General features: G+C 39.8%; 1 protein-coding gene across 1 annotated transcript; it reads right to left on the bottom strand.

The window, feature by feature from the left end:
• Positions 1-47,562: 47,562 nt before the first annotated feature.
• Positions 47,563-54,016, bottom strand: LOC148031573 (peroxidase 57-like). Its single transcript, XM_087685129.1, has 4 exons — positions 53,233-54,016; positions 52,539-52,727; positions 51,981-52,143; positions 47,563-48,411 (listed from the first exon to the last, which is right to left on the bottom strand). The coding sequence occupies exons 1-4, from the start codon at positions 53,515-53,517 to the stop codon at positions 47,963-47,965; spliced, it is 1,086 nt and encodes a 361-aa protein (XP_087541255.1). The 5' UTR covers positions 53,518-54,016; the 3' UTR covers positions 47,563-47,962.
• Between the last annotated feature and the right edge of the window lie 18,073 nt (positions 54,017-72,089).

The raw sequence follows: 72,089 nt of genomic DNA, 5'->3' as shown, positions 1-72,089 counted from the left end.
GAAGGAAATTAAGACTAATCGTGAGAACTTTGTGAAGATGGTTCCATTGACAAGTATGGAATGGCAACCACTAGAATCACTTACAAGTACATTTAGTGTCATGGATGTAGAATTTGGTAGCCTAGTTTGCCCAAATTATCCTATATCTTTCTTTATAGAAAAGAATTTATTTTTTAATTTGCAACATACATCATTTTAGCAAGTGCATAAGCATATAAAATGCTAAAAGAGCTCCCTATACTTGATCTCAATTTGCTTGTGAATCAAGTCCCATACATACAATGATGGAACCATCTAGGCCTTCAATCCAAATATTCAAAGTTCAAAGAAGATTGTAAGAAAATTAGAGAGAATTTATATTTTCATAGTTTGTCCCAATTCATTGTTTGGTCTATCTTTCAAGGCAATAGATTTACATAAAACGAGAACAATGTGGTTGGATAGGAAAATTGTATTTACATCATTGGATATCTTTGGCCCACCTAGAGGTCAATGGAAAAAGTATTAAAGGTGGAGTAAAAGTGAAAGCACAAGTGGAAGCAAGAGCTACATAGATTCAAGCAAAGAAAAGAGAGACCAATATGTGGGAACTCCAACACTTACAATGTGTGACCTACCTTCTCTTATTCTATTGTCACTAAAAGAATAAATAATAAAGTGACAGTGATGGAGCACTTGCCACCTGTAATGTATAGGTATGCCAGTACAATATGCAAGTAAATATAAGCGAGTAGGTACATGCGGCCTTTAATCCCCAAAACCTCCCACTTAAAGGCAAATGTGCCTAAGCATGGAGAAACAAAAAAAAAGTAATAAAGTACAAAGTGTACATAGAAGTACACATGATGAAGAATGTACGTGATTTGATCGTACACCCATTATCTTTCTAAGGAAGACATAACATTTCACTAGGAGACTTTTAGTGAGCAGATCTGCAAGATTTATATCTATAGGGATCTTGACAAGCTCAATGGACTTGTCCTCTACCATCTCTTTGATGAAGTGAGAGCACACATTAATGTGCTTTGTCTTCACATGGAAGATCAAATTATGAGCCACATGAATTGCACTCATCGAATCCGAATGTATTGTAGAAGTTGTAGTCATACCACGATCTACAATCAGGTGGTCTAACCATAGGGCCTCCTTGCAAGCCTTTGTGGCTACAATGTACTCAACCTCAGTAGTAATCAAGGCTGTGCATTTTTGCACCCTGGATATCTAAGAGATAACACCTCCAACAAAGGTAAAGGCATACCCAGAGGTGGACTTCCTACTGTTTGCATGTCCTACATACTCTAAGTCCATGTAACCCCCAGACTCCTGTATCCTAGCTACCATAGAAAATGTACATATCTATAGTGCCTTTCAGGTATCTCATGATACCCTTCACAATGTCCCATGTGTTGCCTCCTAGGTGTAGCCATATAATGTGCCACAACTCCAACTACAAAATGTGTGAGGCCTATCATATGTCCTTCATCTCAAAGCTCTTCTTAAGCAAAGTCTTTAAAGCATCCAACTCAACATGAGCACTCCCACAACAATAAGCATGTTATCAACATAAAGCACCAAGATGAAAGGGCTACCATCATGGGCCTTCTTTGTGTAGAGACACGGATCCATATCACTACAAGAATATCCTTGTGAATGCATGAAAGCATCAAACTTATGGTACCATTTCCTAGGTGCCTACTTAAGCCCATAACGACTCATCTTCAATTTGCACACTATGTGTTCCTTGCCTTTTTCATCAAAGCCCTTAGATTGTTGTTGTATATAAATTTCCTCCTACATATCTCCATGTAAAAAAGTTATCTTAACATCCATGATAAAGATCCAAATCCAACCAAGTAACCAAGGCCAAAATACCAAGCGTAAGGTAGTCATCTTGACCAAAAGGGATAATATCTCATCAAAGTCAGCTCCCTTTTCTTACTTAAAACCCTTAGCAACCAATCTAGCCTTATATGTTGGCTTAGAGAAACCAAGGATACTCTTCAACTTGTACATCCACATGATGGCAATGTATACTTTCCATTAGGCAAGGAAACTAAGTCACATATGATTTTTCTGCAACAAATCAAACTCAAACTGCATGGCACTCTTCTAAGAAGGGAAATCACCTCTATGTATAGACTCCTCATAGGTAAGTGGCTCAATAGAGTTTATCACCATGGCATAGTCTGTAGAGGGCTCATAATGACCAAGAGGATGTGAAGCTATAGTGGAGTATCTCAAGACTAGTGATGGGGGTTGAATGGCATATCCTCTCTATCCAACATCATCATCCTACACAACATATCGATCTTAGGACACTACATCATCAGTAGTTGCACCAGGTTGTCTCATTGGGTTTGACTATACTATAATATAAGGCTCCTCGTGAAAGATCACCATGCATATCTCTGTTGGGTCACAACTATGCTCAGTAATGGGACAAGTGCGGGGCTCCTATTGTTTTAGGAGTTTGACCATTTGATGAAGACTAGTCTCACCTAGTATCTCACCTCTCTCTCAAAACTACTAGCTACCCCACAAGTAGTAACAACAACCAATAGTACCAAGATTATAATAGACACACATCCACCTTGCTCATTGTTATAGTCTCTTGCGAGTTGAAGTGCATCTCACAATCCTTGTATAGCGGTCTTATTCTGTAGGCCCCCGATCCAAGTGCACTTACCACCCATGATCTTTTTTTGTTCATTAGGCATACCCTTGCTTCTCCATTTGTATATGATTTGTGATAGGGTTTCCATTATCCCCTCCCTGGATATATATTAGTCTCATGGCATGTCTCGTGGATGGGCTTATTATGAGGAGCACTTTGACAATTAATGTTGGCACAATTATTAACAATGTTTAGGATTTTGGATGTTGCTGAGGGTATGTGGTTGTATGTTGCTTGCTCAAGACAAGGTCAAGAGACTGATCTATCGTTTGCAAGGACTTGTAGGGGTATGGGATGAGGTCATGGATAGTGGGAGTTATAAGGCCACTAATATTGAGGGATCCTTCTTGATTTGTGATGTATCTACAAATGTGCTAGTGCTCTCTCTCAAGAGGTGTACCTAGCTCATAGGTGTTATGGTTAGTGCTTGTAGCTATGCAACTAGAAGTTGAGTCAAATTATAAGTAAACTCAAAATATTGTCCCACACTTGACCTACTTGGTGCAAAGGAAAGTGGAGTGTGATGCTCAAGGAGACAGATCTACCAAGTGACCCGAGATATCCTATCCTTGATGAGTCCCAAGTGTGTGTTGTGGGGATAGGGCTAGGGGCATTAAACTTGGCAAGTGTTCTAGCTTGAGGACCCCTACGTGTAGTGATCGTGCAATATTCCTACCTAAATTGAACTTCATTATATGAGGGGAGAGAGGTGAATAACCCAAGAGCACACACGAAAGCAATAGAGACCTAAGAATAAGGAGAGATAGGGCTGAAATCTTTGTTTTCTTCTTTCTTCTTCTTCCACACAAAGAGAACTAAGTCTACAACATGATAAAAGACTAATATGAAAGTACCACCACGTAAGTACATGCGGTCACTAAGTGTAAATCCATTAAGGAAGGAAGAGGTGGTACAATAAATGTGCCATAAGGGTAGACTACATGGGTGTAGTTCAATTGTAGAATCACTGGCATATCCTCATGTCAATCACCTAACATGTCAATGAGTAATATCATGCCACATCACCAAGGTGTATAGTGGATGCCAACTCATGTAGAGCTCAACATCTCAACACTTACCCTCAAGCTCAACATGAGCTTGTAAACTCCAAGCATAGTCTTGAAGCATTGAAGTTTCTTAGCTCCCAATGCCTTGGTAAAAGTGTCAACAGCTTGATCCTCTGTGAGCACTGACATAACCCAAGTCAATATTACCTGCTAGAACCCGCTCCTGAATGAAATGGTAGTGGACCTCTATGTATTTGGTTTGTGCATGATACATTGGGTTCCTCGCCAATTGAATGCTACTAAGGTTATCATATTAGATGATAACATTCTTGTCTACATGTACCCCTAAATCACCAAGTAGCTTGTATAACCAAGCTACCTCACATGCTATAATTGCAACACCTCTATACTCAATCTCTATACTAGATGAGGCAACTATAAAATTTTTCTTTTGCTACTCTAAGCAATAGCAGCACTGCCAAAGGAAAACATAAAACCAATGGTAGACCTCTTCTCTAAAATACTACCATCCCAATCTATATCTATGTAACCATGCAAATCCAATGGTACACCTGCACTGTAGAATAAGGCATAGTCCAATGTGGACTTGACATAGCACAATATGCACCACATTGGATCTAAATGTGGCTTCTGTGGAAGTTGCATAAGCTGACTCTCCAAACCAACTATGTAGTTCAGGTCTAGCCTAGTGATCATTAAATAGACAAGGGTGTCCCCCACAATCTTCCGATACATAATGACATCCTCAATCAAGTCACCTTTATGTGCATTAGGCTTAGCATTAACATCCAAAGATATATAAATAAGCTTGCAATCAGTCATACCATACTTCTTCAACATACCCAACACATACTATCTCTGTGACAACAATATACCCTCTAAAGTCTTGATTATCTCTATGCCAAGGAAATAGCACAGCTCTCCCAAATCCTTCATCTCAAATTAAGTCTTTAGGAGGCCCTTCACATTGTCAATCTCTATCTCACTATCACCCACAATGATCAAATCATCCACATATATAGTAATGATCACAATGTTTGCATCTCTCTCACATAATAGAGTGAGTGATCAACATGTGCTTTGCAAAATCCAATGTTGACAAGGCACTCTACAATCCAATCATGCCATGCCCTGGGTACTTGCTTTAGCCCATACAAGGCCTTACAAAGCCTACATACATAATTTGGATGACTCTCATTTACATAACCAAGTGGTTGCTCCCCATAAACTTCCTCTTGCAACTCCCCCAAGAATAAGGCATTCTTTACATCCATTTAATGCATGATCTAATCCTTTCATGCATCCATTGCTATGAAAGCCCTTACAATGGCCATTTTAGCTATTGGAGCAAAAGTCCCCTTATAATCAATACCATGAGCTTGTGCATATTCTTTGGCAACTACTCGTGCCTTACACCGCTCAATAGATCCATTTGACTTATGCTTCACCTTGTAAAACCATTTGCAACCAATAGCTTTCTTGCCTTCAAGTAAAGACATCATTTATCCTTAAGTGTAGTCATTTCTTCATCATCAAAAACAATATCCCTACTAACTCTCAGCTCACTTGTAACAAGTTATAACATCTATATCCCTTTTGCTCAAGAGAATATTCCACAAATACACATCAACTCATCAAGAATATGTGCATAAGCAATATATCCAAATAATTTTAGATGGAACAAATGTGGCTTTCTATGTGTAAATTTCTCTTCGGATGTCGTTTCATGAACAACAATAGTAGTGGGTATCCTATTCATAATGTATATAGCATTAGCAGCTACTTTAGCCCAATAGCAATGAGACAAGTTTCTTTCTTACATCAATGCATAAGCCACCTTTGCAATATGCATTTTTTTCACTTAGTGACTCCATTTGCTACAAAGTACATAGCTCTGTATACCATTTTTATGCAAAATATCAGAAAACTCATTGGAGAGATATTCTTCCTCTCTGTTTGATCTTAGTTATTTAATATGCAACATGTCTCCTTCTCAAAGCCTTAAAGCTTTTAAAGTGAGTGAACACCTCACTTGTCTCACACATAAAGTAAATTCATATATGCTTTTCATGTGGAAATGGATGCCTTGCTTGCTTTCCAATTTGACATGCTTCATGTACTTTATACATCCCATCAACTTTAAACTTGGGTGAACAATCTACAATCTATTTGGATTGCATGTCTTTCAGTTGCTGCACATTCACATGATTGATTCTCTTATGCGATATTTCAATATCAACCACAACACCTGAACCTTGTGCAAACATGGCAATATCCATTTTAGGAAGACTTACATGAAGAGTAAACAATCTACCAACATGTTTCCCTTTTGCAATCAACCTGCAATCATTTTTAAGACAGTTTACATAACAACCATCATATGTAAACCAAACCTACAATCCATGTTCTACCATTTGACCAATAAAAATCAAATTCTTTGTAATATTTGGTACATGTAGCACATCAACCAAGTAAGTTTTACCATCTTGCATACTCAAAGAGACATTTCCAACATGAGTAATGGGGTGAGCTATATCATCCCATGCCTCCACATAGCCCGAAGGCTCTATATACCATATATCATTCTTTAATGAACCATCAATAGTCATAGTATTCATAAAGTGATGCATAACAAACAATTGTTGACTTCTGTCTCATCATTATTTTTGCTAACTACTAGATGCATAATTATCTAATTGCTTTTTTCAATTTCTAATTTTAGCCTTCTTTTTTAAGTAGTTTTTAGAAATGTAGCCTTTTTTACCGCAATGCCAGTACTTCCTACTATCACCAGAATTATGTTACCTATTATAATCTGCAACTTGGACTCTTTGACTCCCCCTGCCTTAGGACTGTTTTCCTCTATTTTGTTGTGCAGAAATATAGCCGTTTTTACCGCAATGCCAGTACTTCCTACTATCACCAAAATTATATTGCCTATTATAATCTGCAACTTGGACTCTTCAACTCCCCCTGCCTTAGGACTGTCCTCCTCTATTTTGTTGTGCATCATAACTTTGACCACAACCACCACCTTGGCCTTTGCCACACAACCTCTACCTCTACTAGTAGAGTAAAACACATATTCAAACTTACTCACTCTTTAAGAAGAAGAGGAATCCAAGCCAAGGTTCTTTTCCTCAAATATCAATATAGAAATCAAGTCTAGAATATTAGGGATATCTTGAGAGTGAAAAAAGACTAAATTTTTGATTGATTTTTGTTGTTTTTGGTGGATTGAATAATTGATTTGGTATGATTTTTGGTTTATTTTAGAATTATTTGGAATGATTTGGATAGGTTTGGATTGATTTTGATAGCTCATGATATTTTTTATGAAGATATATTGATGCGATAGGTTTTGATGATGTTCTGATAGCTTCTGTATGATCTTGTTTAAGCTTGTTGAGCTTCTGTTTTCTTCTATTTTGCTCTGTTTTGTTTGAGTAAGTGAGTTTTGGGATATTGAATGATGAATTTTGAGGTTGTATGATAGCTTATTGAGTGATTTATGATGGGTTTATTTGGTTTTAGTTGAGTTGAATGTTTGTTGTTTAGTTGTTGAACCTTTGTAGAGCTTTTGTTAATCCTCTGTATACTTCTGTAAGTGTTCTGTGATATGAGGGTGTACTTTGGAAAAGTTTTATCACTTTTGGAAAGGATGAATCTAAGTTCAAAAGAGCTAAAACAAATGAAAGAAGTAGCTGTTGAAGACTAAAGAGAAGACTAAAGTGAAGTGACAATGATGAGCTATGAAGAGTCATTATAGTGGCTTTGGTGCCCTTTCATACCTCCCATGCCTTTTGGAAGGGGTATCCATGACCAAGAGAGGATTATTGTGAGTGATTATTGAGTATTCTAGTAAGGAGATGATGTGCTATTGATTGAGAGAGAAAGAGAGAGTCAAAGATAGCCAATTCTATCAAAACAATGTATCTTTCAATGAGAGATAGAGAGAAGAGAACTATGAAGACAATGAAGATAAATACTATGTGATTATTTCCATTCAAAAGTGGTATATTCTTTTGTGTTCTTGTTAATTTTGATGGATTTCATGAAGATGATGAAGATTATGGTTGATTCTATCAAATCCGTGGGAGATATCTACTATGATGTTGTGTGAAGATTTGTTCTTTTCCTTGTTGTGGTTCTTTAAAGAATGAAACAAAAGCTTGTTGATGTTACAAGATAGATTTTCTTACAGTAGAAACCCCTTTTCCTTGGTGTCTCTCTTGGGGCTCCAAGATATCATCCCTCATATTCATAGATAACATGAAGCTCTTGTATTCATCTCCAAGTCCATCTAAGCATGCACACACAACATCATCATCATCAACAATCACATTGATAGATCCAAGAGCTTTTATGATACTCTTGATCTTCAATGCATAATCATTAATGGATAGGTTCCTCTTTTCACTTGGTTTAGCTCTGACTTGAACCATAGCTTTTTGGCCTTAGTGTTTACTTCAAGTAGCCTTGCTAGATTCTTCCATGCAAGAGCACGTGTATCAAATTTCTACAAATAGCCCATCATGCTATCTATGACACTGACATACAATCAATGCATTAGTTTACTCTATGTTTTCTCCCAATCTTTCCTAGCCTTTACCCGTTCTATAGTTACAACATTATAACATAATAGGAACTTCAGATGCTACTGCCATGTCTACTTCAATGTAATTCCAAACACCTTTGCCCTTCAAAAAATTTGTTATCTTGAACTTCCATGTAGGATAAATGATCTTATCAAGCTTCTCACTGACAATTTAATTCATATTGTTAGATATTTTAACAAAACAGATAACCTTGCAAAAAACGGCAATCTGCAAGCAAGATGATACCAAGTGTAGCACAACTAAGCACACAACCTTATTCACTCATTGCATAACTATAACTGCAATCTACAATTTGTATGTAGATGCCTTCTCTATCTACAACCCAACAAACACTTGAAATCTTACAAATTTAAAATTTATAACTTGTGCATATGCAAATAGCCGACATGACTGAAATTGGAATATATCCAAAAACTGCTATTAGGATCACTTGCAAGTCCAAAACAGAGGTCGAAATGACCTCATATGCCAAAAAAGATAGTGGACAAGACCTAAAGGACTTGTCTATAGTATATATATTGTTTTTGTTATTGACAAAGTTTCACTGCAATTAAAGATTGTAGCCTTGCTAGTTTCATGAGCCTCTTGTGGCTATAATCCAAGGCAAATTGAGCAAGATGGAAGAGGTTCTTACACGTTGCTTGCTTACTTATTTTTACTCTAATGCTCTCACCTCAGCCTTCAATTGAGCTCCTCGCAGCCATGGGATGACTTTGATGCCATGAAAACAAACAAGAGGGGAGAGAGTTAAAGAACCCAAGAGTACACATACAAAAGCAATGGAGACTTGAGAACATAGAGAGATAGATTTGAAATCTTCTTCTTCTTCCATACAAAATAACTAAGTCTACATCATGATAAATGACTAATATGAAAGTACCACAACGTATGTACACGCAGTCACTAAGTGTGAACCTGCTAAGGAGAAAAGAGATGGCACAATAAATGTGCCATAACCAAGGGTGGACAATGTGGGTGTAGTCCAGTTGTAGAATCACTGGTGTATCCTCATGTCAATCACCTCAGTAATAACTTGCCACATCACCAAGGCACATAGTGGATGCTAGCTCATGTAGTAGAGCTCGACATTTCAATAGAAGTAGCCACGAAGATATAGGCATACCATGGCTGCTATGTCAATTCCTACATTCACATTAAATAAGAGGGACGGCAGTCCATCCTCATAGGGATGTGTGGTTGTTGCAGTAGTGTAATCAATAGCCGAAGGTAATTATAAGTAGTGATGAAAAATGCATCAGGGTAGTTCTTGAATCTCCTATGATGAGCTTAGTGAATGAGGAAATTAGGTCCCTAGGTTGGAAAATATATGTATTCTCATACTCATGGGCCCGAATGTTAGGAATCTTAGGGAAATTGTACCTACTATGCTCTTTCTCACTATACTTGTTGTGTTTGCAAGGGTATGGGCGGTATGTAGGATTAGTTCATTGTGCTTCATGTGCATAGTAGTAGGCATCCCTAGCAATCCTCTCGTTTTCTAGGATAGGGTAGCACCTTTTTGGCTTCCTTGGGAATGCTTCTATTTGTCATTGTTTAATGTATTGACTGTTTCTTTCAAGTGCATGTAACTTTACAACTTTTCTAGAGGGCTTCCATATCCTACTCGTCCCATGGGCTAATCCTTCCCTTGTCTTAATGAGTAGGTACACTATTCTCAAGGGAAGGTGTCCCTTTAATTTAGAATCCTCATACACTTAATCAAATATAATTGTGGCACTTTGTTCTTGCCTCTCACTATACCTGCACAAAGGTTCTTTTTGGGCTCTCCCCTTGTTCTTTTGTCACTTGTATATTTAAAGAGACATTTGTTGCTTTTTGTGGTTGAGCTTTCCATATCTTCCGAATCCTCTCATATGCTTATTTTTGCTCTAAGGTGGCATCGATGGATTGTTGTGGATTTGGAACCTCGTCACAAATTCCTTCTAGTGGCACATGATAATCTAACAACTTTGTTGAATCCTTGCAAGGGGTCATCACTGAGGATGGCTCCCACATTTTCTCTATCAATAGTTGATGGCCTTCACTTGATGATGATGAGGTAGGTACCCAAAACCCCATATCCTTCAATCTATGCTCATCATACCTTGTGTAGCAAAGATGATGAAGTAGGCACCCAAAACCCCATGTCCTTCAATCTATGCTCATCATACCCTGTGTAGCGAAGATGAGGTATCAATCTTTTGATTGCAGGCTCATAGGTCAACAACCTAAATTTTGCTCCAAAATCATACTTTTCCAGTGCTGCAGTAGCCACTCCCAACTAGACCTTAAGCTCCTCAACATTGTTTGTTTGGAATTTCACAGTAGTGGTTGTTATGACCTCATGATACATTCATTGGTGGCCAAAGAGGACATGCTTACATAGAGCTTGAGGGGCACACCTATAAGAAGTCATCTATATAACATGTGTTCAAAGGATATTTAAAAATACCCTTTCTTTACATGCTATAAGGCCATAAAATGACCCATTTACTTTACTAAACTTATTCGATTTTTTTCAAATTCTAATTGAAAAACCCCCTTTGTAAATATAATATTGTAAATTTTATTAAATAAAATACCATTTCTTATAAAATCATGTGATATCTTACATGTTCTATAAGGTGCACACCGTAAGGCACAGAGCTACCTCCTCTCTGTATTGACCTTCTTGCAAGAGGGCACTACCTAGATCAGTAGAAAGCTAGGCAATACAAGGTCTCCAAGAGAGCTTGATTTGCGACCTTGGTCACTTTTTCAGCTGCCTTTGTGAGACTAGTCTCCAAGTTGGTTTGAAAGCTTGTAAAGGTGATTTATATTTGGGCATGGGCTTCCTAAATACTTGCGAGTTCTCTGGTAAGTTATGCTACCTTGTTCTTTTCTTGTTCCATCTACACTATAGAATCTGCCAATTGTTTTCTAGCCTCCTTAGCCTACTTTTGTACTTTTTTACTTATAGCTTTACCTCTTCCAAATCATTGCTCCTAGTTGAGTGTGGAGGTCCTATTGTTGAATTGTGGTTTGCTTCAAAAGCTCTTGGTGTGTTTCTAGTACTTTATCCAACCTAGATTGTAATTTCGAGTTGCCTCTAAGTACTTAGGCCTTCTCTTTCTTCAGCGAGTTTTCAGCTCATCACATAGTTACTCTAGCACTGGCTGGTTTCCTCCTGCACATACCAATTGACCACCTAGCTCGTGAGAGCTAGCCGTGGAGTCATTTGGTTGCTGCCCATCTTTTTTAGAGGTAGCCTCCTCTATAAATCACCCTTTCTTTAGTTCCAGGAACTCTGCTTGCATTGTTTGAAGGGTAGTCAACATTAAGTATAGCTATGGTTGTCCTCCATTGACCAACTTTTACTTTCCCCTACTACTGGTGGTTTCACCTCCTCCTACCAACTATGCATTAGTCTTCCTTGCTAGCTTCTCTTGCCTCATGCATAGATCTTCCTCCTTTCTATGCAACTCCTCTTCCCTCCTACACATAGATCTTCATGTTCCTTCAAGAATGTTGCTTGCTCTTGTTGTAAATTCATCAAAGCTTCCACTATAGTTCGAGCAAGATCATATTTTTATTGCCTTGACCATCATGATTTTGTCCTTTTCTCTTTTATTGACTCTTCTATCATGTCTTCTATTGCCATATCAACCTTCTCCTCCATTTCCCTTCTTCGTTTTCCTCATTCTGCTATGTCTGTTCCTGTTGTGCCTTGTCCTCTTATGGCTTGCTCTCTATCTTGCGTAGTAGGGTGATTATGATTGTAGTGGTTGTACTTTCTTCAAGGGGATTGAATTCTATACTCATTACCAGGTCTATTGTGAAGATTTTTGCAATAGGAGCTCCTAGGGTGATGCATACTAGTTGAGTAAGTATAGACCCATAAGTTATTGTGCAAAACCTAGTCTACACATTTGTTAGTGTTCTTGGTCTTTTGTAGTGTTGTCCTAGCCCTTGTAAGTGATTCCACCATATTATCAATCCAAAAAAGATTTAGATTTTGCTTAGTGATGCTCCCAGACAATATGTCTTCCATGAGTCCTTTTGGAATCCTACTAGCTAGTGCACCAGGTTTGTGATAGCTGAACATGGAATGGAATGTCTAGGCTGTAACTCTTAAATCTTCATCTTGAACAGCATCGAACAACAAGCTGTCATTATTCAACCCCGTGTGTTCATTCCACCAATGTGGTCGCTGACATTGCCATTTTTTTTGTTCATACTTTTCTTTTCTCTTCTTTAGGCCTAGGGCAAGCTCTATCAATTCTGGCATAAGGGTTATGGGACAAATTTTTCTTCTAAATTCTTCTCCAATATTGATTGTTCCTATCTTGGCTTCTAGTGTGAAGGATTTATTGAAGGTAAAGCATCCCAATAATTATGCTAGTCTACACATTTCCTTGACACAAGTGGCAAGCCCACATTCTACTATGAGTTTCTTGGTCATGTTGCTGCTTTCAATCACTTTATCTAAAATTCCCAAAAGGTGAAACTTTAGCTCCCCCACTCTCGATTGGTGTAGCTGACAACCACAAACCATTGTTGTTGCTCTAGGCTCAAGACACCATCCTTTTCATCATATTTGTCATCCCTACTTGCCTTGACTATAGAAGAATTCATATCAGTACTCATGAGCTAGCGGCTAGCGAAGCTTACTGGATTTTCCAATTTGTGCGTGCCAAGTTGGCACAACACTATTCTCATAGCAAACTTCATGGCATCAACATGCACATGGAAGGTTATGTTCCATTCTGGGGTTCATAGAATCAATGGCATAATTAGAGCATTTTTTAGCATTTCATATGCACGTTTGCATTTCTTAGTCCACTACAAAACAATCAACAGCTTGTACAGGGGTCGAGCAATTAGTGCATAGTTTAGCACAAACCATCAGTAATATCCCATGTGGTCGAGAAGCATTGAACTCCCTTATAGTTCATCGGTGGTGGCAACTCAACAATAACTTTGACTTTTGAGAAGTCAATTGTAATGCCATTCTTTGACACCATATGCCTAAGAATGCATCCATGTTTGACCCAGAATTGGCACTTTAAGGGATTCAAAGAGAGACCATATTGTCTACACCATTTAAATATTGCTCTAAGCTTTTCAAGATGTTCTACATAGTTGGTATGTACACAGAGGTCATCCATGAACACTTCCAACCATTTCTAGAGTATGTCTTTAACATTTGTGTACATTAACTATTGAATGGTGATATGAGTGTTGGTTAGTTCAAAGGGCATAATGATGCATGCCAACACATCCCATTTGGTAGCAAATGTTGTGTTATGTTTATCACTTGAATGAACTTGCACTTGCTTGTAGCCTAAAAACCCATCTAAGAAGCTATAGGCCTTCTTTTGGTGACCCTTTCCAACATATACTCAGTATAAGGCAATGGATATTTGTCTCTCTTCATTGTTGCATTAACTTTTTGGTAATTTATGCACACTCTATTTTTTTTTTGTTTTTCTTCTGCACAATGATGATGGGGGAGATCTTGTATATGTGCTCGATTTTGTAAATAAATCCACCATTTAGAAGCTTTATGATTTCCTCATTGATTGCGTTGGTGAGTTTAGGGTTCATTGCATAGGGATGTTGCTTAGTTGGGACCACCTCCAACACCATCGGAATGTTATGGGTGATGATGTTGTATGAGTAATGGGGTGAGCTGCAGCATCCCCTATCTCCACATAGCCTAGAGACTTTGGACTATTCATCTCTTTAAACCACTCTCCATGAGAAGTCATGTGGTTAGAGGCACTTTAGTCTATATACCATATTTGATGAATCATCAACAATCATAGTATTCATAAAGTGTTGCATAACAAACAACTATTCACTTCTACTTGTGGAGGAGGCCAGTAGTTTTGAGAGAGAGGTGAGAGACTAGGTAAGAGCTAGTCTACATCAAATGCTCAAGTTCTTGAAACAATAGGAACTCTGCACTTGTCCCATTGTTGAGTATAGTTGTGATCCAACATTTTGATTCCATTGATTGCAGAATCAACCATCTAAACCGCTTGCTTCTCTACCTATGTAGGATTAAGAAGCATGTTGTGAGAGGTGAGCAAGAAAACAATGGGAGATTGATTTTTGTACTTGCACATGAGTGGCTTACAAAACATGCATGGTTAGGTTAGGAGGTAAAATAGAGAGTTGGGTTAATATTTTTCTTGTTGCAGTTGATTAAAATATGTTATCCAAGTGTAGTCTTAGGTATGAATAAAAAGAACTTACAAGAAGAACGCATGTCAAATGCTAGTTGTCTAGGGGAAGAACATAGTAAACTGGAGAATCAAACACATGAGAGAGGAGAAGGTTTCCTTATGGGGATAAAATAGAGTTGCATTCAAGTGTAACCATTTGAGTGCAATAGGCATTTGAATGGAAGAGAATGAGAGGAAAAACAAACCCAAATGTAAATTTTCTTTTTGAATATTAAGAAATAAATAAGAAAAATGATAAACATATTTAAAAATGAAGAAATGATAGGCTAGATCTCTTTGGAGAATAACCAAGCATCAAAGGGGTGGCTTGAGCAAAGGGGAATATCGTTGTAGCTACCTCGAAAGAGAAAGGTTGTCATGCTAGGGAGTAACTAAAGGCACAACCTAGTTATGAGAGCATGATTTAAGTTGAGGGTCCCATGAGCATTAGCAAACCTCAAAAGAGAGGGGGCGTAGATAGCTATTTAATGAGATTAATTGGATAGAATCGGAGAGAGAGAGAGAGAGAGAGAGAGAGAGAGAGAGAGAGAGAGAGAGAGAGAGAGAGAGAGAGAGAGAGAGAGAGAGAGAGAGAGAGAGAGAGAGAGAGAGAGAGAGAGAGAGAATCTGATGGCATATTGATGCGTCAACTCACATTGAGCAATAGTGCCCAAATGAGGAAGTAATCAAAAGCTTATAAACAAACATGTGGCTAGCGATGGAATAGAAGGAGAGAAGAAAGTGCAAAGAAGAAAATAACATGTGTATGAAAATGTAACTCTAAGCAAAAGTAAAGTCAAACACTCAAAGCTTGGGGAGCCGAAGAATTACATATATAAGTACCTTCTCTTGATACCTTGTAGTATGGGATTATAGACCTATCATCAAATGGAGAGTCTATTAGTATCTCTTGAGCATTACTCCAACTTGAGCCCCTTCAATTGAGAGTATAGTTGAATCAAGGTAAATTGGTAGCTTAGAAAACCCAAGTTGATAGCAAGAAGTATTGATTTAATTGCAAGGGGATTGATCCGAGTACTAGGAGTTAAGTTGGTACATTTAAGCCCTTGAATCATTCAAATGCCTTGAGGATAATGAAGCTAAGGTGGCCACCAAAACACTAGTTGAATGAGAAAAGGGAGAATCAAATTAGATGCTTCTTTTGAGCCGAATATGATGACGCATGCTTGAATTGAATATGATGCCTCATTAATCAAACCACATAGGAAGATGTTGACATTTTATACTTTTATGCTATGCCTTGCAATTGAATTGGATGCCAATGCCATGAACATGGGGAGTGAGTGGAATTGGATGTCCAAAAGTGATTGAGTGAATGCTTGTGAGAATTTAGCGCCAAAAAGTAGGGAGATCTCAGTAGGTTCAACAAAGCAAGCACTTTATTTTATGCTTGAAAAAATGATGCCTTGATGGATTTAACTCAAAACACATTATCATTAAAAAATCGAATGCCTAGTGGGATTAAATGCTTGCCTTGTGGTGGAACCTAACACCCTTGTGATGAACACTTGGAGGTGAAGGCAACACTTGGGATTGAATGCCTTAAGCCATCATCCAAGGGGATAGATGAATGAAGAATTCATGTTGGAGTTGAAAGAATTAAATGCCAAAAATAGAATTGAATGACCAAACACGTGAAGGGTGAGTAGAATCAAATGACCAAACACATGAAGGGTGAGTAGAATCAAATTGAGTGAATCGAATGACCAAACACATGAAGGGAAAGTAGAATCAAATTGAATGAACACTTGAAAAAGAAGAAGAATTATTGGGAGGAATCCAAGAGCCCATGATGCTTTGAAGAATCAGACACCTTGTCAAATCAAGTGAGCACTCATCTCTATGGTGCCTTGTCAAATTGGATGCTTTGTGAATCGGTGGATGCAAGTCAAAGCCTCGTCGTGGAAGAAGGTCCCCAAGAATTAGTCTTGTCAAATCGAATTGATGAATCCATGGAATTGAATTCATGAATCTATGCTTTGTGAATTAGATGCCTTATCAAATCATATGCTTTTTGAATTAGACACAAGTCAAAGCCTCACAATGAGAAATGCATAAGGTATGTGAAGCCTGTCAGTTTGGAAAACAGGCAAGGAAACCATTTCCTAGACATGTTCAAGAGAGTAAGAAGCCATTGGAATTAATCCACTTTGATATGTGGACTACTAAAGCTGCATCTCTTGGAGGCTGTCATTATTTTGCCACTTTTTTTGATGACTATAGCAGAAAAGTTTGGGTGTATTTTATGAAAAAGAAAAGTGAAGTTTTTGGGCATTTCAAAGCTCTTAAAGCTATGGTTGAAAAAGAAACAGGCCTGCAAATAAAATGCCTAAGGTTAGATGGAGGGGGAGAGTACCTCTCAAATGAGTTTGCAAGGTTCCTGCAGGAGCATGGCATAAAGCAGCAATATTCATACAGTCATACCCCACAACAAAATGGAATTGCAGAAAGAAAAAATAGGCATATTGGAGAGGTATCTCGTGCCATGCTCAACGAAAAAGACTTGCCAGATTTTTATTGGGCTGAAGCAGTTGCTACAGCAGTCTACATAATGAACAGGACACCCACTGCAGCAATACATGGGATGACTTCAAAAGAGAGGTATACTGGTAGGAAACCAGATATTTCTCATTTGAAAATTTTTTGTTGCATTGCCTATGTTCATGTGCCAGATGAGTTGAGATCCAAGTTGGATCCAAAAGCCGAGAAGTGCATCTTTATTGGTTACTCTCTGCAGCAAAAAGGGTATAGAACTATAACCCTTCTACTCGTAAGTTTACAGCGAGCAGAGATGTTGTTTTTGATGAGATGAGTAGCTGGTATAAACCAATAAATGTGATTGATGATGTAGATGCACAAAATGGTAATGCTGCACAGAATTCACAGCAGCAGTCACAAGATATTAGTGGACCTGGAGCGTCCTCTAGCAGTGGTTCACATTCTTCACCATGGACAGGCAGATTGAGATCAAGAGAATCTTCTCAAAGCAATGCAGATAGTGGTATGCAGGTATCACGAAAAGGAAAAGAGAAGGTAGATCAGCCCATGTTTGATGTGAATGCATGTCACTCTTATGTGGATGGTGAATCCAATGGCTCAGAATAGAGCATTGATGATGAGTTGGGTATTCCTTCTATTGTTACACCTGGAGTAAGGAAGACCAGGGATGTTTTGAGAGCACCTGGGAGTGAACCTACTTTGCATAGGTCTACCAGAGCTAGGTATCCTGTGGATAGGCTGAAATATGATGGATTTACAGCCATTCACTATGCATATATGGTCAAAGTGATACAAGAACCAGAACCCACTTCTTTTGAGCAAGCCATGGGAAAAGAAAAATGGGAGAAAGCATGGATGAAGAAATGGATGCCTTGGAAGCAAATGCTACATGGAAATTGGTACCTTTGCCTAAAGATAAGAATGCAATTGGTTGTAAGTGGGTTTATAAGGTGAAACACAATGCAGATGGTTCTGTGAATAGATACAAGGCAAGATTAGTAGTCAAGGGGTATGCACAAACATATGGCATTGATTATGAAGAAACATTCAGTCCGTTTGCAAGGATGGCAATCGTAAGAGCAGTCATTGCTATGGCTGCATCAAAGGGATGGTCTTTACATCAGATGGATGTAAATAATGCCTTCTTGCACGGTGATTTGCAAGAAGAGGTCTATATGGAGCAGCCACCAGGTTATGTGCATGCTGTTCATCCTGAGTTTGTTTGCAGGTTGAAGAAAGCCTTGTATTGCTTGAAGCAAGCACCTAGAGCATGGTTTGACAAGATAGGACAGTATCTTGTCACTATTGGCTTTCAGATTTCCAAGGCAGATTTTTCACTTTATGTGAGAAAAACAGAGAAAGGTATTATGCTACTTGTCATTTATGTTGATGATTTGATTATGACAGGTGACAGTGATGAAGATATCCTTCATGTGAATATGCTATTGAAGCAGAAGTTTGAGATGAAGGATTTGGGAGAGCTGTGTTATTTCTTGGGCATTGAGGTGATTAGATCACCAAGTGGGATACTGCTCTTGCAGAGGCAGTATGGATTGGACATGCTATCCAAATATGGGATGACAAGCTGTAAGCCTATTTCAGTTCCTTTGGAGCAGAATGTGAAGCTGAGCGCAGATGTACGTGAGCTTTTGGAAGACCCTACTATGTACAGATGCATAGTAGAAAGTTTTATTTATATGACTATTACCAGGCCAGATTTGAGCTATGCTGTTGGATTGGTAAGTCAGTTTATGCAGGCTCCAAGGAAACCGCATTTGGATGTGGCTAGACGCATACTTATGTATGTGAAGTCCACATTGCAATATGGACTACTTTATGAGACTGGGGTTCAGATACAGTTGCATGGATACACTGATGCTGATTGGGCTGGTAGTATTTCTGATAGATGATCTGCCAGTGGATATGTGTTGTCTTTTGGGAGTGCTGCAGTCACTTGGAGCAGCAAGAAACAACGTACAGTTGCCTTGTCGAGCACAGAGGCTGAGTACAGGGGTGCAGCAATGGCTGCATGTGAGGTAGCTTGGTTGCATAAGCTACTTTATGATATGCATCAGCCTACAGATGGGTCAGTTGTTATTTATTGTGACAACATGAGTAGTATACAATTGGCAAATAACCCAGTCTATCATGCTAGAACAAAACACATTGAGGTGCATTATCACTATGTGAGGGAGAGGGTTTTACTAGGTCTTATTGATCTAGTTTATGTCAACCACAGAGGATCAGGTAGCTGACATATTTATGAAGGCATTGGGCGCAGAGAAGCTGCGCAAGTTCAGAGACCTGCTTGGTGTGTAGGAATTGGGATTGAGCTCGAGGGGGAGTGTTGAGATATTGAGCTCCACTCGTGATATGCCAGGGTGACTGTTGTGCATTTATGTCACTGACTTGTTAGCTGCAGATGCGGTTGGTACACCGCCCATGAATAATAGCTAGATGACAGCTATCCTTATCTACTCTAGTTCATGGCTCAGTTAGTATGCCACCTTAGTTAGTTGAATTTGGTTTGAGTCCCATATATAGGGTTCTTCTATTTCTTTGTACTAGACTTCTTTTGGCTTACACAACTAAGAAGAGGAAAACTGTTTTCAGCCTCCACCTTTGTGTGTATTCCCCCATTGTGCAAGCAAGAAAGCTACAAGTGAGACTCCTTCCTTCTCTCCCACAATCTTGACACCCCGTCCCCAAATTTCAAATTTCCAAGGACTCATCCGGCGTCACCCACGACTCATGAGGTGTTTGGCATTTATTTAGTGGCAGGTGCAAGGCTCAAGCTAGTGAGCCACTTGGCCAGTCAAGTGTTATGACTCAGGAGGCTAGAGTCTAGAGCCACTACTCACACGAGTCATGGCCCAGACTCTAGTAAGAGTGAGTGAGGCGTAGTCAATGGTCATTAGTGACTCATTTATGCAGTATGAGGATATTGGAACGCAAACCATTGCCCATCTCTTCAATAGCAGGCAACAGTTGTGGGCACTAGGCCTCTCACAACTTGATGGAGGGCAAGGGAGGTGAAGCATCAAGCCTACTCCAGCACCGGACTCAGGTGACTCTAATAGGCGGAGGCTCGAGAGTCCATTGGCTGGCAGTGAGAGTCGAGTTCAACCAAAGAGGTACCTACATGGCCCATGCTATTAGTAATGATACAATGGGTTTTTTTATTTTATCGATTGATTGATTTATTCTAGGATTTTAAAGATGAATCATGATTCATTATAGCTATTGGCTTTAACATTCTGTAGGTTAGAGAGGAATAAGATTTAAGAAGATGAGAGGTGAGGCTTCCATTAGGAAAAAAATGAACTCACAAATGGGCCTTTTAGCCCCCCCTCCCTCTCTCCTCCTTAAAACAAGAGAAGAATAGGAAAATAATCCTCCTCTCTCTCCACTTTTGCAATCTCGTTTTGCATTTTTTATAATATCTACAAAGATATACTCAGATTCCTTCTCTCTCCTCATTCAAGAAGTCTTTTTTAACCAAATTTTATATTCAAAAAAGAGTTAATTATGGGAGTGTGATGCTTCATTTTCAATGCAAAATGATTAGTAGATACGAGGTAATTGATTTTTTAATCGAGAACAAGGAAAATAAAATTTTGAAAGTTCATTTTAAGATATTTTGGGGAATTTTTTATATCCTAGCTTTTGGTTTTAAAAAAACCAGTTGGTTAAATTTCGTGTTTTTTGGAGATATTTTTGGAGGCAAAATAGAAATATCCAAAATACGAAAAGTCTTGGACATCCCTACCCTCTGAGAGCTATTTTCTCCCATATCTATATTCTATCATGGCTCTATTGTGACCTCTTCTCTGTGTTTATGCAACCTTCATTAACAGAGTGAATTACTTACACCCTCCTTTCCCTTGGCACATTTGTGCGCCTCTCTGTGCATCTCCACTCTACCTTTTGTGGCAACTAAGTAGGCTCCCCGTTTCTATTAATAGTAAAATGAATACATGAAAGAAGGAGCTACATATTGAGGTAGAGATTGAATATGCTTCATTATTCAAAAGAACCCAGCGTACGAGTGTCAACCCTCAGGTTTTGCAGAGTTACAGGCAAATGGCATTGAAACATGTGGATTTATGGGTTGATGGGAAAATCCACCCATTTGACCCCTTAAACAATAGACCTCCAACTTTCTTAGGAATCGCAAATTTGCTGAAGTATGTGTGCGAGGGTGAAAATGGGTTACTTGGTTATACTAGGCGGCTCAATGATCAGGCATTCAAAGTTTTTACAACTTGCCAAGCAACCATAAAAAATTGCCATGATGTGATTGCTACACATTAACTTCATATATAATAGCTCATAGGACAAGTGGTACAACTGAATGACACTATAATTCAACAAAACAATCAAATTATTTCAATGCAGGACACTATCCATGACATTGGTATCTCATATGAGGAGGCAAACGTACAATTGGACGACTTGAGAAAGATCAACAGCAAGCTAACACAGGAGTGCAAACGAAAGAAGAAGCCAATCAATGAGTTAATTGTGAATAGTGGCTAGTGGAAGCGACGTATCAAAGCATGTAAGGTAGCTCAGAAAGAGAGCCTAGGTGAGGGTGAGGTTGGATCGTGTATTAGTAGATTGCTGAAGGCAAGTACATTGGAAAACGCTTTGAGCAATCGTAAGTTTAAGGCTGTGAAGGAAAATGTGATTAAGTGTACATTAAAAGATGTGTCAAATGAGTTCTCAGCTGTGGATGCACAATCTATTTGTGACAGGGCCAGCATTAGCACGACTTACTCAAAGATATTCAAAGGTGTGAAGGCTAGGTTTGGTCGTATGCTGAAAGAGAAATAGGATTGTGCCTCTTCCTCAACCTTCAAAGTTAATAGAGGCCCGACGACAACTTAATACAAAGGTTTTGGAGTTTATAGGAGATCCCATGCATGTTCAATGTGTGGAAACACTAAAGGTTGGGACCAAAAATGCATATGAGGTGAAATTCACTGAACTCAATAATTACTATTTAGATTTGAACAAGGTGTAGTCAGCAATGGTAATGTACTACAATATGTCTGTTGAGGAATGTAATGGTAAATTGCAATTTGTTATAAAATTAGATGAAAGTGAGGTCGTCAAAGGAGTAAAGCTTGAAAGAGTTAGTGTAACTCTGATGAATAGAGCTTTACAATTCGACAAGAACAACCCAGGGAACTTTAGTGTTCAATCTGAGTACCATGTGTTGTGGCTCGCTGCATTTGAAGTTCCTAAGGAAACATTTAAGGTGTTGCAGCTATTCTTTATGCACACAAGCATTCCAAGCATCATCAATCATCAGGAACATGGTGAGATGCTCTCAGTTGAAGGGTATGGTCAATACTTGGTTGAATGGCATCTTGCAGGAGACTTGAAAACTTTAAAATGCATGTGTGGAATCTCCAATGGTGCAAATACAAAGAGTCCATGCCTATATTGCTTGACAGAGAGGGTGGAAGGAAAGGACGGAAAGAAGAACTAGCGAAAGGTGACAAGTGTTGCATCGACGCACAATAGAGAAGATCCCACTTGGAAGCCCATCTTCAATATTCCCTTGGATCGTATTCACATTTGTTCATTGCATACTTTTGTCAGAATCATGGAGAAACTTGTATATGAATGCATTTTCTTTGCTTATAGGATGCAACCAGAAAAAGAAGCCATTGCAACGTGTAGGAATGTAGAGCGAGTGCTATCAGAAATTGGGCTACACAAGCATCAAGTGACAATTGAAAAAGATGAGAAGAGATCAGAAAAATCTGGTAACTTGCCAAAAAAGCCTTGCTTTGGAGAAGCAAAGGCTAGGAAGTTTCTCTTAGTACCCATCAATGAGGAAGGAAATGTCATGGTTCATAGGCTGTAAGACTACGATGGGTTCAAAAAGTTACATTTTGCAGTTTCTGATCAAAGTAATGGAGGAAAAACAAGATTGGACAAAGCTAAGGTTTGGATAAGTCTTAACAAATAATTTGGCTCCCTTACTTCGCAAGATGGTGTTTAACAGTGAAGATAAGCAAGAATTTATCAATGTTGTGCATAGATTCTACAAAAACATGGTGGAAGCATGGGGCAAAAGCTCTATTACACATTACATGGTGTATACTAAGTTAATATTGTAAAATTATATGAATTATATAAACTATTGAGCATAGTTTTACTCATGTGTGATATGTGTCTTTGTAGCATATCCTTGAGGCACATGGGCCATACTTTGTAGAAAAGGGAAGCATTGGAATTTGGTCCACACAAGGGATGGAAAATTCACATTGGATAGCGTGTGGTGCATACCAAAGAAAAATTGATCATGGTGGAGGGGTGAATGGTAGCAATCCAACGATCCAATTGCTATCTTGGTGGTATAGGATTATAGTAGCGGATGAAGTTAAACTCTCGCAAAAGAGAGCAAATGAAAGTGCTGATGAATCGGCTACAGACATGATGGAATCATGTTGTGCCACTAAAAGAGTGCGTTATGAAGCCTCAAGTGCCAAAGAAAACCATGCCAAGTGGCTAGAAACAAGGCTTCGACAAGGTAACAAACGGGTTCAAAAAGAGCTAAGATAGTAAGATGAACAATGTGAGTCAGTGTGAATGCAATTCATGGTTTAAGAGAGAAAGAGAGAGTGTGCATCTATGTGAATGAGTCTCACAGTTTAGGGTTATATAAAAGAGGGTTTCACTTTCTATCTTATTCATTGATATCTCACATCTCTTGTGCAGGAAAGATGGCTAGGTCTAAGGTAGTTGCAAATAAGCTTCCGCTCAGAACCCCATTTCGTGTTCAGCCCCTTGGAGCATCTACTAGCTCAGATGCACCCCCTTCTCAACCTAATCCACCTTCCTCAAGTCGCTCTCACAAGGGTCCTCATCATTTCCACAAGAAATGCAAGTGGAAGCCAGGTACAGTGGCCTTGAGAGAAATTAGAAGATATCAACGCTCTTTTGATCTCATCATTCCGTAGGTGAGCTTCTCGAGACTTGTTCGCGAGATTATGCAAGACCTCTACCGCACAGAAAGCCGGAGTTGGTTTTTGGCACAAGGTCAGGATAGACCTGATCGTTTCACAAAAGAATGTCTTTATGCTCTACAGTGTGTTGTAGAGTCCTTTTTAGTTGACTTGATGACTGATGCTGAACGTTGTGCAATACATACGAAGCGCATCATTGTAACTCCCAAGGACTTCCAACTTGTAAGAAATCTTCAAGCAGTGAGGGATGCATTCGTTCCAATGGAATGAACACAATTTGCAATGTTTTTTTTTTTTTTTGGCATAGTGTTATCCTCGTGCATTGGACATATGACTATGTCTTAGTGCAAAACTATTGTGTGCGCCCTTAAAATATGAATTAAAAATTTACACTTGTCCTTCGCTCTCAACTTTGACTGTGCATCTTCGCTACATTTTCAATTCTTACTTACAGTTTTTGTTAGCACTGTCAATTTCAATAGGAATAACATGCAAAAACTTGCCATTTCTTGTTGTAGACTTTACTCCTAATGCCTCTGTATAGTCTATGTGGTGCGAAGTTTCTAAGGGCCAATAGTTGCGATGTTGATTTCTCAATTATCAATCTATCCATAATTTTGGTGTGGGATAATTTTTAAAATACTAAACTGTATCGAAATGCAACGAAACTTCACATTCACACTCGTTAGGTGGCCAAGAGTCCAATTTTTTTTTGTTGAAAAAAAAGTGTCTGCAGACCCTTGGTCCGAAGTCTGCCAAGAAAGTGGCTCCAGACACCAGACTTCGGAGCAGGGGTCTGTAGTCACTTTTTTTTTAAAAAAAAAGGGCTCTTGGCCACCTAACAAGTGTGTGAGTGAAGTTTCATTGCATTCCGATACAAGGTTATGGATTTACGATCACACGATGGACAGTGCGTATGAAGTTGCATTAACCTGGTTTCGGGGTTTAAATGGGTTAAAAGTTCATTCTTCTTCTCATTTTCACATCTTGATTTCTTTGCTTCCTCCATTTTCACATTCTCAACCTATGTCTCTTCTCCGTCTTGCTCTCCTTGAGCTTGCATTGCACGCACCAAGCAAGCATGTCACCGTTTTGGCCCTGGGAAGACATCATGCCAAGGCGCGCCACCTGGAGCACAAGGTGGAGCCTCCTCTAGTGTAGCAAAAAACAAGTGCTCCCTGTAGAGCACAAGGACCACCACAGAAGAAGAGGAGATGGAAACTGGGCACTGTCGCCCTTCGAGAGATAAGGAGAATCCAACGCAAATACAAGCTTCTCATCTAGAAAAGTTCTTTTCATAAAGTTGTTCAAGAAGTCATGCAAGACTTGGAGCTGAAAGGCATGGGAAGATTTTGGGCACGAGTGCGGGATGGCCCACCAGCAGGAAGGTGGATTGCTGCAGCCATGGAGGCCCTACAAACCGATGTAGAGGGGTTTCTTATTGGCTTGTTTGATGATACACAACTTGTCGCCATCCATGCAAAGCATGTCACAATGACAGATAAAGACATTAACTTTATCATTCGACAACACGGCAAGGGGAAACCGCCATAGTTTACTAGATTAATGATGCAAGGTTTGTAATGAGTGTTACAGCGCCATAACATCTTGGAAGCCCAAAAAATTTTGTATACTCTATCACATTGGAATATTTATTTATATATACATAATATCTCATGCGATGTGTACTGAATTCAAATAATTGAGTAAAGTTGTTTTATTTTGTTTCTTGAAACGCATGACTCTTAAATTTTGTTTAACGTACTAATGCATCAAAAGTCTTAATACGTACGGATACAAGTTACGTTATTGCTTATGCACAATTGCAAGTACAGTACTACGCATTGAATTATGTTAATATATGCAGATGCGTCATTCACGTATCACACATTATCGTCACACTTACACAATCGCAAGTGCAGAATTACGCGTTGAATTGTGTTAATGTATGCGAATGCGTCATTCACGTACCACACATTATCGTCACACTTATACAAACCACACATTTATTTAATAAATATTTATTTATAGGGATAGTAAAGTATCTTATATTCATCCAGAAAAATACATGTGATGGCTATTAGTGATGGTAGATACAAAAAGCCAATAGCCAACAAGAACTCTCAATTGTTCCTTGGCTTTTTCATCGGTGGAGAGGAGGGGCCAGCTTTTGATGAAAATATAAGTTTCTTCTTTGCTTAAAAAATGATACGCTCCCCCTTCAGCTCTTTCTCTAGGAGAAGCGGATTTGACACTTTAGCGAGGTTTCCTAATGTCGCAAGCACACACATTGCTCCACCCCGCATTTGGTCAAACAAGTAAAGAAGCTTTGACCGCTTGATTAGCACCACCTTCTCCAAGCTAGATGTCATAGGTATCGCTCGAAAAGGTCCAAACTTAGTCAAAGCTCGAATTTTCATGATTATTTATTGCCCTCCGGTGACCACTTCTTATGGAAGACCATCAAATCTGCAACAAGGTTACTGATATACTCCTTAAGAGTTGAATCCTTGTGTCGATCTGCATGCCGAGCTCCTCCTTGCCTTGATGCAAACTCATCTATATACAGTATGTCCTGAATGACAAATTCAAATCAAAAAATATATTTAGCAACTAACCTAGAGTTATCAAAAAGTGATGAAACTTGATGGTAGGGTGGGTCCCCCGGAGTCCGCCGATGAAATCTTGGCAAAAAATGATGAGTGCAGCTGCCCTGTCCAAAGTCTGGCATCTGGGGCCACTTTTTGGGCCACTTGGCCAAAAATGATGCCTGCAACTGCCCTGTTCGAAGTCTGGCGTCTGGGGCCACTTTCTGCATGCAGCTGCCCTGTCCGAAGTCTGGCATCTGGGGCCACTTTCTGGCCCAGAAAGTGGCCCCAAACACCAGACTTCGAACAGGGCAGCTTGCAAGCATCATTTTTTGCCAAAATTTCACAGGTGGACTTCTGGGGACCCGACGCACCCTACCATCAAGTTTCATCGCATAAAAATATGTGGTAATTAGAAATCTCACCTTTTCCAGATCATCTTCTATCGTCATTTCCTCGTATGTCAGGGAGGCACCTCTTTGGGCATAGGGATCTACAAACTCCTTGGTAGGAAGCTGGGGCCTTGGTCCGAACAAATCATGCTGTAGTGCTTCAAATTCAATATTGGGCACAAGGTAATCGTCTTCAACCGAGGTAATATGTTCATGTGCTGCTATGATCGCACTCATAGTATCTAAGCTTGTGCCATCATATCTTCCAATCTCTGCCATTGTTGGATGCACATCCATGTAATCATAATCGATCAGGTCTTCCATTGAATCCTTGGCTAGGATAGAAAACAACTCTTCTTTCTTCATTTCCAAGTATTGCAATACATCTGAAAGAAGCAAGTATTTTACACCATCTACTTCAATGGGTGTCAAGGAGGCAAGGTTGGGTTTGTCGACTTGTGGCTGTTCTAAAGAAGATGGCACCATGAGAACCAACCCTTTCTCTTCTGAAGAAGATGGCACCATGAGAACCAACCTTTGCTCTGTAACCACTCGATGTTTCTCTTCAACATTTATGAGCTCTTCAATCAGTTTTTCTCCCGTGTATGTGATAGAAACAACCTGTGGAGTTGTATCTTCATCGCTCTCCTCCTCTAGGGGTGTATCCAATGCAAGGAGGTAAATTGCCAATGCACAATCACACTCCACGAGATCCAAAGGTGTTGTACCTAGTGCACTTCCCATGGGAACAGTGCATACTCTATGCGAAGGATCCACATGGGCCAGACTCCTATTCACCACTTTTTGGTGATTCTTCCCTGCCTGAAATACCATAAGCCGTTCCAGAGGCACCCAAGTCATGTTAGATCCCTCGATGGAGTATGTGCATGTACCAATGTGCTCACAAAGTCTTTCAAAACCTGAAGGGGGGGATCTAGCGATGAGAGCAAGCTTTCAAGGTTGAAGTTCTTAGAGAAAACCTAGAATATCTCGTCACCTTGGTTGGCAAAGATAGTCTCGTGGATCCACTCATCAGTGTGCGTAAGCATCCATCGTAGCAGGTAGGAGGGATGTGGTGGATATAAAGAGATGAAGAGAGAAAGTGTGAAATGAAACAATGAAACAAGAACTAAACTAGTTCTACCTTAAAAACCTTAAGTTTTAAACCATTAAGGGTTGTTCGCATATGATATTTAGTTATGGCTTTATTTACATCTTTGTAAAGTTTACATGCATATGTAAATGTGTTGATGTGGAAAGTGTATAACAAATGTATGATTTTGCATAAATACCATAATTTTTAAATATTGCAAGTTTGTAAGCGACAATATTCTATTGGCCAAAAAAATCCAAAAATTTATAGGTGTTAGATATTACAACTTGTGGTATTGGGATTTTTAAGGAGACTCTACAATTTCTAAAATATGTGGAGCCACACATTTTCCGCTGATAATAGTATCCTCAGCTCGGCTTCGAATTTTCCTACCATCTAGTTTAAAATAGAAGCTAATAGGTGGATTTTGCATTAACATTGTAATTTCTTGGCACATTATACTCAAGGGCCAATCATCCTCCATTTGCAACACTTGGGGCTCGCGGTCCTCACAAATGACACTAACATCCACAGCTGCACTTTCACGCATGACTTAATCAAGGCACAACCATTTACCCTTTAGCATCCTCCATCTACGATACTTGAACACTAGGCATAAAGTTTGTCGTGCGACAAAGTGCCTGTAATTGGAAAGGAAAGTTAGCCGATTCATCCCAAAGTAAGATAATATTCAACTAAGAGAGAAATTTTTTACCTAAAAGCCATGTCCCTTGTTGTGATTCGACACTCCACTGTGTCAAGACTGTGAGTTATTTTTAATGTCCAAGTTTTGCCTAGAATCCTTGTTACATAATCCTCTGATGTATTTTTTATGATGTATGTGCTTTTGGTACGTCTCAAACCCTTACATTCCTTGAACATTTGTGCAAAAATTGCAATCGTTATGAACCAACTTAGATGTACATTCTTTGAGCCAATGCTTGGCTTCATAGAATTCAATATGTCTGCTGAAATTTTTGTGCTACATATGTGCAAAATGTCGCTACTATACAATGGCCATTCTATGCTATTGAGATTCGATATGTGCATAGACTCAAGGGTCCCATATTCTCGACTCCCCTTGGGTAATATGTACTTGGAGTCATAGAAAAAAACAAGGTCCTCTGCGAGTTGCTTAGCTATACGCCTCTCAAAGAGCAATCTACCAATTTCGAGGTGGTAACACTTAAAAGAACCAGTGAAACTCTCAATATTTTGCCACTCATAGCAATCCAAAGGGTATACTTCTGTAAATACAAGACAAGTTGTTACATAGGTATCACGAAATTTCTCATTGTCAATGAGTTGCAAATACTTATTGTTTGTAATGTTTCATTGAAAGGGCACAATGGGCGCAATATGTATTTGTTTTTGCATGAATACATGTTGTACAAATGCCTCTATTACAAGGTGAGAATCAACATTCCTTTGTATGAGAGCTAAAATTTTACCCTTCCAGTGCTTTGATACATCTGCAATTGCAGATGCTTTCACCCTGAAAGCTCCCTTCATACTTGGACGCATATGTATCCAAGACGAGCAATGATAAGTATCAGTGATCCAATTCCCTTCTTCATCTTTTCTGTTACGTACTTCTATCAAGAGAATGCTTATTCTTCTCTTAGGAATTATAACCTACGCATTAGATGTAAAGAAGTATGTATTAATCCCTAAATAATAAGCATTTTAAGTCTGTCCAGTAATCACCGATATGCCATACAAATCAACATAGCATTAATAGATGTTTACACTTTTGTAAACAGACATAAACATCAATATCAAAATACATGTGGATATATACATCAACACAAAGTATAGATTTAATTTCAAGACATCACTTTAATCATACCATTTACATGAAATATAATGAAAAGAATAGCACAAGAATACTCAAAGAATTTTGCCAAAATAAATTTTATTATAATAAAGAGGAGTTTGATTTGACTCAATACATTGTATGAAATGTGGGTATTATAGAGTAGTTGTTACAAGGATAACAACCACATGGCATGCAAATCTTAATAGGCACATTGGATTGACACCTGAGATATTCTAAGACTCAACACATTGTGTGTCATACGGATGATATGATATAAGAGTTTCATGGATCATTGTCAATTGGCATGGAGATCCAAATGGACACATAGGACCAATAAAACAGAGGATTTTTGAACCATTGACTTTCAGCAGATTCATATCATCCAACACAAAGGAATCACTCACCACATCAAAATAGTTGATGGAGAATTATATGCTTCACCTAAACATTGTACAATACTTGCGTATACAAAAAAACACCTGCATGAATTGCTTTTAACAAAAATTCTTGCATGAATCCCTTTTAGCAAAAAATATCTAGATAACTGCATGAATAGAAGCAATACAAAACAAGGCCAATTTACCTATAAGCTGATTTGTTGAAGATAAGATTGAATCATTGCTAATCAAAACCCATTGCAAATGATGGACAGAAGAAAATATCAATCCCATCAAATATAAAAGTCACTAATTAAATGAATAAATTTTGGCACCACAAAATATGGTAGATTTACCTATAAATTGAGCTACAGAATCTTTGCTCTAGCTTGTGTTAAGTGGTGCAACAACAATTGATCCTTAAGTTAGAACTAGCATCAAACCCTATTGTAAAGATAGTAGAAAAGGGATAATGCGGAGAGGAAGAAAGAGAGTTTGTGTGAGTACGCGGGAGAGAGAAAGAAATGAGCACCTATCCAATCTTGCCCAAATTGATCTCTGCAAAAGACAATTTTGCAAGAGTTAGTATTTACATGTAGAAAAGAGAAAACATAGAGAGAGAAAGAGAGAGGGAGAGAGACATAAGCACTTATGCAATGTCACCCAAAATGATCTATGCAACAAAACAACAACAAGGGTTAGATCTAACATTGTGTTGTATTGAAAAGATATCAGCAAAAAAAAAAAACCAAACAGAGAGAGAGATTAACACCTTTGCCTCTTACTCCAAATAAACTCTTCAAGAAAACAACAATTAAAACCAATATCAAATTCTATTGAAAACACAACATAAAAGAGAAACAACACATAGAGAGAGGGGGGAAAGAAAGGAGAGAGAGATAAGCACCTTTGTCTCCTCCTGCCCCAAACAACCTCTGCAATAAAACAACAACAACAGTAAGAAACGACATTAAACCCTATTGAAAAAATAGCAAACAAGAGAAAATGCAAAGAGAGATGGGCACCTGTGTTTTGCCCAAAATCTGGAGCTGTATGGAGAAGAAAATGCAAAGGTAAGAAGAACGCTCAAAACCCTAATTACTCTCAGCAGGAAGCTTCAATGGAGATGAAAACTCACGAGTATAAAGAAGAGAGGAAAAGTGGTATGTTGCTCAACTTTTGGGTCAAACTGATTTCGTGAGAGGGAAAAAAACCGAAATTGAAAATTCTCCAAAAAAGGGGGGAAATACGAGGTGAGAGAAACTCAAATTTTGTGTACTATTCATTCTCCCTTTTTTTAATCCCCCACTACCCCTTTTTTTAATAGAGAAAAACCAAGATTTGGAGAGAGAAGATTCACCCTCCATGGATGTCAACATCTAGCCTTCCTATTGGACAATCCAAAAGGCCCACATCTTAAACTATATTATTTTTAAGGGCCCATTTGTGAGTTCATTTTTTTCCTAATGGTTACTTTTAAAATTGGAAGAAATGTGAACCCAAAGTTATCTAGTTAATTAGCATGTGCAACTTCTTTTAATACATTTGAAAAGAAACAAAAGAGTTGTAGCTTGTAGGTTCTTTAATCAACTTAAAAGTATTAAAGGGGATAGAAACCATCCCTTTCATTGAAGATTTGTTTTAGGATTCTCCTTGTGACTTCATACATATGTCCTTAAGAGCCATATCTTAGCCAGCTTGAGTGATTGGTGGACACACTTCGTCTAAAACTTTGTTTCACATTTTCCAAAGAGAATCTCTTGTGGGAGATATTAGCCTTTAACCCATTGGAGACCACCTCTTTTGGACTTTTGAACCATATGCAAACGTGCACACTAATTTTCCTACTCTAAAAAGTATATAGAGAATGGATGACGTAAAGCTAAACCAAAAAGAAAGATTCATGCCAACAATTCATGCCATACTTGAAACATAATGTTATACTCAAAGTATAATATGCATTATGATTCAATCTACCAATGGTGCTTAATATGCAATACTTGAAACATAATGCTATATTCAAAGTTTAATATGCATTATGATTCAATCTTTGATGGATTTAAGCATCCTTGATAGTTATTGTGTGTCATAGATACTACTGGAGATTTAGTGGAGGCTTGGGACTTGGAAATCTCTCTCCAATTCACCAACATGTATCGACTTGAGCTATTACTTTCAGGTACACATTGACAACCTTCTTTTATTGTTTCACATAACAACCTTTGAAAAGCATGCATATTATACTCATAACATAAGGTACATTACTTTATGTTATCTTTTTATGTATTGTAGATACCTCTACCATGAATCCATCCAAATCTCAAAAGGCTTTGGCAAGGAAAAGAAAGGCTTATCCTTCTATAACCTCTTTTCTATCAAGAGGTCAAAGTGCTGGTGGAAGGCCAAGGGGTTTGGTATTAGGAGATGCTAATGAAACTATGAGTCAAATGTCAGCACTAAATGCAAATGCTTCTAGAATGCAAGAGGGAATGACTTTAGCAGTGTTAAATGATATAGAAAATATAATTGTGAATGTGGGAGATGCAGCAGAGAGCTCTTCCAATGTTGATGCTTCTATTAAAAAGGTGAAACGAAAGTGGCGACATCAATGGACTCTTTGCATCCATGGGCATACATATCTAAAAATTTATGTGACGAGGAAAGAGTGAAATGCCAATGGTGTCAAGATGCTAGCAAAGGAAATACCTATACACAAGGAGGCTCTCAAAGCATCCAATTGTCGGCATTGAATAATCATGCTAAGACATCTGATCACATTAGTGCAATACGTGCTCGTAATGCCAAGGCAAAGATTGATAGTGATGGAAATGGACCTATGAACCATGGATTAGATACCATAGTTCACAGTGAACAAAAGCGGATCATTTCATTCATGAAATTGGTATATTTTTGTGCGTGTGAGGACATACTATTGGAAAAATATCTGCAATTATGCAGGTTGCAAGGGGATCTTTGTACTCCAAATATGCCAGCATCGGATGAGTATGGATCCTATGTAAATCCGGTTTCAGGAAGGGAAATGATGTTGGCTATGAGGGACCATGTTCGAAAGCAAACCTTTCTTTTCATTGCTCATTGATGAGAACACTGACCGCACTATGGAAAAGCATCTAATTATCTATGTTTCATATATCAATGATGGAGGTAGAGGACATGCAATTTGTAGATTTGTGCGGTTGTTGCCAGTGGATAATGGAACATCTGAGGCCATGTGTGATGCTATAAATGAATTTTTCTTGGAAAGTGGTTTAAACATGCAAAAATTAGTTGCTATTGCAACTAATGGAGCTTCGGCTATGACAAGGCATAGGACAGGAGTTGTGGTATGCTTTCAAGCATCATTGCCACGTGTCATGGGGATTCATTGTATTGCCCATATTCCCCATCGACAAGCACTTGCAGTAAAAGATGGATTTGTGACACACCCCCATATATTTGCCTTTGTGGATAAGGTTGCAAGCAAAGTATATTCATGGCTAGGAAGATCAACAAACCGTCATATGGAACTTTGGAAAATAATGCATGAGTATGATATTATGGACATGAAAATGTTACAAATGCATGCAGTTCGATGGCTCTCAAGGGGAAAGGTGATGGATAGGTTTGTTCAAATTATGCATGCTGCTCTTGAGCAGTGGAAAAGACATGAGAAAAAATTGTATGAATATGCTACAACATTTATGGTGCAATTCATCATACACCTTTTAGTAGATGTGCTTGGAGAGTTAAAAACCTCAACTCTGAATTTCAAAGGCAAGAGATGGATGTAACAAAGATTGGCACCCTTATTGATCTAACATTTGAGAAGCTCAATAGGAGATATATTTATGTGTGATGATGAGAAATTTGGTATTGGTTCAAAGCATCTCTCAGCATTCCTGAATAAGACAAAAAATGGAAAGTTGGCTTTTGTAGATGCTAATGGCATATCACATACACATGTATTGAAGTATGTTGCAATTCTAAAAGTGTCAAAAAAGAAGAAGAAAGGAGCTAAGAGTATAAGTGATTCAAAAAAATAAGATGATGACTTGGACTTAAATACAATTCCTGGAGGTGATGGAAATGAGACAGGTTCTCTTTTAGAATGCATTGGTGTTGCGCGAGCATATGTGCAAAATGTTTTGAATGCTTTGACTAGTAGATTTGAGGATCTACCAATTTTCAATGCATTCAAGATATTTAATCCTTTCTCATATCCCATGGATGATATTGATCAGGACAAAAGGAGCCAAGAATGGTTAGAAAGATTAATCAACAAACTTAATGTTGATAGCCAGGACCACTTTGGAATCTTATGGAATCTTTGGTTTCCAAGGGAAAATACCTACCATTCTAAGGGTAGAGGACCACTTTGGAGAAACTTTTCTCATATAGTCATATTCTTAAATATCACCTCAAACATAATAGACTCATTTTCTCAACATTGGTAATTTGGTGACCCAATCCCTATGTTAACAACAACAAGTTTACTAAAGTTTATAAAATACCAAATCTTACTTTACAAGTTAGAGCTTTTCAAAGTTTATAAAATACCAAATCTTACTTTATAAGTTAGAGCTTTGACCCATTAAGAAGACTTCAATAGTTAATCGATTCACTCTAAGTTGTTGTTTGCTCTGCGTTTCTTTTCTCTTCTTTTGTTGTAAAATATTTTTACTTGTTAACAATCCTACTCCTCTTATAGTGCAAGTTTGGATGACTACACTATTAGTTTATAGCTCAAAAAAAGGTGTTGAACCTTATACTAAAATGAGAATGAAATTACTATAATATGTTGTAATGTTAAGTTGATTTATTTTGTAGAAATGTGAGATCAGATCTGTTCCCATATTGTTTAATGGTTGAAAAGGTCACTTCCAAGTTGAAAAGTTGATAAAAACACAAGTGCCTTTAGTAGATCAAGTGAAGGGTAAAAGGGCCAATGAGGTTAAAGAAAGCCACAACCCACCCCAATTTAGTGACATTTGTTACAAAAAAAATGCAAATTTAAAAACCCACCTAAATGTATGAGTTGAACAATTAGGGATGTAAAATTTTTTAATTGGAATTTGTAAGACCTTGAAATGTGTATCCTTGAGTGTCAAGCTATTGATCCCTTATTAATATTCTTCTGTGAACCCTTCATTTACAACTAGGCCTACTTGATAAAAACATCCAAATAACCCAAAAAAAATTATTTGAATGTTATTCTTTGACTATTATAAAAATGCAATGCAACTCACTTGGGGAACAAAAAGACATAAAACGCAAAGGAAATTTCTAAAAGAGCACTGAAATGCGTAAGTAAAATTTCTCAATAAGATGAACAAATTAAAGCAACAAAACTCAAGCAGTGCAAATAGTACAATTTGCTAGCTTTCCCTTACTTTTTTTCCGAAGTATAGTCCTTTGAAAGGAAAAATCAAAGAAAAACTCGTGATGTTTCAGTTCGCTAAGTTATTTAAATTCAAAACGGGGGGGAGGAGGCGCTTTTGGATGACACTCTATTGGCATGTTTACCCTATGTGATGATGGTGGTGGTGATGAGGCACATGCTTTTATTTGGGACTAAGCAAGCAATTTTTGAGAGGTAAGGATGCATGAGAATGCACTAAGGAGCTATAAAAGGATGCTTGAGAATGTACCAAGGAGCAATAGAAGATTAAGGTGAAGGTACATGGCAAGGTGTGATCATTTGACTATTATAAAAATTTTATGTAACTCAAGGGATTAGGGGTAGAGGAGATATAATGGGGGACTTTTAGGATGACACTATATTAGTCGACTTACCCTATGTGATATGATGGTGATGAGAAAGATGCTTTTATTTGTGATATAATGGGGGACTTTTAGGTTGACACTGTATTAGCCTAGTTACCCTATGTGATATGATGATGATGAGGAAGATGCTTTTATTTGTGATTATGCACGCAAATCCTCAGAGAAAAGGTAAGGATGCATGAGAGTGCACCAGGGAGCTATAGGAGATCAAGGTGAAGGGAAGGTACAAGGCAAGATGTAGCTCCATGAATAGAGGGGATATTTTGGGATTAGGATGTTTGATAATTTCAATGGGGTGGGGGATGGTTCTATCATGTCTTGGAGGTAGGGGCCACTAGAGATCTTGTATGCTTACTTTCTTGGATTGGAGAGAATGATGCATGGTTAGTTAGAGTAGAGTGTTGAGAAGAAAATATGAGAGACTTTTGCTAAAGCAAGTTATAACTTCTGAAAAAATAGAAGTCCACCCAATGTACTAATTGTTGTACATTTAGCCAAACATTGCTCCAAGCCATATGTAAGTGCAAGGAACCATGGGTAGGTATTGTTGGTCACTTCCTTGAAAGCTAAGCTATTAATAATGGCAATGCACTTATTTAGGGTTCTTGGTGGCAATGATATCAATGCCAATAGGATAATTTGATTCTTAAACTTTGTGTTGCTCAATGATTTGCTAAAGTCATGACAAGAACTTCTACAAATGGCTTGATAGAAATTATCAAGATGTTGATGAAATCTTGAGTCAATATATGTAGAAAATTTCACATTCTCCAAAGTGATTGCATTATTGCAAGATAAGCATCTCATGCATAAGCAATTCAATCATGCATGCCAAGGATTAGTGTTATGAGTCTTTCCAATGAATTACTTTGTTGAGCCTAACGCACCAAAAATTGGGACTTTGGACAGACTTCTATTCTTTCAAAAACTGCAACTCACTTCAGTGACAATCTCTCACTTGTCTGTCAACGCTCCACTCTAACTAACCAAGCATCCTCCTCTCCAACCCAAGAAAGCAAGAACACAAGACTAGCACAAGTTGTAGTGAACTCACCTAACTTACCTTCTTGCATTTGATGACTCGAAGGCTCGACGATGATTCCACAACCACGATCAATATGATCCAATGCCGCCACTCCTTCGCATCCACCAACAAGCACACCAACGAGTCGAAGAGCTAGTAGAGAAGAAGAGAAAAGCAAGACGATGGCAAAGAGCTTCACGTGTCCTCAGTCCCTTGCTCAAGACACCTCTCACTCTCTCCCTCTCAGTCACTCTCAACACAATGAAAGTAAGATGATAGACTAGAAAGATTGAATAGAAAGCTTGAGTAGTCACACTCATGGAGCTTCCGCAGCATGAATGTGCCAAACGGGTGAAGACAACTGAGACTTCCCACCCTTATATAGACCACTAATTAGGGTTAGGGTTAGGGTTTGCACCCCTTTTTCATTTTGTGTTTATGGTTTGCGCCCCTTTTGCATTTTGCATTTAGGGTTTGTAACCTCCCTTGGGCATCCTACCCATTTAGTGGACTCTAGGCCGGTCAATCATCATTACATGCTTCAACCTTAGCCTAATTAGACCAAGCCTAAGATATTCTAATAAAAAATACATATGTGCAACCCACACAACACAACTTGCGGTGGTCAATACAATGTGCACGAGAGTGAGCCTGGCTCTCACAAAGTAATACATCCATGACAATGTGTGATGTCCATAAAGTACAAATATAATCCAAGTGCCCAAAAAATAAGGCATTGAAGCTCCAAAAAAAAATATCCACCAAACAATAGTAGCCGACACTTCCACTTTTGCAATCTTCTCAAAACACCATTAACATTATTTCCCCCTAGATGAGTGCTAGTCCCATGGCACACACATCATAGGTAGCATGCTATAGCTTGCACTAACAATGTGGAATGCTGGGAACAGTCTATTGAATAAGTAGTCCTGATAAGGAGAAATGAATGTTGCTAATGAAGAATTTGTTTCTGCAGAAGAGGATGATTGTTTTCCTGTGGCGGGTATAGATGATGTTGCTTATACTATGGTAGATGGTGACTGATGTTGTTACTGGTGACAAATCCTATAGAAGTTGATTGTGGTAAAGATATACTTGACTAATGGTTCTTCTAATGGAGACAACTAGAATGGCCCTTAAAGTTGAATGGGAGATCGCAGAAGATGGGAGATTCAATGTTGATGTAGAAGTGATGGCTCATGATCCTCCATGAACTGTTGTACCTACAAAGTAAACCTCACGTGCAATCACTTTCTAGGGGAAAGTACTAGTTTGTTGTTCATACATAGGACATATGATGTTCTCAATAGGAGATGGGTCGACCCACACTTGAGGACCCAAAACTGCGAATAGGCTATTGTACAAATACTATAGTGAGTGTTTGCGCATACATAGTTAGAATATTGCTTCATGGATTCTGCAAGTGATGACTAGTGCTTGATGAAGCAAGGGATCTTGATCTAATGAAGATGGGAAGAATTATGGGTATTGAGGGAAAAGGTAGTTATTGATGAAGATGCTAGGGAGGCACCAATGTGGGATAGACAGGAGTAGGTGTTCAATCCAATAAGCTCTTGAAGAACAATATAGATAGGAGTAGGTGTTCAATCCAATAAACTCTTGAAGAACATGGGTCTTTGCGGGATCAACCACACATGGTAGCTGATGCAATTGTTGGCTTTATGGTGAATAACCTTTTCCACCTTTCTGAGAAGTAAGGATTAATGAAACTGGTGAATCAAATGAAGGGATGAAATGTGCAAGTGACTCAAGGAGATAGGTCAACCAAGGCGAGTTGAGACTCCTTAGGTATGTCCTAACATTGATGTGCCCAAATTAAGGGTGTGGAAAAATGGGAAAAGGGCTAGGGGATTAGAGATGGAGCTAGCTGACTAGGGTTATTGGACGCATCCAACTTGAGAACCCCTAGGTGTGGTGTAGTGCAAGTGCATGCATGTCTTTTTTGTTTATTCTTTTTTTCCCCTTTTTTTTTCTTTTGGCAAGTCAAGTAACAACAGTGATATACAATAAGGCATGTTGCCTTACAAGGAGAAATGGAAGTATGAGATCAGAAGGCTGACTGCAAATAATAAAACTTGGCGCACAACAAGATTGGTGCAATGAGGTGCCTACAATGAATATTTAAACATTGAGCCTGGACATTGAAGCACATTGCCACATTGTTGATGAAGCCATTAGTAAAGAGGAATTTGAACTTGTCGATGAAGATTGGTATGCTTATTGATGAAGCAATTTGCAATTGCTCCTAAGGAAGTAGATGACCATTAAATGTTGTACTAAAGGTATGGTAGCATTGAAGAAATCGGAACCTCATTGTTGATGGTTCTTTAAGTTCTATGTTTCTTCAGTGATGCTCCAAGATAAACTTGTTGTCTTGCTTGAGATCTTCAAGAAGGTTTTGATGCTAGTGTCAACTTCAAGTCTTTAATGTTGTTGCAGTGTAGGATATTCATGGGAAAGCTTCTATTGCCAATGATATTGTCTTCAAGCCTTGAGGTTCATTGCATTGCTTTGTCACCTATTGATTTTTTGCATTCACTTGGTGAAACTTTGAGAGTACCATGCAGTGGATTCAAGGAAAAAAGATAGAAAGAATTACGAACAACTTTTTTTCTTCTTTGAATTTCACCATCATATGAGGAATAAAAGGATTTGATCTTGTACCTCTTGTTTTTTTTTGCCCTCACATAAGATGTAGTGTTGTTTCTAAAGTCGGAGGGACTTTTTCTATTGTCAGTGCAACGAGTTGAGCTAAAGAAAAATATGTACAAAGGAACTAATACTAAAAAGGAAAAAGAGTTAGTATTCTACAAATTTTGGGATCCACTAGTCATAGAAATTCGGATTGTACTCCAATTCTGCAAAAGCATCCAAGTCAGGTGGTTTGGTATCTAGTCCACAAAGGTAAGTAATCAGATTGCCAAGCAAAGAGGATCTTGCAAAGTGATTGGCAATGCTCCTCTTTGATTAGAATCTTGTCAAGCAATGGGTGATATATGAACTTTCGTGGCAATGTGAGATTCCGAGCTAGGATGATAGAGCGCAGTGAAGTGGTCTCACAATAAGTTGGGTCAGCTTGAAGTGTATTGACTGTACGATGTTGCTTAGCTATGGTCATAAGATAAATGCCATCGCAAGCAATCTCAAGTTGATGAGAAAACCACTTTTGCAAGAACGGACTTAAGGAATGACAATTCTCCTCAAGCTCATCAAGTACTAATTGGTCTTGGATTTTGATCACATAAGCATAAGAAGGAATAAATCGACATGATAGCAAGTGCTGAGGGAGAGTCTTAACATATTCCTTCTTAATCAAGAGGGTTTTATAAAAAAGATGTTCATTGTCCTCCCAAGTGGAATGCGAACTGCCTCATTATCAGCAAGGCCTAGATCAATCATTGCAAACAACTTGGGAGTAGGCATTCTATTTCATAGGAATTTAATTTCTTTGCCAAATGAGCAACCATGATACTCAATGGTCAACATACTAGCAAAGGCTTGATGCTAGAAAGAGGGTCACGTTTAGTAGGGCTAATCTGGAGTTATATCTTAACAACCTCCTTTGGAACATCCCAAGGTTCTCAACTAGCTCAATTGGGACTAATTGGTGGGGTGAGTTAGTAGGGACATCATTCTCATTGTGCCTAGGATCTGGAGTTGCAAGCGTACCTCTTCCAGCCATTGTGTCTTGGTTAGTAGAAGGTTTGTGTACATCACTCTGCTTCACATCATTTGATGAAGATTGAATCATTATAGTATTAGAAGGAGGGGTAAGATTTGGTTTTGTGTCACTCAGCCTTGGAATAAACCATTCATAGAAATTAGGATCGTACTCTAATGAAGCATGGTCATCAAGAAGTTGTGGGTCATCGGTGAGACAAAAGATATATCTAATGACATCAATCATCATGTCTTGTTGTCTTAATCAACTTGCAATGTGTAGCTCTTCCTTTGAAAGAAGTTTATCACACAAGGGATCAAGTTTAGCCAATTTAAAAACATTGACACCATGGACAAGTGCAAGTACTCGAAGAGATGTATAGGATCAACATATCTAGGATCATGTATTGAAGTCCAAAGTGCCTTTCTTTGCTCAAAAATAGTCATTATGTGGCTACCTTATCGTGCAGCTAACCTTGACTAGAATACCATTTCCGTTCAAACTCACTTTGTCCTTCTACTTTCTTGACCAATGCTGCAACATCTTCTCAACTTGTTGTGTGCTTCCAAGTGTAGAGCACATGAATTAAGTGATGCTTCTCCTACTCTACCTTGGTCATTTGCTTTATAACTTCTCCCACGATTACTTGGTAAGTCCAAAAAATTTGTGATTTCTCTAACCTTGTCAAAGGCTTTTCTAAGAGTTCTTGATGCTCAAAAGTTTCAATTCCAAGGTTGGTGTGAACATATGCACGAGAAAGTGAAGTCAAGAGTATTTCATCTAGTTCCTAAGAACTCATAGCTTCTAATTGATCTATGTGTTGCCCCCTCTTTGCTAACATCCCCATGATTGATCATTTAGTTGGTTTTAAGTGTATTGGAGCTTTTGATCAAGAAGAACATGGCTTGTGAATCAATGGATTCATTATGCTCTCTACACTAGATTCTATATCTTTGTGTGAGACTGAAGTACTAGAGGCTTATTCTTTAGCTCAAGAGACAATCTTGGTCACAACCAAGGGTTGTGATTGTATGGGTTCCATCTCAGAATTGGAAGTAGTAACTTCCAATTCAGTGGAGTAGTCAATCATGACAGTCAAAGATGATTGTGCACTTGGATCCTTAGGAGACTGAATGGAAGTATTCATGGTCAAGGTAGTTTCGGATTTGTTTGTGACCACTCATAGAGGGAGGTCGTCACTCTTTTGATGTTTTTGTAGCTGTCCCTTTGGGATCCTTTTCCTTAGATTGAGCAGCTATACTAGGCTACTGTTGTGCCAGATTTTTTTTTTGGGTTTGGGTGACAAAGGTTCTTGGTTTCAAGGAGACTTTCGTTGTTTTGAAAAACCAGCAATAAGCTGGGGTTGTTTCTTATCAAGACTTCAGAGATTTATCTCGTCTATCCTTGGACTTTCCATTTCAACTTGAGAAACCTCACATGGAAGTGGCTGCTTTGGTTTTAGCTTTTCCTTATTGCTCGATGACTTTTTAGACACTACCAGTTCCTCGTGTGGATTAGCAAAAACTCCAAGTGGTTGCTTTTTTGGAATTGTGGGCTCAAGTGTCACAAGAACTAGCTTGTCAGTCACTAACTTACTTGGTGTTGCCTCCTCAAGTATCTTGGTCCATGACCTAGATTTGTATGTGGGTCTCTTTTGCTTTCTGTTGGATTTGGATGGGACTTGGTCCGTGGTCACTCAAGGTGGATTTGTGGGTGGTTTTGGTAACCAAATCTAACAATTTCCTATATAAAACCCTTAGCATGGAGCAACAATTTGGGCACCCATCGTGGCCTTGTGCTAGCTCTCTATCAATGTTTTTGATTTCTTGCCATAAATCTAGTGTTTCTAGCAGCTATGGTCTTTCCTTTGGTTCCAGGAGGGTTCCTACTAAGCAGTTCTCTATTGTTCTCATGTGCCTTGAGTAGTTCATTAAGAACTGTCTGGATATCCTCTCTAGGCATTTGATCTAACTTTGAGACAAGCTTCTTGCCCTTCTCTAGAGAAGAGACAAGGTCCCCTTTATGCTGAAAGTAGTGACTGTTTCCACGTCTGGTAAGCTTAACTGTATACAGTGTGCTTCGTAGTCCACAATGCATGTGGTTGCATGCTTGAAAGGTCTTCAAAGAAAGACTTTATTTCCCATATCTTCTTGATTTGGAAGCACATAAAACACTGTGGGCATGCTTTCAATATTAATAGTCAAGAAATTTGCATCTTCCTACTAAGAGGGAATATGTTGGTCCTCCATATGGCTTGATAGCTGCATTGGTTGGGATGAGTTCAAGTTGTCCCCTATCTCAATCCATACCTCATAGGTCAATATGTTGTTATCTAAACCTTCATCTATGAGAGCGTCAATGATAAGCTTTCGCTTCATAGTTAGTTTGACCCTAAGATATGCAAGAGGGGTTAGCTCTTCATCTTTTGGGTCGGTGTTTGTGGTTTTGACCTTTTGAATAGTAGGCATGGTAGACCTAGTTAGGGCACTACATGAAACCTTGCGTGTTGGATAGTTACTTCCTAGTGATGATTTTGCATCAACAGGCAACAAGGATGATTCTGTAACTCCCAATGTCTCTACACACAGGCATACAATGCAATTTCTACAGTAACTTTTCACCGACCTGTAAAACAGTGGTCGCACAGCATAAAACTGGGCCTTTTCTTGAGTGCGTACAGAAAACTTTCGCCTCCAAAAACAGGGTCACCAAGGGGGCTGAAGCCCTTTCCCGTAGCATATACTGCCCTCTTGCTTCACCCCGAAGGGCGTCTCAACCTGAGACAATGTACTCTTGCACTTTCCGACTGTGCTACCTGCAGAGACTTGCTCCCAAAACAGAAGAATGAAAGCAACACTGTTCCTCTTACCAGAACACCGCGAACTTGGCTTGCTTTCTTGAGCTCCTTACCACGAACAAGGCTCTGATACCATGTCAAGATTGTGGGAGAGAAGGAAGGAGTCTCACTTGTAGCTTTCTTGCTTGCACAATGGGGGAATACACACAAGGGTAGAGGCTGAAAACAGTTTTCCTCTTCTTAGTTGTGTAAGCCAAAAAGAACTCAAGTACATAGAAATAGAAGAACCCTATATATGGGTCTCAAACCAAACTCAACTAAGGTGGCATACTAACTGAGCCACGAACTAGAGTAGATAAGGATAGCTGTCATCTAGCTATTATTCATGGGCGATGTACCAACCGCATCTGCAACTGACAAGTCGGTGACATAAATGCACAACGGTCACCCTGGCATATCACAAGTGGAGCTCGATATCTCAACAATAGCTTGGTTGTCAATATTTTACTCATCGGGTCCTTGCAATGATTGAAACCCCTAATGACTTGCAGTGTGGCCTATATGTAGATGTGAAAGTGATTTTTGTGGTTGTGCACTATGATCCTAAATGGCCTAAGGTAATGTCAGCCCATTGTGGCTAGGTACTAGGTGGAAGGTGTGCCAAGTCCCTGCAATATGATAAGCTGGTTACTTAGTTTAACAAGTTCTTTGTTAAGTTCTTAATTCATTAAAATATTTACTTCAAATGCTTGACTTCAAAACTTACAAGTTATCAATGCACTTTGCAACACTTTGATTCAAAAACTTACAAGAGTAAGGTGTGCAAAATCAGGCTTTCTTTCTTTCCAATGCAATGTGCATGGGTGTAAGAAATTCTTCAAAGTATCACAACCATGTCATGTTAACAATATGGCAAGTAAAGAAAACACTTTGATGCAAATACATAAAGCAAGAGGTTCAAATTTAGAATGTGAGTCAGACAAGTATGAGTGAGCTTTAAGGCATAGTGTGAGTGATTGGTTGGTGTGAGTGAGTGAAGGATAAGTGAGATATGAGTGAGTGTGGATATGAGTGAGTGAGTGAGTGTAAATGAGGATGAGTGAGTGGGTATGAGTGAGGGATGAGTGATGAGGAATGAGTGAGTATGAGTGAGGGATGAGTGGGTAGGGATAAGAGAGTGAGAGTATGAGTGAGGCAGGTATGAGTGAGTGTTGGGTGTGTGTTAAAATTAAAAGTGTGTTTACAAATGAGGTGGTGTGAATGAGTGGTGCGAGTGAGAGGGTGTAATGGATGTGTGGGAGTGAGTGTGAGTTTTAGGGTTTGAGTATGTGTGGGAGTTAGACTTTGATGTTGGGGATGTGTGGGAGTGAGTATGGAGATCTTGTGTGGGAGTGAAAGAAGATAATGTGTGGGAGCAAAAGAATTTGATGTATGTGTGGGAGTGAGAGAATGAGGTATGTTTGGGAGTAGGTGTTATGTGTGGTGTAGGGTGTATGGTGTAGGGTGTATGGTAGTGAATGTGAGCATATGTAAATAGGTATGGAAGGGGAATGCATGAGTTCTAGTGTGGGTTAGATATGGAAAGTAGGGTGTGTTAGTGTGGGTGTGGGTGTGGATATAGGGGGGTGTACTAGGTTTGTGGAGGGGCAAATGGGTAGGGTGTATGATCGAGGTAACCGTACCTCTATCTCTTCTTCTTCTTCTTCTTCTCCTATCTCTTCTTCCTTCACCCCTTCTTTTCTATCTTCTTCTAACACTTCTTCCACCATTAGACAACTAGACCAAGAATTACGGTTAGGTTTAGGGTTTGCGTCCTTTTTACATTTTGAATTTAGGGTTTGCATCCTCCCTTGGGCATCCTATCCACTTAGTGGGCTCTATGCTGGTCAATCATCATTGCATGCTTCAACCTTAGCCTAAAAGAACCAAACCTAAGACATTCTAATCACAAATACATGTGTGTGATCCATGTAGTACTTGCAGGTGCAACAAATACAACTACGGATGGTGAATACAATGTGCACGAGAGTGAGCTCGACTCTCACAAAGTAATACATCCATGATAATGTGGTGATGTCCATAAAGTATAAATATAATCCAGGTGCCCAAAAGTAAGGCACTGAAACTCCACAAAAATAATATCCACCAAAAAATAGTAGTCGACACTTCCACTTTTGCAGTCTTCTCAAAACACTATTAGCATACTTCTTAGAAGGAACATGCTTATACTTATTTCTTGGTGCACTACATTTCTTGAATTCCACATGGGCATAAAACTATTTGTGAGTAGCTCCAAGTTAGCTTGACATCATTTCTAGTCACTAATATGCACTTGGATTTTACCTAACTATAGGTAGATTAGGTACTTAAAGGCCACTTTAATATTGATATAATTTTTATAAATGAATGGACAAACAACTTAACAAAGCATGGAATTTATATAAATTAGCCTCATCGTGAAAGATAACAATTATCCTTGGCTTGCACTCCTTTTTGTCATTAAAAGCTAAGGTTTTATTGTGAAGACCTTGAAACTCATGGAGTACCATGCTCCTATTGCCGCCAAGGTTCAATAGGGATTTCTTGAGTGCTAATGGACCCTATGCATTTGGATGATGTCAATGATAGCCTTAAGAGGAAGATTGTCAGATAGGAAGAAGTTGATTTGTAAGTTTTGGGTAGCTCTACGATAGCTTTGTGACATGCCATAGCTTTAAAAGCATTTTGGATTGACGAAAATCATTGCACAATTAGTAGTGCAACAACTACAAGCTCATGTGGTAGCTAGAGTTGCTAGTACTAAAGGGACTAGAGAGGTGGCTAACTATCAAAACAATTGTGGCTTGCCACATTGCAATAATCATGGCGGCTCTTCTTAGGTATTGCCCTAAGCTCTCTCTATGAAACTATTTAAACAAAGATGCCGATGCGATTGAGGTGGCCACATGACCTAATGGACAAGGCTTGCTTAAAATTGTGTCTTCTGGACTGTTATACACCTAGCTAACTAGCTAGCACATCATAGGTTTTGTTTTTCTTATTCTTGGTGTAAGGGCTTGACTCTAATCCTATCAAAACCACGTCAAAATTAGTACAAGAGAAAAATAATAATAAGCACATAACAATGTTGTGGTGCACAATGTGTGCTATTATTCATGTACATAGCGATAGTAATCAACTACATGAATCTAAATATAGTTCACGTGTTCTTATGAGTAGTGTCAAGGTAAACCAACCATTAATACTTCGCATAAGGATCTTATACTACTATGAGAATGAAGTTACTATGATACTTTGCAATGTTAAGTTGAAATGTGTCCTAATTTGTTTGTAGAAATGTGAGAGTTGGCTTCCATTCTCATACTGTTTGTTTGTTGGTTGAAAATGTCACTTCAAGTTGAAAAGTAGAGAATAACACAAATGCCTATAGTAGATCAAGTGAAGGGTAAAGGGGCCAACAAGGTGATGCCCCCCTGAAGCAAACCATGGTCGACCCCAATTTAGTGAGAGTTTTGTACAAAAATATGCAATTTTTAAAAGCCACTTAAATGTGTTAATTGAACAGTGCGGATGTAACTTTTTTAAAATTGAATTTTGTAAAACCTAAAAATAATGCATCTTTAAGTGTCAAACCATTGATCCCTTGTTATTATTCTTTTGTGAATCCTTCATTTACAACTAAGTCTACTCGATAAAAACATCGGAATCTCCCCAAAATTCTTTATTTGAGTTGTATAGTTTGAATATTATAAAAGTGTTATGTAACTCACTTAGGGAACAAAAAATATATGATGGCAAGCTTTTAGATGAAACTTTATTGGCCCATCTAGTGTTCATGAAAAACCGAGGTTTAATGTAAAGTGAATTGCAAAAAAAAATTTAAAACCTTCAAAATTTAAATAAGGTTTAAAACCTCAAACTTTTAAAAAAATTTAGTTATAAAAATGGCAAATACATGTAATTTGATTCAGAAATCCCTGGAAAATTTTGAGTTAGAGGTGGTTGTATATGCTACGAAAAATGTTTTTCGTGAACACTAGGCCCGTGTATCATATGTGATGATGATGATAATGGTGATGATGAGGAAAATGCATTAATTTGGAACGAAGCAAGCAATTTCTAAGAGGAAAATGCAGTAAAGGGTACTTGTAGAATGACATGGTATTAGCCAAGTTACCGTATGTGATATGATGGAAGACGATGAGGAAGATTGGCATTTATTATTAATTGTAATTATGCACGCAAATATTCCTGGATGCATGAGGATGCACCGGGGAGCTACAGGCAATTGGGAAGGTGTAGCCCCGTGACTAACGTTCCGTTACAAAGACGTCCGCCGATCCCGTCAACCGGGGGGGGGGGGGGCGGTTCCGTCACGTCACGTGCTGGAGGGCGGAGGGCTGCTGGGGGTTGACGGCGTGGCACTGGCGGCGGACTTCGCCGAGGGGGCTGGGGCGGAGGATGACGCCGACGTCGGAGAGCTTGAGGAGGGAGACGACGAAGGCCGGGAAGAAGGCGGCGTCCCCGCCGCCGGAGAATTTGGCGACGAGGGGGTCGGCGGCTATCTCCTGGTCGAGCTGCAGGATGCCGTTGCCGGCGAGCAGCTGGGTGTAGTAGCTGGTGTCGAAGAGGGCGGGCGTGGCCTGGTCGAGGTCCACGGCCGGGTCGGCGTCGGACTCGGTGTCGAAAGGGTTGGGGCACACCCCCGTCAGCTTCTTCAGCAGCTTGGCGTTCATCGACGGGTCCGCCGCCCCCGTCCCGTGGTAGTTGTAGAGCCTGTCGTTGAAGAAGCCGCACAGCGCCACCCCCACCGTGTGCGCCCCTGTCCCAACCCTCTCTTTAGCCCTTTTCCTTCTATTTATTTCTTTCCTTCTTGTTTTATCCATTTATTTTAAAAAATAAATTTTGCAAATGTATCTTTCCAGAATGCTTGCTCCCCATTATAGCCCTTCTTGTTCTATTTATTTATTTATCTGAAAAATAAATTTTGCAAATGTATCTTTCTGCATGCTTGCTCCCCATTATAGCCCTTGGGGTTGTAGCTCGAGCGGTTTGAGCGTGTGCACATGGGTGCGTGAGTTCAAACCTTTTCGCACACATGGGTGCGTAAGCTCAAACCTTTTTGACACCCTCAGCATATCTCTCAAATTTCAAGCCTTCCTCCAGAAAACAAAAAAGAGAAAAACCGACGATGGTCTACTCAAGGTTTGAACTCACACCCCCTCAAAACTCCAACCTAGCTACAATCCCATGGATGACTTCTTGTTCTTTTTTTCCCCTCTCAATTTCTTCTCCCTTTAAAATATAAATCCCATCTTACTTTAATGCACTGTTTGCTGGGATGGTGGTGTCTCAACATATCCCACAGCTGATTAAATCACCTTCGAGGATTTCCTATATGACTTAGGCCTAGAATGACTTTAACTTGTAGAAACAATATCTACAAATAGTATATATTTCTTTAAAATGTACACCCAAATTGCTTCATTTAACAGCCCAAGAAGAGTCTAAAGGAATTTGTATATTTCTCTCGAACACTGCTCTAATGTCCCACTTTCACATAAAGTTTCCCTGAAAATACCCCAATAGCAACTAATTTCAAGCCCAAATTTTGATTATTTTGGTTCAAAAGCTAAGATTTTAGATTTATCACTAAATTGTTCAAATTTATATCTCTAGCTAAAACTCCCAAGAAAGTTATGTCAATTTTTCTTCTTGTTCCTTTCCCTTTTTACAAATACAAAATCCATTTTAGTTCAATGTATCCACTATTTCAAAAATTGATATCTCCACTTACTCGAGGATATCCTATTAGATTTAGACCTAAAAGCTTTTTAGCTTGTAAAGAGCATTTTCGAAATAATGCAAAATCTTAAACATACATTTCCAAATTGATTGCGATTCATGTAAAACCCTAATAAAAAACCCCTAATGCCAACTAATTTCAAGCTCAAATTTTGGGTGCTTTAGTCAAAGTGTTATAAATGCTTTTATTACAACACTTTTTTCTTTTAAACTCAAAATGCATACCACTCTACTTAGCATCAATGTTCATGAAAAAGCAAGGTTTGAAAGAAGATGGCTAGATCAAAACTCAAACCACTCTTCGTGCCATCAATGTTCACAAAAAACTGACAATCAAAAGAAAACCTTCAAACATTAAATTAAATCTTATGCCTTTTGTAAACACTACTTAGCATTTCAACTTAAGTTACTCTTTGCCATGCCATTTTTATTTGTGAAAATTCACACCATCCTTCTTGCCATTTCAAATCAATATTTTCTATTTTGCAAAGACCACAATGTTAAATATAAGAGCTTACACCTTACAATATCATTTTTCCACTTTATATTACAAAAGACTTAGATAAAAGATTTAATAACATGTGTGATATTTATTGTTTGCAAACCTCCCTACAACATCTCTTTTGTTGTTTAAAAACTACAAATTGTAGCCTAGATGGACCATATTTTTGTTGACAAAGCATGCTTAGTTCATTAATGAACAAATACAAAAGATTACGGATAGGGCAAGTTTTTTTATACACCTTTGTTATAAAAGAGTGAGCTACAATATGCCTCCTGCATAAGTCACCCACAAGCCACTTGGAGCCAAATTGTGCCCAATAGTGCCATTTTCAAATTCACATTCTACATACATAAAAAGAAGTTGTATTACTATAGTACCACATGTAGGTTTCCACTCAAGATGAAATAGGACCCATTTGGAGCCTTTCAATTATACTTTAGAGTGGTTAATCCTATCAATCTAACATCAAAGTCCTACAATTGGAAAACAAATTATAGGTGCCAGAATTTTAAGCTTCAACAATTTTCTAGCTCATATGCTCAAGTTATATTAGTTCTTCAATCCATAACGTAAACACCTAATGTCATCTTATGCTTTTACTACATCACCTACTCTTGGAAGTGGTTAGTAAACCTCACTATGTCTATTTTCAAAACAATTGTAGATGCTAGAGCATTTCTCAAAGTTTAAGAGATAAGCCAATGTTTCCTCTAAATCACAAGTATGTAGTAATATTTAAGTGCAACTATAGAGAATCTTACAAATTTATGATGTGAGGGACCATTCTTTCCAATAAAAAGTTGGTTTCACAAGGGGAATACATAATTTTAATCTAAGAAGGTTTGTGCTTCATGTTTGATACTAGTTCTAGGCTAGTATTGCCATAAGACAAGATCAAAGCAAAACATGATAAGCCTCAATTTTTAAGAAAAACATTTTTGGTAGCAAATTCTAAAAATTGACTAATGAAACAAGAGATTCTTGAATTAAGATCCATGCCTTTACCAAATTTTGTGACAAACTTTTGTTGGTTATTAGATTCTTAGAGACTCTACAACTCCCTTTACTTCAAATCTTGGTCTTTCATGAATGCTAATCAGGTTCTTATCCATGAAGGAAGCGGCATTTTAACTCAATATCCTTATCAAATTGATTTCATGCCTCATTAACTACTAAGGATTGGGATCAATTGCCCTAAAACTAGAATGCATATGAAAATGGGTTTAGAAGTTTCAAGAGACAATATTTAATACTTGACACAATCATAACTGCATACAACATAGTCATAATAACCCTTGAGCAGTAGCTCGACCGATGTTTCAAGAGACAATGTTTAATACTTGACACAATCATAACTACATAGAACATAGTTGTAATAACCCTTGAGCAGTAGCATAATCGATGGGATGTTTGTGTGTTGCATAAGCCCATTGGTTCTAGTCCCACCTCAGCAACTAGAGGGGGCATCTTTCACCTGTAGCCAAGCTAATAACCAGGAATATCCCAACGAAAGTATGCCTTATGTTCTTGTAAACGTACCCCATTAGGCCAACCCACTGTAAAAGAAGCCGTGAAGAGACTAAGTGAATAACAACATTGCTAATGCTTTAGCTAAGAAAGAACTAGGATAAGTAGGCCAACCTCATGTTGTATAGATGGGCATCAAGAAGCCATCTATGTCATTGCAAGTATGTGGTCCTCGCTATTTCACATATCATACAATCTCTAAATCAATGCATGGATTGAAGAATTGAATTAAAAGTGGTTTGGTGTTGCACAATTGGCCCTAGTTGTTGAATAAAAGTTGTGAGGCACCTAGACCCCATCATGCGAGAGGCCTTAATATTGTGCGTACCTTTTCAAAGTCGACTGTTATGTAGCTAGAGGCGTTACCACTACCGCGCAACTAGACCCCATCATGTGAAAGGGCCTTACTACTATGCATGCCTTTTCAAAGAGGGAAGTTGCTTCTCTTGGTTAGAAAGGGTGGGTGTACTGCCAAGCCATTCAAACATAAAGTGACTAGACCAAGGCTAGTTCAAAAAAAAAAAAGGTTTTGTGTCCAAACCATGAAATCATACCTAGCAATGTGATCATGTCAGCTGCAGTCAACCCTTTCTCTCGGAAGCTCTCCACAGCTTGCTCCATTGGAAAGGAAGGGCTCGGCAATGTGAGTGCTTCTTCCTTCAAGGAGACCTTCCCATCCAACCTGCCGGTTCTCACAGCAAATTTGGGTCCTCCTGCCTGCAATTAACTACTCAGAACTGCATAAGCTATGTCCGATAAATCACTGTCACTATACCTTTCCTGCCTGCAAATTACTACTTAGAACTACATATGCAATCGTTGTCATTACACATTTCCTGCCCGCAACTAATTACTCAGAACTACACTAGCTAGCCCCAATTAATAATCATTGTCATTACCCATTGAAGTACAACCCAAAGAAAACCCAATTAAGCAGCATACATTTTCCTTACAGTGGCAAAATTTAGAGCGTCATGCTTCGCATTAAACCAACAAATTAGACATTAAAAACCGGATTAAGCAACATCCTAATCACGAGCAAACAGTCTGCTCAAGCATGACTGAAGAGATCAAGCAACATAGCATCTCCTTGATTTGAGAGAGGGACTCACCAGCTCGACTGCATCTCTTGTAGCAAGAACAATGATGTCTGCGCATGAAACAATTCCTGGACACTTGGACTCCACAGCTTCTTTTGCTGCATCAATGAGGTCGAAGCCTCTGATGGTCAGATTGGGCCCTGCATGCTTCTCTGATTCATTAGTGGGAGTGGAGTCCAGCAGGATGGAAGCCTCTGCACCCTGCACCAATCATCAATGCGTCATTAGCATCCGGCATAATCCAGCATCTGATGACTCTCTTTGAAGTCTAAAATCCTCTACATTTGTGCAGAGGGAGTAATTTCAGCTAGTCATTCCCTTGCTGTTAATGAGCCTCTTTCATTACTGCATTTGCAAGGCATGCACACATCTTAATACATTTGAGAATGTCCCACAGACTCCAAAATGAATCTGTGATGAGATCAGTGTTAAGGGAAAGGTTTATGATTTACCTTATGTAAGAGTTTAAGGTTCAGTACTGAATGCAGTCATTAAAGCTTTTGGTATACCGCTATGTAGACATGACCTCAAAGTAGACAGAAGCAAGCACAGTACTGTGAATTTGATACAAGAGATACAGCTCTGACATTGTTTTATGGACTGTCATCAGGTAAGAGTGGTGGCCTTACCTTAAGACTTGGACAAAATAGAGGCAAAAGTAGTGGCAGTGCCTTATGACTCTGACAAAATGGAGAGGGGAGCTTACCCTAACAAAAGCATCATGGAAGAGCATGCGCAGAAGAGCAGGGGCAATGGTCTGGTTGCGCGAGAAATAGTTCTGGACAACAGCTCGCACAGTCGACTCAGCGGCCGGACAGCTCTTGTCGTAGAATCCCACCACTGTGGTGGCAGCCATGGCATTTTGACAGCACAAAAGGATTAGCCCTAGACTGGAAAGAACTACCAAGGCAGGGATTCTACTGAGCTTGGACAGGTGACATGAGCTTGCACATATTGAGATGCCACAACTTGCAGCCATCTCCATCATCATAAATAATGAACGATTTCCACTCCTCAGTCCAAAGCTTTTTGATTACAACTCCTCTAATGCCCTTCTAATTATAGCTCCCCAAATGCACACAATGAATGGCTTCCACCTCTTTTATAATAACCCAGAAACAGCTGTGATTTTCCCCCACAGCTTGATATGAATGGCGTCAATCAGGATGCCCAGACGATCATTCAGACGATAAACAGACTCCAATCGAAGCAATTATCAGTGTAATGTAGCATTGTTCAACATAAGAACTGATCAAGCACAATGTCAAGCATTTCCTTCTCATAATGGCGCAGCGAGAGTACTGTTTGGGACAATATTCTCTCGGTGGATAGCCTGCGAATTTGAGAACAGGCAATCATCGACCAGGAAAAGACCCAGACACGCTGAGCAATCACTTTCATGGGAGGGCTGGCGAGCATATGGAGACTCTCTCTCTCTCTCTCTCTCTCTCTCTGTGTGTCGGTGTCTGTGTCTGTGTATGTGTATGTATGTGCACATGAGCGACAGCCCACTCGCATATTTAAAACTAATACAAGACGCGGGCAACAAGACTAAAGTAGTAATAAGGCTGATACTCCCTTTTTCCATCCAATTTTAACGACGCCCTTTTTGCTTACCACTTTCTTGTATCATACGCACTCTCTCTCTCGCTTGCGCTCATTCCAATAAAGGCTGTTTCCCCCACCACACCTTGCTTCACACCACCTCCAACCCAACCCCCATACCCTAACTCATGATCCTACTAGCACCTCATATATGAACTCTTTAAATATTTCCTCCTCATTTTGGGGTAAAAAACACAATCCTAAGCATTCCTCACAAAAATGTCTAGGCGATGTAAGATGAATGGCGATTTTTAAAAAAAACCTTCAACCTTTAAAGAATAAATTTTAAGATTTATAAAATTGGAAAATATATGGAATTTGATCCTAACACCCCCCAAGAAAATCTGACACTGTTTACAAAACTGCAAATATGTCGAATCTGATCCTAAGACCCCTCTAGACTTTTAAGTTATACGTTTCCTGTGTATCTACTATCAAAAATGTTTCTGCTGACCATTGATCCCAAGTGTATTATCACCTTTTAAACAAAATATATTTTCATATACACTAGATGGGACTAGCATAATTTAGTCCACTAAGAGGAGATGATTATTAATATCCTCCATGAAGTTCAACCCACTCCTTGCCAAAAGTTATACATTCCCAAGGTATAATTGCTCATTATGTGTGCCTATCCCAATTGAAGTATTATAACGCTGCTCATTGTAATCTCTCAAGTGAAAGAACCTTATGAAATCACCAAACTCCAAAAAGTAGCTTTAATATCTCACTAACTCTAGAGCTGTAAGATGAGACTATGTGATCGGCCAAATTTAATTTCAACTAGAATTTCATTTGAGCATCTAGTAGGCCTGTTGTTAAATTCGAGGTGGAACATTTTTAATGCAATCTAGTAGATCCAAACATCATAGCAACACGTTAACATGTAGCATGTGATAAAGTGATCAAGTAGGCACTCCAAGGCATACTATCTTATTCATGTATCCTTATAATTTAAAATGCCTATAGGATGCAACCTAGCCGCCCAACATTAAGAAAAGAAGCACCTCATGTCTCTTCTAGATCAATGTGTGATATTTGTACTATCAAGCACTTTGGTCATGCCCAAAAAGACCAAATCTGGATACTAAACTGTTTAGCAATAGCTCATGAAACTTTACGCTACCTACCATAACTTGTACCACTTCAATTGGATGTAGAAAATGTAAAGTTGTCAATGAGACTCTAAGTTTCAACAAGGTCTACAATAGAGGGACTCCAACTCTCCAACAAGCTCTACATTTAATTATGTGTTCTTATAGATAATTTGAGCATCATTATTTACTATCCAAATAATATGCTACTTCAAATTCAAATAGGGAATGTTTCATTTAACATAAGATGTAAAGACTAAGGAATTTCTTGAACATTAAAAAATTCCTTAATCATTATAGTTACAACATCACTAAGGTTGATGAGTAGATGAAAGGACACAATGCTGCCAAAAAAATCAACAACAAGGAAAAGTGATACTATCACACATTTGGTTTTGTGGTCTATTTTGACACATGATATTTCATGGGATATTTTGGTTAGGGTACTAAAATCCATGAGTAATCGAGATAATTGTCGTTTATATATAATGAAGAGAAAGTAACATATCGAGATACTCAATGTCGTAGAAATGCTACTCTCAAAATTTGAGTGAGGCAAGTTTGGTTTTAATAACGTTAGTAGTTATTTTGACCTATGAGGAATATGAGATGAAGAACTCATGTGTCATTATACAAAGGTTCTTGGACATTGGAAAAACAAGTGCATAAAGATCATCAATTCCTAAGGCACATGAGTGATCTATGAGGAATATGAGAAGAACAACTCATGTGTCATTGTACAATGGTTTTTAGACATTAGAAAGACAAATGCATAAAGATCATCAATTCTTAAGGCACATGAGTGTTCCAAGACATAAGCAAGACACTCAAATGTCCAAGTACAAAACAAGTTTTAAAGACACTAGTGACGCAATCCCATGTAGACATGCAGCTTTGGAGAAGCTTAGAAAAGAGTTGTACTCATGCTTAGGGGTAGCTATGGTATCCATCAATTCATTATCTTCATCTAACATTAGTTAAGACAAAGGTCCCCTCTAAAACCCCTTTTCTCTATGGGATTTTCACACCTTCCTATTTTCTCGATCATGTCTTCAAGTTTCTTAAAATTTATACACATTATTTTTCTTTCAAATCTAAGATGGCTTTCCTTTAATCAAAATATGCAAGCACATTGCTAACTTTCTTATTTACTTCTATGTACTACATGCAAGTGTGGTACTAGTATCATGGGGATATCAATTGATCCAATTACTAGATCACTTGAGCTTCCTTCAAAAAATAGTAATTAGAATATGAAAACTTGTTTATTATGGGAACCAAAAGGGCATATCATACAGTTATGCAAAAAATGGTCAATGTAGTCAATGAGAGGTCAAGTTACAAGCATTGCAACCATAAAATTATCACTAGTGCAATGAGTACATCTTTTGGCATTGTTGCCAATGTGGCAATTTGTACAACTCCCACTCTGAATATATGGTAAAGGTTAAGGAAATCTCTTGATAAGTTAAAGTCAATGGGAAAGACACTAATAGAATAAGGGCTACCAAAAGACCATATTCCCAAACACAAATAACATGTAGAGCTTACTTTAATGGAGACAATAAACTACATTGCAACTCCTTCTACCTTTGATTCGATGCATTGTGAAGAGGACGAGTAAAAGGCATTATACTTCCATAGTATAATAGAACATGAGCTGAACACTCATTAAATTAAAGATTTTTATTGAATATCATTAAAGTGCATTGCATTTGACTTTACTCTTGTATTTGGTTGCACTGTCATGGATGGTTAAACTAACTCCCCAAAAAAGCCATTGGAAAATACAATGGCCATGCAATCTAAAGTTTCTGTATTTTTAGAAACCGTTGACACCTCTTTAGAGGACACATTAAGTAGATACATTCAAAAATATATGAACATGCAATTACTAGTAGTCAATCAAAATCTCATGGTTCCAGGAGCAATGCCATCTAGTCCTCTCTTAGAATGGTGGGCTTAGTTGAATGTGGGAATCCCAATCCAACCTAATATGGAACAATGGATGGTCATCCTAATATCTAAGAAAGGTCACTTACTGTTAACCCCAATGCAAGATGGAAAAAAGAAAATTAAAAAATATAGAATAATGCAAAAAAATGCAGCTAGGAAAAGGAATAAAAGAGAAAGTGCCAAAAGCGCAAGGGCAACCACAAAGGTCAAGTTGAAGGCAAAGGCGTATTTTATAATGCAAAGGCGCCACAAAAATTTTGTAAAAGAGTGCCAAGCTCCCTCATATGCGAATTATAAAACATAGATGAGCATAGGTGAAGGGATAAGGTAACTAGGAGGGAATAGGCAAATAGGACCTTGGCAAGATGCCCGGTCATGTAAAAAAGGGAATGGGTGCCCAAGGGATTTAGGGCTTGTATATAAACTCAAAAAGTGAATGAGAAGCTCATTCTTTGGTGTGTGGCTAAAGTGGTCTCTTCTTCCTCTCTTCTTCTCTTCTTCTTGCTTGCTTATGTGTGCTTGAGAGAGGGAGTGTGAGAGTGTAAGGGAGTGAGCATGTGAGGGTGAGGGACCGTGGTAAAGAAGCTCTCCATCATCTCCTCTCTTCCTCTTCTCTCCTCTTCTCTTGTCTTGTCTTGTGCACGGCTATGGAGGATGGAGTTCAAAGGAGGAGGCTTGAGATTGCTTGAGCTCATATCCTGAATCATGGAGCTACCGGCTTGCTTGAGGGAGGAGGCTACTCATTTGGGCATCAAGGTAAGCTCATTACACCCCCGTAGGATCGAAGGTGCGTCGGCTAGGTGAGAGATAGCCATTTGTGCTGCTTGAAACACTTGAAGCAATAAGCGGTCTGTGGGTCTTGGCGGTTAAGCATGAGTCCCACTACATTTTGGTTCCATTGCCATGACCAATAGATTCAAGCTTGAGCACTTATGTGCTTCAAATCGAGCGTCGAAGTAGGGTTTCATCCCCGAATGAGTGCTTGATATAGGTAGGAGATTTGGGGTTTTAATATTCAAAACAAGTACTTTGGGTTGTTAATGAGTAGACAAGTAGGATAAATCATTTCAGTATTTGGGTTTTGATTTTTGTTGCATTTTGAGTAGGATAGGATTAAGAAATCGAAGTGAATCAGTTTAGGGTGGTTGTTGTAAAAGAGGCCCAAACAGAGCACAAACAAGGGAAAAATGGGAAAAAAGAGTGCTTGAATGTGTTGATGTCACAAGGGGAGAGATTAGAGAGGTCAAGGTTCAGTGGGGTAAGCGTTTAAGACCCCAGAGAGCAAGGGTGAAGCTCATTTTCACCTACAGCAGTGAGAGAGAGAGCTTGAGAGAGAGAGAGAGAGAGAGAGAGAGAGAGAGAGAGAGAGAGAGAGAGAGAGAGAGAGAGAGAGAGAGAGAGAGAGAGAGAGAGAGAGAGAGAGAGAGAGAGAGAGAGAGAGAGAGAGAGAGAGAGAGAGAGAGAGAGAGAGAGAGAGAGAGAGAGAGAGAGACTTAGAGCTCTCGGCAAATCGATCGTCTTCCACATGTGTTTTTCGTATATATCAGGTATATACAAACCGTGTTCTTGGTCCATACTTGCATTTTGGAAATCCTTGTAGGCTTGCATGTTGTAAATCATTGCGTGGAATCGAATTAGTGCCATCATTGCCTTCGCGCCATCGGAATTGAACGTAGGCAAGAGAGTTCTTCGATTATGGGCAATCAGACACTACTGTCCAACACTTGGACACATCTTTCTTGTTCGATTGAACGCTCGACTTGTCCAATTCTGAAAATCAGACAACCTACAATCCGACCACCTACAATCAGATGCAAAAATCGAATGAGGTAGAATCGGACCAATCCAAATCGGACATTTGGGATTCAGACCATTCTCACTTGGACGTGTGATTCTGAGAATCAAACGCTGTAGAATCGGACACTGCAAAATCGGACCAAAACTCTGACAGCAAAAAATTGATGAATCTAGCGCATTCCGAGTAAAGTAGAATACCTCTTGCAACAGGGGAATCATCCGAAAGCCTTACATGCGCATTTGACCTTGGAAATCACAATTAGGCAGCTAGAAATGGCTGTTGACAGTCACACTAGCTTTTATCTCCTCTTAGAGCCATGAATTGACATGCAAATCCCAAATAGACCCTGATTGAGTTGAAAGACGAAGAACGGACCCTAGAGACCTGTGAGAGCAACTAGCAACTGAGCCTAAAGCTATGATTGGTCGAAAACATAGACGAGAGTGTAGAGACTGTATTTACCATTCTACATTGCACCCCACATTGTTTGACACTTGAAGTGCACTTAAAAAACTAAAAGCCTAATTTCGCATCGTGCACGGAAAGAGCACACACACACACACACACACACACACACACACACACACACACACACACACACACACACACACACACACACACACACACACACACACACACACACACACACACACACACACACACACACACACACACACACACACACACACACAGAGTGTGAACATAAATTAAGGGATGTTTGTAAATAAGAAGGAGCCCACTCAAACTTAACAAGCAGAACGAACCCACCAATAGGAGATGACCCTCAGACCTAGATGAGTGATCAGAATCCCAATTTGTGGGACCAAGAGAGAGACCTGGCACGGAAAGCCAGACGCTTAGAAGGATCGACACCATTGGAGGCGCAACACTATCCAACTTAATCAACCTCATTAACAACTTGGTGGAGCAAGAGACAGTAGATATGGCAGAAATTGATACGAACCGCAAAAACGAAGAGCTCCACTTGGGAGATTTCCTAGTCAAAATCAATAGATGGTGAATAAATACAATGCGCACACTAGGATGAACCACCATGGTAGACCATCAAGGGACATTATGGTGGGCCTCAAAGATGAGAGGAAACTAGCGCAGAAAGCCTTGCAAAGCATAGCGGCGTACAACCAAAGCAAAAAGCTAGGAAATTGCGCCAGGACATAGAGATGCAGGAAGTCCAATGAGTGTTAGCCCTAGCAAATAGGAACCGAACACGATTGAGCGCAGAGAGAGCACTACATGAAAACCTAACATTGAGTGAGTTTCTCACAAATTAGCTCATATGTTGGAAGAACAAAGTGCAACAGCACTAGCGATCTCATTGCTTGCAGGATTAGGAGTTACCCAGGGCTCTAAGGGCCAATCGAAAATCCTTGTAGTTGTGAAGCAGTTAGATAAATACCAGTCAGACAATGACCCTAATAGCTTCGTGGAGCAATTCGATCAGGTTTGTGAGGCCAATGGCCTCACTGATCTTGCTCAGCGCTCACAAGCTTTCGGCATATGCCTAGGTGATAAGGGTAGGATGTGGTACACAAGCCTAGATGCTGTGGAGCACAACAACTTCAACAACCTCAAGAGTCTCTTCATTAAGAGATTCTCTGAGACAGGTTACTCCGATAATCTCATAGTGCGCTGATGAATGTTAAGCAGAAGGACAAAGAAGACATCATGGACTATGTTACCCACGTGCAGAGTCTCTTTAAGAGAATCTCAACTAACGAACGACCCACTACTGAAAGAGTGATGTCCATAGTCTTCATCAATGGAATTCATAGCAAGGAACTCTACAAGGCCTTGGCAAGCAACTCGAGCCTAGAGAGGGATGTACTAACTAGGGTCTTCGAAGATCCATATGAGTGGATGACCAACTCAAGGAGAGGAGCTCCATGAGCTCAAACCGAGATGAGGCAAACTCTAGAACCTTAGAAATGGCAACAACATCTAGCGAATGATCACTTCCAAGCACTCAAAGTAAGGGAAAAAGTGTTTTGACCAAAGTCAAGAGCTAGCAGAGATGAAAATGGAGCTAGCCAGACTACAAGAGATGATGAGAAAACCATGTTAGGACCCTAGGTCTCGACCTTGTGCCAATTGTGGTAGGTTCGGTCATGATGCCATGCATTGCGGACTACCAAGGAGACTTCCATACTCACAGCCTTATAACTAGTAATACCTAGGGAATAGGCTTCTGAATTTCTTTGGAAGAGGAGCCCCATTGGCTCTTCTAGCATCAAACGATGTGAAACTAGTCATTCCTAGGATGGAGATCAATCCCACATGCATACCTAGGCCACCTAGACCATTTGTAACCCATCCATCGAGCGACACTCCCGTCCGCTATGTGGAGGAGCCGAATGATGAGGAGCCTTATGTAATACCTAGGCCACCTAGACCATTTGTAACCCATCCACCGAGCGACACTCCAGTCCGCTACGTGGAGGAGCCGAATGATGAGGAGCCTTATGTGAACCCTTACATCTCATATGACGAAGAGGGAAATCTAGTTCTCATGGACTATCGGTCAATGCTGGTGATGGTGTTAAAAAGAGGAAGATGCATAGGCTTAGGAGGGTAGACCCAAGCGCTGATTTTGTGTTGGACTTGTGGTCACCCAGGACACATCTCTTTGTGTGATGCCCTGAGGGAGCAAGCCAACCATGATAAGGTTGACATCAGATGTGCGGAGTGTGGAATCACTTATCTCTTCGTGTTGATTTCCCTAGACAAAAACCACCCTCTAGTTTGATAATCGTACCTTCAATACCATTGGGACGGTCATATCGCTACTAGGGCCCAATAACCTAGAGGTAGCCTCGATAGCGGGAAGAAGAGCCGTAGGTGAAGGAAGTAGAAAATTGACGCAAAGGTCACACTTAAAATTGAGAGTGCAATGACACTACCTGTTGGAAACAAAGTCGTGGATGCAGAGGCAGAAACATCCGCTCCAAAGACTGCTGAGAAAGGGAGTGCTAAGGTAGGGGAGCACCCCAATCTGAAGCGCCAACTTGAAGCCATATAAAAGGTCAAGGAGTGGGTGAGAGAAGCCTAGGAACACCTAAAGAATGTTGATCCCATCTTGGAGGACAAGATTGATGATCTCTCTAGCATAAGCATGCCAGTCTCTCCCACACAATTGAGAGACGCATCTGCACCTTAAGTAGTGCCGCCTAGATGGATCTTGAATTCCATGGGCTAGTAAACTAGTCAAGGCCCCTGTTGGCCAAGGAGCGCAGAATTAGGAGAGAAGTAAGTAGCCAACTATCTTCTGACAATGCTATTGGCCACCCCTATAACTCTAAGCTTAGGAGACCTACTTAGGCAGCATTCGACACTATGGCAAGAGTTAAAGGAGTGGGTAGAAGGGTCACAACGTAGTAATGTAAATACCAAGCCTAACTTTGCACTCAGTGCCCCAATCCTTGCACATTAATGATTTTTAGGAAGGCACAAAGATGCATGTAGTCTTGCCATTCAAACTCTATTTGATACCATGAGGAAAGGGATTGTAGACACGGGGGCAGGAGTCAGTGTGCTTAGCCACGTAGTACTCCAAGCTTGGGGTAATCCGCTTGTTGAGAATGCTAGGTTCAACGTCACCTTGACTAACAGAATGAAAGTAAAGCCATTCAAAGTGCTGAAAAATTGGCCATTGAAAATCGCAGGAGTCTAGTTCTCTGCAGACTTCATAGTCATGAAAGGAGTGGAGTACGACATCATGTTATGCCCCGACCCTAGATGCACAATGCACGAGTCATAGAAGATTGGGGCAACGGTTTGATCTTCCTTGGAAATCGAACAGAAGTTGTGAGAGTGGAGATGGATACTTGGAAGACTATAGTAGTTGACCTAGACACCATCTCAGCCATGCGAAAGGGTGATGCCGAGATTAGAAAATCTTACGGGTCACTAACCAAGTATATCCCTTTCCCTGAGGATGAGTGAGATTGGATGCATGTGTTAGCCACAATTGGTCTGCCATTCTCGGACAACAAGGAGTACGAACAAGTTGCCAAGGTAGTTGCTGAGCCCAAGGACAAACCCTTAGTACCAGTCTGTGTGATGTCTAGAAGCTCTCATAGACAACCCACCCCTATCACATTCCATGTCCTGAACAACAAACAATAGCTCCACGAGATCTTAGAGCACCTGACGGACAAACTAGCTAGTAACCCGGCCACACATCTTAAACCACTCAAGGATCTCTTGGATGAACCCAAGTGACTAAGGTGCACGATCTGAACTTGATGTACAATTGGGCCTTAGTCACTAATGACAAGGAACCATAATATCAAGATCTAGGGGATGACGAGCAGTTGGATGAGGATGATTCAAATGACAAGTACGAGGACTGTTGTTCCTTCACTAAGATGAGAGCGAAGGAGAGATCGACATAATAGAGTACGACATTGAGGGACGCGTGATTGAACAAATATGAGTAGACTCCAAATTGCAAAAGAAGAACGTCTTCAGAATCGAGGAAGGAGTCATGCATATGGATTGCGATCGCACATGGTTGGAGCACATAGTAGAGATTGATTACGAACAAGCATGCCTCGCCCAACCAAATGCCGTACCAATGTTTAGAATGGAATCATCATCCAATTATGACCACCACGAGAGACTCCCCCTTCCAGCAAAGACGAAGAGTTTGATTTTGAGTCAAAAGTAAGCTTGGATGGTGATCTTGAGATACCGTGACCATAAACGTGACAAGGGAGACTGTTGAGGTGAGCACAAGCTCAACCACCAAGACCCATGGACCGCTTATTGTTTCAAGCATTCCAAGCTGAGTACTAATGGCTACCTCTCACATAGCCAACGAGCTATCCATCTCTATGAGTGTAGTGAGATTACCTCCATGCCCGATCGAGTTGCCTTCTCTCCCAAGCACTCCGGTAGCTCCATGATCCAAGTGCAAGCTCCAAGAAAGGTCCATCCTCAAGCTCCACGCTCCAAGCTCCATTGTCGCGAGCAAGAGAAGAGAAGAAAATAGAAGAGAAGAAGAGAGGAGAAGATGGAGAGCTTCTCCACCACCATCCCTCACCCTCACACACTCACTCCCTCACATTCTCACACTCCCTCTCTCAAGCACAAGCTCATGTAAGAAGAAGAAGAAGAAGAAGAAGAAGAAGAGACCTACTTTGGGCCACACACAAGAATGAGCTTCTCATTCACTTTTCAACTTTATATACAAAACCCTAAATCCATTTTGGGCGGTCATCCCCTTATCTCCTTTTTTACATGGCTAGTCGTGGCCTAGGCCCTTTTCCCATTGTCCTCCTATCTTCCTAGCTTCCTTCTTACTGCCCATCTACCTTTACAATTTGCACGGCCGGCACTCTTAAAATAAATCATGGTGCGCCTTGCACTCTTTTACAAAAGTATTGACTTGCATTTTTTCTTGTGCGCCTTTCTCCTTAATTTAGGACTTTTCTGCACCTTGTGTTTCCAGATTCTTCTTGGCGTGCCTTCGTCTTCTGTTTCACTTTTGCTTGGCCTTATCTTCTGCTTTAGATTTTCTATATTTTCCACCTTGTTCGTCTAAGGGTTAATAGAGACCTACTAGTCCACCTGAGGCGCTAAAGGTTAAAGGGAGGAAAGAGGGAGACAGCCTAGGAAACCGCAAGCTAAGGAGCAGAAAAAGCTGCAAGATCTATCGAAATGATTCATAAAATTTAAGAAAGGCAATAGGGTAGTGATCTTGCTAGGGGTCAAAGGACAAGGGCAAGCAAGTGAGTCGATAGAAGGACTTGCCAAAGTGAAGGAGGCCAATCTGGCTAAGGAAGGGAAAACACCCCGACTTGTGTTCATAGCCGATGACTTGAGCGAGCAAGAAGAAGCGAGTCTCATTGCTCTCTTATGAGAGTATATAGACGTATTCACTTGGTCCCTTAATGAGCTAAATGGGGTAGATCTAAGCGTGGTGAATCATAACATCCTCGTGACACCTGATGTAACACCGGTCAAGTAGCAACCATATCCTATGAATCCCAAACATACTCATACTATCAAAGAGGAAATCAATAAGTTGTTGAGAGTAGGACTCATTTATAAGATTGAGCACACGAATTGGGTTTCATCCATTGTGATCATGCTGAAGAAGAATAGAAAGATCAGAGAGTGCATCAATTATAAGAAGGTCAATGCTGCTATAAAGAGGGACAATTATCCACTGCCATACACTGAGCATATGCTCGAGAAAGTAGCTGGCAAAGAGGCCTACAGATTTCTGGACAACTTCTCACAGTACAATCAAGTGCAAGTACATCCTGATGATAGACATAAGACCGCATTCGCTACCCAGTGGAGTGTCTTTGCCTACATGGTCATCAGCCATGTTCCAATGGCTCATGTGTGCTATATTCAAGGACATGCTTAGGTAAGAGTTAGAAGTGTTTGTTGATGACCTGTGTGTTCACTTAAGTTGGAAGGAACACCTAGATAAACTCGGAGCAGTCTTTGAATGGTGCAGATTATATTGTCTCTCATTGAACCCCTCAAAGTGCCAATTCTAGGTCAAGCATGGATGTATCCTAGGGCACATGGTGTCCAAGAATGACATTGCCAATGATTTATCAAAAGTTAGGGTCATTGTCGACCTGCCACCACCAATTGATTACAAGGGAGTTCAATGCTTCTTCCTAGGCCATACGGGATACTATCGGCGATTTGTGTTGAACTATGCATTAATTGCTAGACCTCTATACAAAGTATTGATAATATTCGAATGAACTGAGGAATGCCAACACCCATATAAAGAATTGAAGAAGGCTCTAACCACTGCACCAATCCTAAGAGCCCCAGACTTGACCATAACCTTCCACATTCACATTGATGCCTCAAAGTTTGCCGTGGGAGTTGTGTTGTGCCAGCCTGATGAACACGATCTAGACTATCCAATGAGCTTTGCTAGCAGAAAACTCACAGATACGGAGATGAACTACTCCACGACGGAGAGAGAGGGTTTAGCCATAGTGTTTGCTGTAAAGAAATTTCAACACTATCTTTTAGCTACACCTTTTACCTTTTTTGTTGACAATCAAGCCTTGCTTTATCTTATTAACAAACCCTATGCTACCGAATGCATTGCACGATGGTTACTTCTACTATTAGAATTTGACTTCGCTGTGGTTGTACACAAAGGAAAGCAGCACTACATGACTGATCATATATCTCACGTACCCACAGGAGAAGCCGATGGACAGGGCACCACACATGATTTGCCAAATGCACATCTGTTTAACTTGTCTAACACAAGGGATTTGTTTAGAGCCAATTTGACACCATACTAGGTAGATGACATAGTCCAAGTGCTAGAACACGGACTACCTGAACGACCTATCAAGAAGGCTCGACTTAGGCGACTCATCGTCAAGATACAACCTTATCAGTTGATAGCATGCTAGCTCTATAAGCTAGGGCAAGATGGATTGCTACGTAGATGCATGTGCGAACATGAGATGCATGATGTACTTGCATAAGCACATGGAAAAAATTTTAGAGGATACTTCAACAATGGAGAGACGACAATCCGCAAGGTGCTACAGTCTCAACTATGGTGGCCCACTCTTTTGCAAGATGCCACATGATTCATAAAGCACTATGATGAGTTCGAACGAACTAAGGTACCTGTCTGCAAAGACCAAATGGAGCTAACCCCAATCATCGCAAGATAGCCTTTCGAAAAATGGGAAATTGACTTCATTGGGCTGATCAGTCCTGCAACACAATACTCATGAGCTAAGTACAGTATAATTGCTACGTATTATCTCATGAAGTGGGCAGAAGCACGAGCCACAAAAAAAAATGATGCTAGAACCACTGGTAAGTTCCTTTGGGAGTAGGTGATCTCATGATTTGGCTATCCCATTGAACTAGTTAGTGATCAAGGCACACACTTCATTAATGAAGTGATTGCTCACCTCTTGTCGGCCTTTCTGATCATCCATAAAAAATCCTCACCCTACTACCCTCAAGCGAATGGCAAAGCTGAGTTTACTAATAAGATCCTATTGGACGTCGTGACCAAAGTAGTCTTTCCTTCGCACAATGACTGGGACAACAAACTAATGGTAGCCTTATGGGCCTACCAAATAGCCTATAAAACAACAATAGGATAGACTCCCTTCAAGTTAACCTACGAGACTAAAGCTATTCTACCTGTAGAGTTCTTTATCCCAAGCCTGAGAGTAGCCATCCAAGAGAGATGGAACGGATAGGAGTCATGGACGGAGCACCTAATCAAGCTAGAATGCTTATCAGAGACTCGACTTCTAGCCACCCATGCACTAATTTGTGAAAAGGCACGACGCAAGAGCTGGTTTAACAAGCACATCAAGCATTGAGAATTCGATTTGGGTGACTTAGTGCTGTTGTACTCAATAAAAGGCCATAAAAAGAAGATGAAGTTGAGGGGATTAGGGCCCTTCTGAGTCTGCACTATTAGTCAAACCGACAATGTAGAGCTCGAGACTCTAGATGGAAAGGGCATAGGCTTCTTCAATGGTAGCCACATAAAGAAGCACTACCCTCCCACACATCCAATGCATGAGCCTCCCATGCTAGAGTCCCCTGTGAAGGTTTGAGTTACCGCAATAATGAAAATTGATGAGGAGGATGAAGAGGCAATCGCACCTACTTACATGAGCATAATGGTCACTACCCAACAAACACATGCCTTTGATACTTTGATTGATGAGGGAGCTGATTTTAATATCTTAAATCATGATCATTGGACTCAAATTGACCGACCACAACTACAACCCACCATTGCCAAACTTAGCCCATTTGGGGATCGATTGTATGCCCTTTTAGGAAGATGAAAAGTCCTAGTGTTTATCGAGTCTGAAAGCATACACGTATTCTATGTGATGATGAATACAAAAGACGCTGGTAAGGAATCGTTGTTAGGATGCTCATTTAAAAGCAAGCACATTGTAATGTCGGCTACGAGTCTCAAAGGATTCACCTTGCTATCAGCAATGTATGAATAGTCACGGCTTTTAACAAGGTCGGTGTGGCTTCTTTAAAGCCCGCAAGGCCATCGATAGAGAAACCCACCACCAAGCCTAAGGATGGAGGTTGTGACTTGTCACAACCCGCCAAGCCACATCGCTAGCAAACCGTTGAGATCAAAGCTAAGGCCCCTGAACCACACTTCAATTGGGTGCCTAAACATCAAGGATTGTCGCTTAGAAGCATACAAACATGACCTTGCAAACTTAGGAACTCATACTTAAAACCTAGGAAGCAAAGAAGAAATTGTAGGCACTGACGAATGGTCAAGCTGCACTGGGTCCCCAAGACCTTATTGCAAGCGCAAGGCTATTACAAGGGCAATGCCTAGATATGGGTGCCTAAAGCCATGATGGCCAATGCACTATTCAAAAACCACCCTCAAACTTGACCACACAAGGTCCCACGATAGATCATGCACTAACTCCACAAAAGACTCAAGGTGGGAAGCCCATAATAGCGCCCAACACTGTTAAGCTTGCAGAGTCTCAACAGGTCTACCGATTGAAACCATAGCTTACTGAAGGCGCCAAACCAACTCAACCTAGCACTGCTAGTGCCTCTAAAGCCTCACAGACATCTAGCAGCGCAATGTCAGAATCACAAACCCCACTTAGCGCACAAGAGGCTAGACCGCAATCTTAAGAGCAGCCACAACCACATACGTTAGCTGCTGAGCTGTCAAGTCCAATCAAATCCCCAGCTTTGGCAGGCCTTAAACCCTCCTATAAACGACAATTGATTCTTACCTTGGCCTTAGACTTAGTTGAAAATATAGGGGATGACTTGGTTGTTTGCCTTTGGCACTTGGATACCACATTTACCACACTTTCTAAAAGCTATGACTAATTAGAGCTAGGTCTTTTAAACAAGCCTTTAGTAACGGAGGTACACACACTACCTTGCTCATGGGAAGAATCAAAATTTGTATTTGTTAAGGCTCCCCAGGCAGCTAAGAAACTAACTACCACCAAGATTTCTCGCGAACGAGCATGCAAACAATGCCTCATTACGTCTTATGACAAGGGCATGGTCCTTGCCACCGACCAAGAAATTAAGGAGCTGAAATAGCTTGCTAACAATGACTCCAATTCTTGTGAAAATGGTATGCTCTCCGGATTCAATGGGAGCAAGAGGGCTACCAAATCATGACCAAATTTGAGTAGAGACGTGTAATTAAGACCTCAAAATATGACTACCAACTTATGTGGCTCCAACCTCCTATAGGGTGTTGACCACCATTCGCAACTAGCCCCTAGAAGAGCACATCAAGACTCACCCCTACTTAGATCGTATTTTGACATAGGAGGAGTTACACATCGCTAATAGAATAGAATCCAGTATGTCCTCACGTACCTCACTCATGTAAGCATCCGATCCTTCAACATGGATCCCTATGCTAATATGGAGTACAACCCAAACTTCTACGCTTGGCTCGTATGAAAGTGAAGCACCGTGAGCATGCATTGAATGCCCTTAACCCTTCAAATCCTAGGAAGGGTTCTTCTCATCTCCTGGGGGGGAGGGGGTGAAGCGTGGGACATTAAAAAAGACTAGTAGAAAAGAAGGGATAAAAAACAACTTGGAATTTAGGAAAAGTGTCATAAAATTTTTGGAACGCATGGATTGCTGCCTGAAGGAAAAGTCTATTTTTGTACTTAAGCATTTCAATGTTCCATAAGTGGACAACCATTTTCTACGTGTCTTTCCGCAAGAAGTTGTTTTAAAGAACACTATAATGGGGTGAGTTGTGGTTTCATGACAGGCACCTACAATGGCAGGATAGGAAAAAACCAACAAGTTGCCATTCTCGGAGGAAGAGCAGGCAAAGTATAACCTCTTAGTGGAGATGAGGGTCTACAACCAATTCAAGTTCAGGCACATCCTAAATTTGGAGGATGTAGTCATGGAGGAGCAGGCCATAAGGCGAATCATGAACCAATGCAATTTGCAGAAGTATGTGGAGAAGGTTAGCCAAGCCATCGATTATGAAAAGTGCACGAAGTTCCTTCGTACCTTCAACAGGAATCGCGGCACTGTAATGGTGCACCAAGGAGAAGACGCCCACCAAGTGGAAGTTGTGAGCTAACCCCAGAGTTGGTGGAGAGGGCATTGGACCTAGCCAACAAGGTGGAAAGATGGCCAAAAAGGGATGTATATAGCATGCTTGGAATGGACAAAGTTCTGGTCCGCACTAATGATAGCATCGGTTTGCCAGATATCTCTGATCCAGAAGTCCATTTGCAAGCCAAAAATGGTGCATACTCTGTTTTCAAGCCAAAGGTACAATGCATTGATGAGCAGGATTAATGTGCCGATGTTGGAAAGCATTGCAGCTAAATCTCTAGATGAAGTGAACATGAACAACTTCATGCGGAAGACCATTGAAACTTCAGCAAATGCATTGTCCATAGGAGGAAGACTTGCAGGTGGAGGGTCCCCGACCTCCAAGGCAAGAAATACGTCATCCTCCAAGGCCTTGACCATAGGATTTGGTGGGGTCTTGACGGCCATCATTAGGGAGGCATTGGGGGAAGCCCAAGGTGGAGAAGAAGTCGATGAAACACTGGATAGGTCACCAGCTCACCATGAGCAAGAGGAGTCTAGTGAGAGAACGATGAGTGACAAAGAAGAAGAGTAGGAAGCACAATCTAGCCGTGGAGACCAAGAAGTCAAAGTAAAAGACTCCACCACCAAAGAAGACCGAAGAAGAGAGCAGGAAGAAAGAGAAAGGAGACCTACAAAGAGTCCAAAGAGAGTCCCAAAAAGTTGAAGAAAAAAGAAAGAGGAAAGAAAAGGAAGAGTCCCAAAGAGGAATCCAAGAGGGCTGAAGAGGAGAGAAAGAGGAAAGCAAATGAAGAAGCCGAAGAGCTCAGGAGAAGAGAAGAAGAAGACATAGCCCGGGCCGTCCGCCTATCAGTGGAGCAACCCTCCAGAGAGGAGGAGCTGGCTGCCATGAGCCCTCATGGAGAAGAACGCATGGGGACAAGCTCCCAAGTACCAAAGCATGCCACCCACAATATAGCAGAGGGTAAGGGCAAGGGCGTGATTGATCCTACTCCACCTATCCTAGTGCCCACCACCCTAGTTACCACAACCACCCAAGGCTCTACACCCAAAGCGGACATTGGTAATATCATGACTTGGGTGCAATTCCTCGTCAATAAAGAGATGGCATAGGATGCAAGTGGAGGAACCACAGTATTTACCCATTGTTCTTTTATTGAAGATCGAGTTTTTCTACCTCTTGACCCTTGTCCTTCCCCATCCCCTAACATTCTATCAACTTTTCCTGCTTATCTTTTAACGCCTTTCTTAACCGAATCTCCTCAATTTTCAGTAAATCCATCTTTAATCCATTCTTCATTTTATGATTTTGCCTATCCATCACTTCATCCTCTTTCATTAGTCCATCTTCCGTCTCCTAACACTTCTATTCCTAATCCTCCTCAGTTGGTTAGTGGGTATCAAGGTTTTGATCAGAAGATTCTTCGAAGAAGAGGCTGGAGCTCAAATGATTCCCTTACTGGACCTCAAATCAATTGGCCATTGATCCCAAGAGAATGGATAAGTGCTAGTCAGGCTTATCAGAATTATCTGCATTTTGCTCAGGAATATTCTCAGTCTGCAGATCCTTTTGTGCGCTTAACTGCTCATTTTACTTGGTACCTGGTGTATATACATAGGCATTCCCATAATGATTCAAAATCTATTCCAAAGTTGTGCATGAATGTCAATGTGAGCATTGATTCCCAGCAACTGGATGTCTTGTACTTTCATGCCCTCTGTTTGCCTAGCAGATACCTCATCTTGTTGGAAAGGATGTGCTGCCTTCAATTCTTTTAGAATCCTCCCAAGACATTTGTAGATGAATCCTTGTCCATGGATCGTTTTCGAAATCATCAAGCCTTCAAAAGGGATCATCTCCATTGATACCTTTGCAATGTATTGTCGATGATTTTTAATGATAAATCTCTCTTTTTAGAGGAGTCATTCAGATGGTTGTGTTGTGTGTAGTGTTTGTGTTGTGGGTTAATTTATGTGATAAGATCGTGGTGGTTGCCTATTCGATTTGCT

The sequence above is a fragment of the Lygodium microphyllum genome, chromosome 9 (assembly GCF_053477565.2).
Source record: "Lygodium microphyllum isolate KBCC chromosome 9, Lygodium_microphyllum_v1.1.10, whole genome shotgun sequence".
Lineage (NCBI taxonomy): Eukaryota > Viridiplantae > Streptophyta > Polypodiopsida > Schizaeales > Lygodiaceae > Lygodium > Lygodium microphyllum.
The sequence above is the reverse complement of the archived record's forward strand: the minus strand, read 5'-3'. Positions and strand labels throughout refer to the sequence as shown.

What these genes read in the sequence shown, in the direction of transcription:
- LOC148031573 (XM_087685129.1), bottom strand. Translation starts at nt 53,517, where the DNA reads ATGATGATGGAGATGGCTGCAAGTTGTGGCATCTCAATATGTGCAAGC. An exon ending in CAAGAGATGCAGTCGAGCTG is followed by an intron (nt 52,144 to 52,538) that starts GTGAGTCCCTCT and finishes AGTTAATTGCAG; the next exon opens with GCAGGAGGACCCAAATTTGC. An exon ending in TGACATGATCACATTGCTAG is followed by an intron (nt 48,412 to 51,980) that starts GTATGATTTCAT and finishes GGGTTGGGACAG; the next exon opens with GGGCGCACACGGTGGGGGTG.